We start from the raw sequence: 65,244 nt of genomic DNA, 5'->3' as shown, positions 1-65,244 counted from the left end.
TAACCTAACCTAACCTAACCTAACCTAACCTAACCTAACCTAACCTAACCTAACCTAACCTAACCTAACCTAACCTAACCTAACCTAACCTAACCTAACCTAACCTAACCTAACCTAACCTAACCTAACCTAACCTAACCTAACCTAACCTAACCTAACCTAACCTAACCTAACCTAACCTAACCTAACCTAACCTAACCTAACCTAACCTAACCTAACCTAACCTAACCTAACCTAACCTAACCTAACCTAACCTAACCTAACCTAACCTAACCTAACCTAACCTAACCTAACCTAACCTAACCTAACCTAACCTAACCTAACCTAACCTAACCTAACCTAACCTAACCTAACCTAACCTAACCTAACCTAACCTAACCTAACCTAACCTAACCTAACCTAACCTAACCTAACCTAACCTAACCTAACCTAACCTAACCTAACCTAACCTAACCTAACCTAACCTAACCTAACCTAACCTAACCTAACCTAACCTAACCTAACCTAACCTAACCTAACCTAACCTAACCTAACCTAACCTAACCTAACCTAACCTAACCTAACCTAACCTAACCTAGTAAGACTCCAGCAATACCATAGGGAGAGCCAAAAAAATTTTATTGCCGTTTCGGATTCTCCAACTCGTGAGGAGCCGGTACGGATACTTGAAGGGACTGTGTCACGAATCCTAGGCCGACAATCAAACGAAAATTTAATTTTGACATATTAGGGCTTTTTACACCCTAATTAAGAAGGAAACTGACTTGGGAGGCATTATACACCTCCTAAATATTCAGTACTTGACACTCTTAGTCTAAACTAAAACTGGACGATTAGGAGGCAAGTTACACCTCCTAATATTAGGTTAGGTTGGGAAAAAATTAAATTTGTAATATCATCGTAGACTTTGGGAGGTTCCACACCTCATTCTGTTTTGTTGACCGTTGGAAGGCCTTTACACCTTCCAACTATTTAGATTAGGGAAGTAATTATTAGTCTCGTTAGGTTTACATTGTTGACTGTTGGGAGGCTTTACACCTCCCAACTAATTAGATTAAGTTATTAAATTAGTTTTATGTCTTTAGTTAAGTTTTATCATTGACTGTTGGAAGGCCTATACACCTTCCAGCTACTTAGGTTAGGTGATTTTAATCATTTAGTTAGGCTAGGTTTTAAATTACTCATTGACTACTAGTAGACTTTACATCTTCTAGGAATTAGCATAGGTATTTAGTTATCAGGTTTAAGTAATCAACTATTGAGAGACCCTATACATCTCTCAACCTACATATTACAAATGGCTTCAAGGACCTCAAACACGAATACACGGAACTCAAACGTCGCAAGCATAAATATGAAACACGTAGAAGCAGAACCCCGTAAAAAGCCCCCAGTCAAGCCCCCATCACCAGATATGCCTAATCTGGCAAAGTCGGCGTCGGAGGGCCCTCTGGAAGAGCTCGGAATAGTAGCGAACCGACTCTTTCAGGAGGCCAAACTCCAACTAGAGCAGTCGGGAAATATCAAGGCCACAATTAAGGAGACGGTCATAGAGTGCCTCTCCTGCTTATACACAATAACCCTACGTCTCAGCGGCGGGACACCATCTCCTGCCGCCCCGACTGCAACCGCTGCCGACTTTGCAAGAGAAGTGATGGTAGAGCTTCAGCAGCAGCGGGAACTGGTCGTCGCGGTCGGTGCCGATATGAGTGTCGTCAAGGACCAGGTCCTAAAAATTAGTGACAATGTAGAAAAGTACAAAGTCACTGACGGCACATCATACGCGGCAGTGGCTGCGATGGCCAGACCTGTTGGCCTACCCTTCCAAACTCGCCCTGTCCACTCTATGGTCGTGTCTTCGGTGGATGCACATGACACCAGTGAGGACGTCATAAGTAAAATTCGCTCAGCCGTAAGCGCCAAGACTTCGGGCATACGAGTGGACAGGTTGAGAAAAGCACGAGAACAAAAAGTGGTGTTGGGCTGCCAGACACGAGAAGAGCTGACTAAAGTAGCGGAGAAGCTACGGACTGGCAACCCAACATTGCTGATGGAGGAGAAGGCCAACAGAGACCCACTCGTCATTCTGCACAATGTGCTTAATATCAACAATGACGAGGATGTCCTGGGTGCCCTCAAAAGGCAAAACTCTGCCATTCTGGGGGCGATACCTGCAGACGAGTACAGGGCGAGCGTGCGGTTCAGAAGGAAGGCGAGGAACCCGCTCGAGAGTCACGTGGTACTGCAGGTGTCGCCACCGGTGTGGCAGAGCCTTGTGGATGCAGGAAAGGTGCACATAGACCTTCAGCGGGTACAGGTCAAAGACCAGTCTCCACTAGTGCAGTGCTCCAGGTGTCTTGGATACGGCCATGGCCGGAAGAACTGCACGGAATCCGTGGACACCTGCAGCCACTGTGCGGGTTCACACCTGCGCATAGACTGCCCAGTGTGGAAGGCTGGTGACAAACCCATCTGTCGCAATTGCCAGAGCGCCAAACTTGAAATCACGGACCATAATTGTTTTGAAGGAAACTGTCCGATTAGGAAGAAGTGGGACGCTCTGGCAAGGGCGAGAGTTGCGTACTGCTAAAGGCGCACCGGGCATCCAGGACATAAATGCTGCTGCTGCAATGCTCGATTACAGGGCCGTCCAGGCTAACCTGCGACGAGCAAAACTGGCCACAAAAGAACTCCTGTGGGAGTGTCATAAAAGGAGGGTCAGCTTCGCAATGGTGCAGGAACCATATGTCGGTGCAAGTGGTGAACTCGCCCAAGGAGGAGGCTACAGGGTTGTCCAGGGAGCGCACGGCAGGACAAAACCGGTCAAAGCCGCGGTTGTAATGTTCAATGAGGACCTGATAGTGATCGAACACCCCACACTAACAACCGAAAACATCGCAGTGGCAACCCTGAAGACAGACTCCTGGGAAATATGTGTCGTTTCTATATACTTTGAAGGCGACGAGCCCATAGAACCCTACCTTGCGCATGTGCAGAAAATCAGGAACACGGTACAGTGTAAATATTTGATCATCGGAGGAGACTTTAATGCCTGGAGCACATGGTGGGGTAGCGATTCAGAAGATCATAGAGGCGAAGCAGTTGCGGGCTGTATAGATGAAATGGGAATGCACATATTGAATGAGGGTACTGTACCGACATTTTTCACAATAAGAAATGGCAAGGTTTGCAAAAGTAGAGTGGATATCACGGCGTGCAGTGAAGATCTGTTAGGCGTTATCAAGGACTGGACGGTAGATGAAGGTCTTACCAGCTCTGACCACAACGCAATCACATTCTCTATTAAACTAGAAAAACAGAAAAAACCGAGACTAACTAGAACAACTCGTAAATATAATACTAAAAAAGCAAAGTGGGAGAAATTTAGCAAAGTCTTGGTGGGAACTATGGAAGAAAGCGAGTTAAATACACTAACTATAGAGAATGTGAACACTGGTTGTGGTCTAGAGGCAGTAGTAGAAAAATACACATTGTGCGTCGAAAAAGCCTGTAAAGAAGCAATACCACAAATAATAAGAAAAAATAAAGTCTACTTACCGTGGTGGTCTCCAAAGCTGGACGATCTGAAGAAGCAGATGATGACGAAGAAGCGTCGAATTCGCTGCGCAGCACCAACCCGAAGACAACACGTAGTCAAGCAGTACCTGAAAGCAAAAACAGAATATGAAGCAGAAGCAAATAAAGCTCAGACCGAAAGTTGGAAGGAGTTTTGTGGGACCCAGGACCGAGAAAGCCTCTGGGACGGAATATACAGAGTAATCAGGAAAACTTCGAATATTCACGAAGACCAGCCCCTTATTGAAAGAGGAACGGTCCTAGGCCCCGCGGAGTCCGTCAAACTTTTGGCCAATACATTTTTCCCTCAGGATATCGAGGACGAAGACAACGCGACGCATAGGAAAACACGTATAAACGCCGCACAGAGCATGGCTGAAGGTGCAAATACGGTCCACGATCCCGTGTTTACGATGACCGAGCTAACGCAAGCAGTAAGAACTTTCAATCCCAAAAAAGCACCTGGTGCTGATGGGTTTACTGCTGATATTTGCATGGCCGCTATAAACGTGAACCAACAAATCTTCTTGAGTTTGGCAAACAGGTGCTTATCCCTGTCATATTTTCCGGTATTGTGGAAGGAGGCCACGATTGTGGTCCTAAGGAAGCCAGGTAAAGATGACTATACGAAACCTAAGTCATATAGGCCTATAGGACTGCTATCGGTCTTCGGAAAAATACTCGAGAAAATGATAATAAGACGCATAAGATGGCATCTGCTTCCCAAACTCAACGCAAGACAGTATGGATTTGTACCTCAGCGGTGCACAGAGGATGCATTGTACGACCTAGTCCAGCATGTAAGAGATAATGTAAAGGCCAAAAAAATCAATGTTTTGGTGTCCTTAGATATTGAGGGGGCTTTCGACAGTGCATGGTGGCCGGCAATTAAGTGCAGATTGGCCGAAAAGGAATGCCCCCTAAATTTACGCAGATTAGTAGATAGCTACTTAAAGGAGCGGAAAGTCCGAGTGAGATATGCAGGAGAGGAGTATTCCACCTTAACCACAAAGGGTTGTGTCCAAGGATCCATAAGTGGTCCCACATTTTGGAACGTATTATTGGATCCCCTTTTAGACCAAATTACAAAAAATGGCGTGCATTGTCAAGCTTTCGCAGACGATATTGTTCTGGTGTTCTCAGGGTTCAGCACTCATAAAATAGAGGAATCGGCGGCGCAAGTACTAAACCGTGTGTATGAGTGGGGAATTGAAAATAAGCTGAAGTTCGCACCCCAAAAAACAAATGCTATGGTTGTTACAAAGAAGCTAAAATACGATACTCCACGCATACACATGGGTAGTACAGAAATTGAGATTGTTAAAGAAATTAAAATTTTAGGTTTAATAATAGACGAAAAATTAACATTTAACAGTCATGTTAGAGCAGTCTGCCAAAAAGCTACAAACATTTACAAACCTCTAGCAAGGGCTGCAAAAATTAATTGGGGGCTGAACTCTGAGATAATTAGGACAATATACGTGGCGGTTATTGAGCCCATCCTAATGTACGCGGCCAGTGTGTGGGCGCCAGAGGCGGATAAGATCATTGTCCAAAAGCACTTGGGCAGCGTGCAACGGGGATTTGCCCAAAAAATCTGCAAGGCATATAGAACGGTATCCTTGCACGCTGCACTCGCTCTGACGGGACTTTTGCCACTGGATTTAAGAATCAAAGAAGCGCACGCACTTTATGAAGCCAAACGTGGCAAACCGCAAGAAGAACTGCTTGGCAATGAAGTTGAGGAAAGGACGAGCTTCTTGAAAGCAATTCACCCCGCAAAAGAGCCTGAAATTCAGTTCATTTGCCTTGAAGATCTTGAAACGGAAACAGTCCGTAAACATAACATAAAGGGAACGTTAATATTCACTGACGGCAGCAGAATAGAAGAAAAGGTAGGAGCATCACTCTCATGCTGGAAAAATGGCAGAGAAACATTAGCGAAAAAATTTCGGCTGTCCCATTTTTGCACAGTATTTCAAGCTGAGTTGTATGCTCTTGCCCAGGCCTTAGAAACTGCATGCAAATTAGCCGACAGTGAAATTAACGTTTTCAGTGATTCAAGGTCATCCCTTCAACTCCTGTGTAACGCTGAGTCTACACATCCATTGACATTCTCTATGAAGAAGAAGGTTAATTATTTAAAAGAGAATGGTAAAACCCTAAGGCTGTTTTGGATAAGAGCGCACACAGGGGTGGAAGGTAATGAAAGGGCGGATGAATTAGCAAAACAGGCTGCCAAAAACAAAAAAACAAAGCCCGATTATGATAAATGTCCCCTGTCATTCATAAAGAGGTCAATAAGAATGAATACCGTGAAAGCTTGGAATGATAGGTACATTAAAAGTGATCGGGCAAAAACCACAAAAATTTTCTTCCCTGACATCGTAATCGCACATAAAACTCTAAAAAAGTTGAAACTCACTCCAATGCTTGTGCAGGTCCTAACGGGCCACGGAGCGTTTGCTGGGTATCTGTACAAGTATAAATGTAAGGAAACTCCATTATGTGCGTGCGACGATGGAAAAGAAGAAACAGCTATCCATCTTCTGACAGAATGCCCAATGTTTCTTCGGCAACGGTATCATGCTGAGCACATGACCGACCAAAAACTAACGGTGGAAAATCTGTCAACACTAATTTGCAATAAGGACACACAACATGATCTGACAATCTTCTGCAAAATTATAGTAAAATATGCTGTAGCGAGAAATAAGACAACAAATTAAATGTAACAGTTCAAATTGTTGTTTTATCTCTTCGACAATTACAATTACATTTAATATTATATAGGCCAATATAGACCTAGTGTATAATATGTATTATTTAGAATATATTATGTTACACAGGTAAAAATTGTAGCATATATAATGTTAAAAATAATTGCCATTTAATTATGTACAGCAAAAGTCTATTAAGATGTAACAATAAATATTCTGTAGCATGCAATAAAGTACTAATTGATTAATTAAATAAATAATAATAACAATAACATATGAAAAAATACTATTATGATTATATTATACAAGCCAATACAAACTTTATGTATATTATATATTACTGTAATAATATATAAATTTACATGGGTAAAATTGTAGCATGTATAGTATAATAATATTAGAACCTTACAAATCGTAACAGCAAATAAAACAAGGAAATGAATACTTAAATAAATTACCTTAATGGAAAAAGTCTCCGACACGTGTTGGAGGGTCGCGGTATAATAACAAAAAAAAAAAAAACCGATTGAGTAAACTCAATAAAAATTTGTTAATTTCACAATTTTCGGCCTAATTTTGTTAAAAATCTTTTGTTTTTCTCCATTCCTCGTGTTCCCGCGTGTTCCTCTCATTCCGGGAAAACGGGATACACCGTCCGGGACCATTTCGGCCCGTCGACTCGCCCCAGGAGCACACTTTAAACGCGCGCCGGCCACAACTCCGTGAAATTTAATAGATTTTCCTGCGAATTTTCTTCCAGGAAAATCTATTTTCATCCCCCGCAGTGTGGTCGGGAGCGTCTCCCGAAGGCGCGTCGAACGACCCGCCGCGCTCCCGGATCGGTCCAGCCGTTTGGGAGGAAAACGCGGAAAACCGAAAATTTGGCCCTCCCACCCACCCTTAATATAGATATAAGAAGCTGAGGGTCGATTTTGGGTGAAAATTTTTTATTGTCGTTTCGGGTTCTCCATCTTGTGAGGATCCGAAACGTACACTTTAAGGGTAGAGTGAGACGACTCTGGGTCATTTAATTGAGAAATTGACAAAATTTAAGTTAAATTAAACCTAGATTGACTTGGGAGGCATTCTACACCTCCCAAATATTGTTCTGGACTGTTTTATACAAAAATATAATTTAAAATTGACAACTAGACTATTGGGGGGCTTTTTACACCTCCCAAGATTTTAGATTAAGTTAGGAAATTAAGAAATTTTGTTTATTAATTGATTATTTTGGTATTAAGTCATGGATTGGGTTAGTACAGTAGTTTGACTTGGGAGGCAATCTACACCTCCCAAATAACTTGTAATACAAATAATTAGAAATTAATTTAAAAACTTGAAATTTTCAGACTTGAAGGGCACTTTACACCTTTCAAATATTCAAATTACGTTAGGTTAGAATTAGGTCTACACAGCCTAAATAAAAACATTTAGTTAACTTAATCTAATTCACACCGTTACAAAAATGTCGATGAAATCTAAAACTGATGCACCTAAACCAGCAAAATTACCGGTCAAAGTCCCGAAAGAGACCGCCTCTTACGCCAGGTCAGCAATTGAAGCTCCGTTGAGTGACTTGCCAGCTGTGGCAAACCAGCTGTTTCAGGTCGCAAAGCTACAGTTGGACCAGTCCGGCGAAGGGAACGATAAAGGAGACTGTGCTTGACTGTCTGAATGGACTGTACACCTTATCCATGAGGCTCTGCGATGTCGCACAGTCTCGAATCGATACCCCAGCTTGTGACGCTGACTTGGCGAATGAGGTAACCGACGCACTAAATGTTCAGACGGGTATAATGGTGGCGGCCAGAGAAGAGATATGCGCGATCAAAGAACAAATGACCAGGTTTGTGGAAAGTATTGGAACAGCGACAGAAGGCTGTTCATATGCCAAAGTCGTGGCAACTCCAAAAGAGGCCCCTTCTGCCGAATCGCAGTCGGTCCACTCGCTGATCGTGTCATCGCCGGATGAAGCAGACACCAGCGAAGACGTAATATTAAAAATACGATCCGCAGTGTGCGCGAAGACATCGGGTCTGCGAGTGGACAGACTTCGAAAAGCCAGGAATCAAAAAGTAGTGTTGGGATGCCAAACCAAAGAAGAGTTGGCCAGAGTGGCGGAACAACTTAGATCTGGCAACCCAACTCTACAAATAGAACAGAAGACAAACAAGGACCCCCTGGTCATACTTAGAAACGTCTTAAGCGTCAATACAGATGACGACATACTCAATGCTCTGAAAAACCAAAACACGCACATACTGGGGGGGATACCAGAGGGAGAGTATAGAGCCGTTGTGCGATATCGCAGGAGGGCAAGAAACCCACACGAATGCCATACTGTCCTTCAGGTATCCCCACCAGTGTGGCGAAGCCTCACACAGGTCGGAAAGGCACACATAGACCTCCAGAGAGTGCAAGTCCTCGACCAGTCTCCCCTTATACAGTGCACTAGATGCCTAGAGTTCGGACACGGTAAAAAACACTGCAAGGAGGAAGAGGACCGGTGCAGTCACTGCACTGGGACTCACCTTCGCAAAGATTGTCCGCAATGGCTAGCCGGAAATACTGCTAGTTGTCGAAACTGTCAGATGGCAAAACATGAAAAGTTTAACCACAACAGTTTTGACAACGAATGCCCGATAAGGCAAAAATGGGATAGACTGGCGAGGACCAGTGTGTCTTATTGCTAAAGGTGCATCAGAGGTTCAAGAAGAGTTTAATTATGTCTTTCTAGCAGAAATAGGCAAATCACAATTGCAAATAAATGTGGCAAAGTTCAATCGGAACAAAATAAAAATAAAAATAAGAATATTAAATATATACCGCAAATCTCAAGAGAAAATAACAAAATTTTACGGAAGCTATCCATATTTCGCACAATTATCGATAATTATAAAAATCTACGAAACTCTGGGAAAGATAGGAAAACTAATAAAAAGAAAAACAAAATACAAAATTTTATTAAAAAATGTAATTTTCGTTTACAAAAATACAGAACTTGTCACAAAATACCAGCAAACGTCTAAAAACTATTTAAAATGTAAATCTGCTAATATGAAAAATTTAAACTCGTTAAAATACAACAAAAAAAAAAACAAAAGCAACGAAAACACAATAAGATATTAAAATAAGGTTATTAAAATAACGTGATTAATATCTGAAGCACACGAAATAAACTTAAAACAATAAAATATAAAAATAGAACACAAACACATATTCACACACATACATAAATAAAAAAAAAATATTGTTAAACATCATAAATAGTAAGCCATAGATCATATGTTGTCGTTATATTATAATAATATAATACATAACAATGATAAAAGGATGCTATTATTTATTCTCTCTTCAAAATGATTACACAAAGTATCTAGATAATTAATAGTTAAAGGTAAAAACATAAAACACCATTACATTGCAATATTATTATAAACAGCTAAATAAGGTCTCCGACAACCTTATCGGAGGAAACTCAGCAGTTCCTCCTCAGACGGTGGAACAATTAAAAAAAAAAAAAAAAAACCTAACCTAACCTAACCTAACCTGACCTGACCTGACCCGACCCGACCCAACCCAACCCAACCCAACCCAACCCAACCCAACCCAACCCAACCCAACCCAACCCAACCCAACCCAACCCAACCCAACCTAACCCAACCTAACCTAACCTAACCTAACCTAACCTTCAAAGACTCTTTTCGCTTCAGGTGAGTTCGATATTTTTTCGATACTAAGTCGAAGTAGCGCAAAAGTCGAAAATTATGAAATTCAAACTAGCGTGTTCTGAGAGCGCGATTATACGTAACTTTCAATGCTTAACCATATTCAAAGACTTTTCGCTTCAGGTGAGTTCGATATTTTTTCGATACTAAGTCGAAGTAGCGCAAAAGTCGAAAATTATGAAATTCAAACTAGCGTGTTCTGAGAGCGCGATTATACGTAACTTTCAATGCTTAACCATATTCAAAGACTTTTCGCTTCAGGTGAGTTCGATATTTTTTCGATACTAAGTCGAAGTAGCGCAAAAGTCGAAAATTATGAAATTCAAACTAGCGTGTTCTGAGAGCGCGATTATACGTAACTTTCAATGCTTAACCATATTCAAAGACTTTTCGCTTCAGGTGAGTTCGATATTTTTTCGATACTAAGTCGAAGTACCCCAAAAGTCGGAAATTATGAAATTCAAACTAGCGTGTTCTGAGAGCGCGATTATACGTAACTTTCAATGCTTAACCATATTCAAAGACTCTTTTCGCTTCAGGTGAGTTCGATTTTTTTCGATACTAAGTCGACGTAGCTCAAAAGTCGAAAATTATGAAATTCAAACTAGCGTGTTCTGAGAGCGCGATTATACGTAACTTTCAATGCTCAACCATATTCAAAGACTCTTGTCGCTTCAGGTGAGTTCGATTTTTTTCGATACTAAGTCGAAGTACCTACCCCAAAAGTCGGAAATTATGAAATTCAAACTAGCGTGTTCTGAGAGCGCGATTATACGTAACTTTCAATGCTTAACCATATTGAAAGTCTCTTTTCGCTTCAGGTGAGTTCGATATTTTTTCGATACTAAGTCGAAGTAGCTCAAAAGTCGAAAATTATGAAATTCAAACTAGCGTGTTCTGAGAGCGCGATTATACGTAACTTTCAATGCTTAACCATATTCAAAGACTCTTTTCGCTTCAGGTGAGTTCGATATTTTTTCGATACTAAGTCGAAGTACCCCAAGAGTCGGAAATTATGAAATTCAAACTAGCGTGTTCTGAGAGCGCGATTATACGTAACTTTCAATGCTTAACCATATTCAAAGACTCTTTTCGCTTCAGGTGAGTTCGATTTTTTTCGATACTAAGTCGAAGTACCCCAAAAGTCGGAAATTATGAAATTCAAACTAGCGTGTTCTGAGAGCGCGATTATACGTAACTTTCAATGCTTAACCATATTCAAAGACTCTTTTCGCTTCAGGTGAGTTCGATTTTTTTCGATACTAAGTCGACGTAGCTCAAAAGTCGAAAATTATGAAATTCAAACTAGCGTGTTCTGAGAGCGCGATTATACGTAACTTTCAATGCTTAACCATATTCTATTCATATGTCTTATATGGAGGTCATAGATTGCACAGTAAATTGTGTAGTTTTTATAATCTATGCTTAAGGTTTTCTTACCTCCCGAAAGACCTAATGAAGACTATAGTTGTCCCAATTGCTAAGAACAAGACTGGAGATCTAGGCTCAGCAGATAACTACCGTCCAATCTCGTTGGGAACTATTACAGGTAAAATTCTAGAACGTTTGATACAACCCGAACTGCTGAAGAATGTAGTCATTGAAGATGCACAGTTTGGTTTTCGTCCTGGTCTTTCAACGGACTCGGCTATTGTTGCTTTAAAGCACGCTGTAAGCTATTACACGAGTCGTGAAACATCGGTATACGCGTGTTTTCTGGATTTAAGCAAGGCATTCGATCTAGTGAATTATGAAATTCTCTGGGCGAAGATGTACGAATCCCGTGTACCCAATGAATTAGTGGGTCTGTTGAGATTCTGGTATGGAAATCAAATTAATAGCGTAAAATGGGGCGACGCGACGTCTAATAATTATAAATTAGAATGCGGTGTTCGCCAGGGTGGTATTACCTCTCCGGATCTTTTTAATATTTACATCAACTGTTTGATACAGGAGCTGAGGGCTGCCAAAGTCGGATGTCACGTTGGAGGTACTTGTTTTAACAGCCTTAGTTATGCGGATGACATGGTAGTTCTCAGCCCCTCTATCAACGGCCTAAGGAGACTAATTTCAGTGTGTGAGCATTATTCTAATGGCCATGGACTGAAATATAATGTTAAAAAGTCGGAAATGATGGTATTTCGCGCAGGTAAAGGTCCGGAGAGGATACCTGAAGTAAGACTGAATGCAACAGCGGTTAGGGTTGTATCAAAATTTAAATATCTGGGACACATACTCGATGAACGTCTGAGGGATGACTATGACATTGAGAGGGAAAGGAGGGCACTTTCGATTCGATGTAATATGCTAGCACGCAGATTTGGCAAAAGTAGCAGACCCGTCAAGCAAACATTGTTTAACGCGTATTGCCAGTGTTTTTATACCTGTCAACTGTGGACAAACTTCCGCAGAAAGTCCTACACAGCAATACGCGTGCAATACAATGATGCATTTCGCATCTTGATGGGTCTGCCTAGGTATTGCAGTGCCTCAGGCATGTTTGCAGAATCGGGAGTGCCTGACTTTTATGCTATTATAAGAACACGCGTAGCCTCCTTCTGGGAGAGACTTAGAACAGCGCGTAATAGCATTCTACAGACTGTTTGTGACGGGATGCCCAGCCCTTTGTTTACATATTGGCTATCTGTGCATCAAGACCATAATAGAAAATAGTCTTTACTCCGGACTAGGATGACGCCTGGGAAGAGTCTTTTAACCTTCCCAGTTAGCACGTAAGTTTTTAATTGTAAAAATTAAATTGTATTATATATTATTTTTTGCACTATTTTATTTTATAATTTTTATGTAATATGTATATTGTATACTGGGTGTTTTTGCCTTTATTAAAAATCATTATTATTATTATTATTATATTCAAAGACTCTTTTCGCTTCAGGTGAGTTCGATATTTTTTCGATACTAAGTCGAAGTACCCCAAGAGTCGGAAATTATGAAATTCAAACTAGCGTGTTCTGAGAGCGCGATTATACGTAACTTTCAATGCTTAACCATATTCAAAGACTCTTTTCGCTTCAGGTGAGTTCGATATTTTTTCGATACTAATCGAAGTAGCTCAAAAGTCGAAAATTATGAAATTCAAACTAGCGTGTTCTGAGAGCGCGATTATACATAACTTTCAATGCTTAACCATATTCAAAGACTCTTTTCGCTTCAGGTGAGTTCGATTTTTTTCGATACTAAGTCGAAGTACCCCAAAAGTCGGAAATTATGAAATTCAAACTAGCGTGTTCTGAGAGCGCGATTATACGTAACTTTCAATGCTTAACCATATTCAAAGACTCTTTTCGCTTCAGGTGAGTTCGATTTTTTTCGATACTAAGTCGACGTAGCTCAAAAGTCGAAAATTATGAAATTCAAACTAGCGTGTTCTGAGAGCGCGATTATACGTAACTTTCAATGCTTAACCATATTCAAAGACTCTTTTCGCTTCAGGTGAGTTCGATATTTTTTCGATACTAATCGAAGTAGCTCAAAAGTCGAAAATTATGAAATTCAAACTAGCGTGTTCTGAGAGCGCGATTATACATAACTTTCAATGCTTAACCATATTCAAAGACTCTTTTCGCTTCAGGTGAGTTCGATTTTTTTCGATACTAAGTCGAAGTACCCCAAAAGTCGGAAATTATGAAATTCAAACTAGCGTGTTCTGAGAGCGCGATTATACGTAACTTTCAATGCTTAACCATATTCAAAGACTCTTTTCGCTTCAGGTGAGTTTGATATTTTTTCGATACTAAGTCGAAGTAGCGCAAAAGTCGAAAATTATGAAATTCAAACTAGCGTGTTCTGAGAGCGCGATTATACGTAACTTTCAATGCTCAACCATATTCAAAGACTCTTTTCGCTTCAGGTGAGTTCGATTTTTTTCGATACTTAGTCGAAGTACCTACCCCAAAAGTCGGAAATTATGAAATTCAAACTAGCGTGTTCTGAGAGCGCGATTATACGTAACTTTCAATGCTTAACCATATTCAAAGACTCTTTTCGCTTCAGGTGAGTTCGATTTTTTTCGATACTAAGTCGACGTAGCGCAAAAGTCGAAAATTATGAAATTCAAACTAGCGTGTTCTGAGAGCGCGATTATACGTAACTTTCAATGCTTAACCATATTCAAAGACTCTTTTCGCTTCAGGTGAGTTCGATTTTTTTCGATACTAAGTCGACGTAGCTCAAAAGTCGAAAATTATGAAATTCAAACTAGCGTGTTCTGAGAGCGCGATTATACGTAACTTTCAATGCTTAACCATATTCAAAGACTCTTTTCGCTTCAGGTGAGTTTGATATTTTTTCGATACTAAGTCGAAGTAGCGCAAAAGTCGAAAATTATGAAATTCAAACTAGCGTGTTCTGAGAGCGCGATTATACGTAACTTTCAATGCTTAACCATATTCAAAGACTCTTTTCGCTTCAGGTGAGTTCGATATTTTTTCGATACTAAGTCGAAGTACCCCAAGAGTCGGAAATTATGAAATTCAAACTAGCGTGTTCTGAGAGCGCGATTATACGTAACTTTCAATGCTTAACCATATTCAAAGACTCTTTTCGCTTCAGGTGAGTTCGATATTTTTTCGATACTAAGTCGAAGTACCCCAAAAGTCGGAAATTATGAAATTCAAACTAGCGTGTTCTGAGAGCGCGATTATACGTAACTTTCAATGCTTAACCATATTCAAAGACTCTTTTCGCTTCAGATGAGTTCGATATTTTTCGATACTAAGTCGATGTACTCCAAAAGTCGGAAATTATGAAATTCAAACTAGCGTGTTCTGAGAGCGCGATTATACGTAACTTTCAATGCTTAACCATATTCAAAGACTCTTTTCGCTTCAGGTGAGTTCGATATTTTTTCGATACTAAGTCGAAGTAGCTCAAAAGTCGGAAATTATGAAATTCAAACTAGCGTGTTCTGAGAGCGCGATTATACGTAACTTTCAATGCCTAACCATATTCAAAGACTCTTTTCGCTTCAGATGAGTTCGATATTTTTCGATACTAAGTCGATGTACCCCAAAAGTCGGAAATTATGAAATTCAAACTAGCGTGTTCTGAGAGCGCGATTATACGTAACTTTCAATGCTTAACCATATTCAAAGACTCTTTTCGCTTCAGGTGAGTTCGATATTTTTTCGATACTAAGTCGAAGTACCCCAAAAGTCGCAAATTATGAAATTCAAATTAGCGTGTTCTGAGAGCGCGATTATACGTAACTTTCAATGCTTAACCATATTCAAAGACTCTTTTCGCTTCAGATGAGTTCGATATTTTTCGATACTAAGTCGATGTACTCCAAAAGTCGGAAATTATGAAATTCAAACTAGCGTGTTCTGAGAGCGCGATTATACGTAACTTTCAATGCTTAACCATATTCAAAGACTCTTTTCGCTTCAGGTGAGTTTGATATTTTTTCGATACTAAGTCGAAGTAGCGCAAAAGTCGAAAATTATGAAATTCAAACTAGCGTGTTCTGAGAGCGCGATTATACGTAACTTTCAATGCTCAACCATATTCAAAGACTCTTTTCGCTTCAGGTGAGTTCGATTTTTTTCGATACTAAGTCGAAGTACCTACCCCAAAAGTCGGAAATTATGAAATTCAAACTAGCGTGTTCTGAGAGCGCGATTATACGTAACTTTCAATGCTTAACCATATTCAAAGACTCTTTTCGCTTCAGGTGAGTTCGATTTTTTTCGATACTAAGTCGACGTAGCTCAAAAGTCGAAAATTATGAAATTCAAACTAGCGTGTTCTGAGAGCGCGATTATACGTAACTTTCAATGCTTAACCATATTCAAAGACTCTTTTCGCTTCAGATGAGTTCGATATTTTTCGATACTAAGTCGATGTACCCCAAAAGTCGGAAATTATGAAATTCAAACTAGCGTGTTCTGAGAGCGCGATTATACGTAACTTTCAATGCTTAACCATATTCAAAGACTCTTTTCGCTTCAGGTGAGTTCGATATTTTTTCGATACTAAGTCGAAGTACCCCAAGAGTCGGAAATTATGAAATTCAAACTAGCGTGTTCTGAGAGCGCGATTATACGTAACTTTCAATGCTTAACCATATTCAAAGACTCTTTTCGCTTCAGATGAGTTCGATATTTTTCGATACTAAGTCGATGTACTCCAAAAGTCGGAAATTATGAAATTCAAACTAGCGTGTTCTGAGAGCGCGATTATACGTAACTTTCAATGCTTAACCATATTCAAAGACTCTTTTCGCTTCAGGTGAGTTTGATATTTTTTCGATACTAAGTCGAAGTAGCGCAAAAGTCGAAAATTATGAAATTCAAACTAGCGTGTTCTGAGAGCGCGATTATACGTAACTTTCAATGCTCAACCATATTCAAAGACTCTTTTCGCTTCAGGTGAGTTCGATTTTTTTCGATACTAAGTCGAAGTACCTACCCCAAAAGTCGGAAATTATGAAATTCAAACTAGCGTGTTCTGAGAGCGCGATTATACGTAACTTTCAATGCTTAACCATATTCAAAGACTCTTTTCGCTTCAGGTGAGTTCGATTTTTTTCGATACTAAGTCGATGTACTCCAAAAGTCGGAAATTATGAAATTCAAACTAGCGTGTTCTGAGAGCGCGATTATACGTAACTTTCAATGCTTAACCATATTCAAAGACTCTTTTCGCTTCAGGTGAGTTTGATATTTTTTCGATACTAAGTCGAAGTAGCGCAAAAGTCGAAAATTATGAAATTCAAACTAGCGTGTTCTGAGAGCGCGATTATACGTAACTTTCAATGCTCAACCATATTCAAAGACTCTTTTCGCTTCAGGTGAGTTCGATTTTTTTCGATACTAAGTCGAAGTAGCGCAAAAGTCGAAAATTATGAAATTCAAACTAGCGTGTTCTGAGAGCGCGATTATACGTAACTTTCAATGCTTAACCATATTCAAAGACTCTTTTCGCTTCAGGTGAGTTCGATTTTTTTCGATACTAAGTCGACGTAGCTCAAAAGTCGAAAATTATGAAATTCAAACTAGCGTGTTCTGAGAGCGCGATTATACGTAACTTTCAATGCTTAACCATATTCAAAGACTCTTTTCGCTTCAGGTGAGTTCGATTTTTTTCGATACTAAGTCGACGTAGCTCAAAAGTCGAAAATTATGAAATTCAAACTAGCGTGTTCTGAGAGCGCGATTATACGTAACTTTCAATGCTTAACCATATTCAAAGACTCTTTTCGCTTCAGGTGAGTTTGATATTTTTTCGATACTAAGTCGAAGTAGCGCAAAAGTCGAAAATTATGAAATTCAAACTAGCGTGTTCTGAGAGCGCGATTATACGTAACTTTCAATGCTTAACCATATTCAAAGACTCTTTTCGCTTCAGGTGAGTTCGATATTTTTTCGATACTAAGTCGAAGTACCCCAAGAGTCGGAAATTATGAAATTCAAACTAGCGTGTTCTGAGAGCGCGATTATACGTAACTTTCAATGCTTAACCATATTCAAAGACTCTTTTCGCTTCAGGTGAGTTTGATATTTTTTCGATACTAAGTCGAAGTAGCGCAAAAGTCGAAAATTATGAAATTCAAACTAGCGTGTTCTGAGAGCGCGATTATACGTAACTTTCAATGCTTAACCATATTCAAAGACTCTTTTCGCTTCAGGTGAGTTCGATATTTTTTCGATACTAAGTCGAAGTACCCCAAGAGTCGGAAATTATGAAATTCAAACTAGCGTGTTCTGAGAGCGCGATTATACGTAACTTTCAATGCTTAACCATATTCAAAGACTCTTTTCGCTTCAGGTGAGTTTGATATTTTTTCGATACTAAGTCGAAGTAGCGCAAAAGTCGAAAATTATGAAATTCAAACTAGCGTGTTCTGAGAGCGCGATTATACGTAACTTTCAATGCTTAACCATATTCAAAGACTCTTTTCGCTTCAGGTGAGTTCGATTTTTTTCGATACTAAGTCGACGTAGCTCAAAAGTCGAAAATTATGAAATTCAAACTAGCGTGTTCTGAGAGCGCGATTATACGTAACTTTCAATGCTTAACCATATTCAAAGACTCTTTTCGCTTCAGGTGAGTTCGATATTTTTTCGATACTAATCGAAGTAGCTCAAAAGTCGAAAATTATGAAATTCAAACTAGCGTGTTCTGAGAGCGCGATTATACATAACTTTCAATGCTTAACCATATTCAAAGACTCTTTTCGCTTCAGGTGAGTTCGATTTTTTTCGATACTAAGTCGAAGTACCCCAAAAGTCGGAAATTATGAAATTCAAACTAGCGTGTTCTGAGAGCGCGATTATACGTAACTTTCAATGCTTAACCATATTCAAAGACTCTTTTCGCTTCAGGTGAGTTTGATATTTTTTCGATACTAAGTCGAAGTAGCGCAAAAGTCGAAAATTATGAAATTCAAACTAGCGTGTTCTGAGAGCGCGATTATACGTAACTTTCAATGCTCAACCATATTCAAAGACTCTTTTCGCTTCAGGTGAGTTCGATTTTTTTCGATACTAAGTCGAAGTACCTACCCCAAAAGTCGGAAATTATGAAATTCAAACTAGCGTGTTCTGAGAGCGCGATTATACGTAACTTTCAATGCTTAACCATATTCAAAGACTCTTTTCGCTTCAGGTGAGTTCGATTTTTTTCGATACTAAGTCGACGTAGCTCAAAAGTCGAAAATTATGAAATTCAAACTAGCGTGTTCTGAGAGCGCGATTATACGTAACTTTCAATGCTTAACCATATTCAAAGACTCTTTTCGCTTCAGGTGAGTTCGATTTTTTTCGATACTAAGTCGACGTAGCTCAAAAGTCGAAAATTATGAAATTCAAACTAGCGTGTTCTGAGAGCGCGATTATACGTAACTTTCAATGCTTAACCATATTCAAAGACTCTTTTCGCTTCAGGTGAGTTTGATATTTTTTCGATACTAAGTCGAAGTAGCGCAAAAGTCGAAAATTATGAAATTCAAACTAGCGTGTTCTGAGAGCGCGATTATACGTAACTTTCAATGCTTAACCATATTCAAAGACTCTTTTCGCTTCAGGTGAGTTCGATATTTTTTCGATACTAAGTCGAAGTACCCCAAGAGTCGGAAATTATGAAATTCAAACTAGCGTGTTCTGAGAGCGCGATTATACGTAACTTTCAATGCTTAACCATATTCAAAGACTCTTTTCGCTTCAGGTGAGTTCGATATTTTTTCGATACTAAGTCGAAGTACCCCAAAAGTCGGAAATTATGAAATTCAAACTAGCGTGTTCTGAGAGCGCGATTATACGTAACTTTCAATGCTTAACCATATTCAAAGACTCTTTTCGCTTCAGATGAGTTCGATATTTTTCGATACTAAGTCGATGTACTCCAAAAGTCGGAAATTATGAAATTCAAACTAGCGTGTTCTGAGAGCGCGATTATACGTAACTTTCAATGCTTAACCATATTCAAAGACTCTTTTCGCTTCAGGTGAGTTCGATATTTTTTCGATACTAAGTCGAAGTAGCTCAAAAGTCGGAAATTATGAAATTCAAACTAGCGTGTTCTGAGAGCGCGATTATACGTAACTTTCAATGCTTAACCATATTCAAAGACTCTTTTCGCTTCAGATGAGTTCGATATTTTTCGATACTAAGTCGATGTACCCCAAAAGTCGGAAATTATGAAATTCAAACTAGCGTGTTCTGAGAGCGCGATTATACGTAACTTTCAATGCTTAACCATATTCAAAGACTCTTTTCGCTTCAGGTGAGTTCGATATTTTTTCTATACTAAGTCGAAGTACCCCAAGAGTCGGAAATTATGAAATTCAAACTAGCGTGTTCTGAGACCGCGATTATACGTAACTTTCAATGCTTAACCATATTCAAAGACTCTTTTCGCTTCAGATGAGTTCGATATTTTTCGATACTAAGTCGATGTACTCCAAAAGTCGGAAATTATGAAATTCAAACTAGCGTGTTCTGAGAGCGCGATTATACGTAACTTTCAATGCTTAACCATATTCAAAGACTCTTTTCGCTTCAGGTGAGTTCGATATTTTTTCGATACTAAGTCGAAGTACCCCAAAAGTCGCAAATTATGAAATTCAAATTAGCGTGTTCTGAGAGCGCGATTATACGTAACTTTCAATGCTTAACCATATTCAAAGACTCTTTTCGCTTCAGATGAGTTCGATATTTTTCGATACTAAGTCGATGTACTCCAAAAGTCGGAAATTATGAAATTCAAACTAGCGTGTTCTGAGAGCGCGATTATACGTAACTTTCAATGCTTAACCATATTCAAAGACTCTTTTCGCTTCAGGTGAGTTTGATATTTTTTCGATACTAAGTCGAAGTAGCGCAAAAGTCGAAAATTATGAAATTCAAACTAGCGTGTTCTGAGAGCGCGATTATACGTAACTTTCAATGCTTAACCATATTCAAAGACTCTTTTCGCTTCAGGTGAGTTCGATTTTTTTCGATACTAAGTCGAAGTACCCCAAAAGTCGGAAATTATGAAATTCAAACTAGCGTGTTCTGAGAGCGCGATTATACGTAACTTTCAATGCTTAACCATATTCAAAGACTCTTTTCGCTTCAGGTGAGTTTGATATTTTTTCGATACTAAGTCGAAGTAGCGCAAAAGTCGAAAATTATGAAATTCAAACTAGCGTGTTCTGAGAGCGCGATTATACGTAACTTTCAATGCTTAACCATATTCAAAGACTCTTTTCGCTTCAGATGAGTTCGATTTTTTTCGATACTAAGTCGATGTACTCCAAAAGTCGGAAATTATGAAATTCAAACTAGCGTGTTCTGAGAGCGCGATTATACGTAACTTTCAATGCTTAACCATATTCAAAGACTCTTTTCGCTTCAGGTGAGTTCGATATTTTTTCGATACTAAGTCGAAGTACCCCAAAAGTCGCAAATTATGAAATTCAAATTAGCGTGTTCTGAGAGCGCGATTATACGTAACTTTCAATGCTTAACCATATTCAAAGACTCTTTTCGCTTCAGATGAGTTCGATATTTTTCGATACTAAGTCGATGTACTCCAAAAGTCGGAAATTATGAAATTCAAACTAGCGTGTTCTGAGAGCGCGATTATACGTAACTTTCAATGCTTAACCATATTCAAAGACTCTTTTCGCTTCAGGTGAGTTTGATATTTTTTCGATACTAAGTCGAAGTAGCGCAAAAGTCGAAAATTATGAAATTCAAACTAGCGTGTTCTGAGAGCGCGATTATACGTAACTTTCAATGCTCAACCATATTCAAAGACTCTTTTCGCTTCAGGTGAGTTCGATTTTTTTCGATACTAAGTCGAAGTACCTACCCCAAAAGTCGGAAATTATGAAATTCAAACTAGCGTGTTCTGAGAGCGCGATTATACGTAACTTTCAATGCTTAACCATATTCAAAGACTCTTTTCGCTTCAGGTGAGTTCGATTTTTTTCGATACTAAGTCGACGTAGCTCAAAAGTCGAAAATTATGAAATTCAAACTAGCGTGTTCTGAGAGCGCGATTATACGTAACTTTCAATGCTTAACCATATTCAAAGACTCTTTTCGCTTCAGGTGAGTTCGATATTTTTTCGATACTAAGTCGAAGTAGCGCAAAAGTCGAAAATTATGAAATTCAAACTAGCGTGTTCTGAGAGCGCGATTATACGTAACTTTCAATGCTTAACCATATTCAAAGACTCTTTTCGCTTCAGGTGAGTTCGATTTTTTTCGATACTAAGTCGACGTAGCTCAAAAGTCGAAAATTATGAAATTCAAACTAGCGTGTTCTGGGAGCGCGATTATACGTAACTTTCAATGCTTAACCATATTCAAAGACTCTTTTCGCTTCAGGTGAGTTCGATATTTTTTCGATACTAAGTCGAAGTAGCTCAAAAGTCGAAAATTATGAAATTCAAACTAGCGTGTTCTGAGAGCGCGATTATACGTAACTTTCAATGCTTAACCATATTCAAAGACTCTTTTCGCTTCAGGTGAGTTCGATATTTTTTCGATACTAAGTCGAAGTACCCCAAGAGTCGGAAATTATGAAATTCAAACTAGCGTGTTCTGAGAGCGCGATTATACGTAACTTTCAATGCTTAACCATATTCAAAGACTCTTTTCGCTTCAGGTGAGTTTGATATTTTTTCGATACTAAGTCGAAGTAGCGCAAAAGTCGAAAATTATGAAATTCAAACTAGCGTGTTCTGAGAGCGCGATTATACGTAACTTTCAATGCTTAACCATATTCAAAGACTCTTTTCGCTTCAGGTGAGTTCGATATTTTTTCGATACTAAGTCGAAGTACCCCAAGAGTCGGAAATTATGAAATTCAAACTAGCGTGTTCTGAGAGCGCGATTATACGTAACTTTCAATGCTTAACCATATTCAAAGACTCTTTTCGCTTCAGGTGAGTTTGATATTTTTTCGGTACTAAGTCGAAGTAGCGCAAAAGTCGAAAATTATGAAATTCAAACTAGCGTGTTCTGAAAGCGAGATTATACGTAACTTTCAATGCTTAACCATATTCAAAGACTCTTTTCGCTTCAGGTGAGTTCGATTTTTTTCGATACTAAGTCGACGTAGCTCAAAAGTCGAAAATTATGAAATTCAAACTAGCGTGTTCTGAGAGCGCGATTATACGTAACTTTCAATGCTTAACCATATTCAAAGACTCTTTTCGCTTCAGGTGAGTTCGATTTTTTTCGATACTAAGTCGACGTAGCTCAAAAGTCGAAAATTATGAAATTCAAACTAGCGTGTTCTGAGAGCGCGATTATACGTAACTTTCAATGCTTAACCATATTCAAAGACTCTTTTCGCTTCAGATGAGTTCGATATTTTTCGATACTAAGTCGAAGTACTCCATAAGTCGGAAATTATGAAATTCAAACTAGCGTGTTCTGAGAGCGCGATTATACGTAACTTTCAATGCTTAACCATATTCAAAGACTCTTTTCGCTTCAGGTGAGTTTGATATTTTTTCGATACTAAGTCGAAGTAGCGCAAAAGTCGAAAATTATGAAATTCAAACTAGCGTGTTCTGAGAGCGCGATTATACGTAACTTTCAATGCTTAACCATATTCAAAGACTCTTTTCGCTTCAGGTGAGTTCGATATTTTTTCGATACTAAGTCGAAGTACCCCAAAAGTCGGAAATTATGAAATTCAAACTAGCGTGTTCTGAGAGCGCGATTATACGTAACTTTCAATGCTTAACCATATTCAAAGACTCTTTTCGCTTCAGGTGAGTTCGATATTTTTTCGATACTAAGTCGAAGTAGCTCAAAAGTCGAAAATTATGAAATTCAAACTAGCGTGTTCTGAGAGCGCGATTATACGTAACTTTCAATGCTTAACCATATTCAAAGACTCTTTTCGCTTCAGGTGAGTTCGATATTTTTTCGATACTAATCGAAGTAGCTCAAAAGTCGAAAATTATGAAATTCAAACTAGCGTGTTCTGAGAGCGCGATTATACATAACTTTCAATGCTTAACCATATTCAAAGACTCTTTTCGCTTCAGGTGAGTTCGATTTTTTTCGATACTAAGTCGACGTAGCTCAAAAGTCGAAAATTATGAAATTCAAACTAGCGTGTTCTGAGAGCGCGATTATACGTAACTTTCAATGCTCAACCATATTCAAAGACTCTTTTCGCTTCAGGTGAGTTCGATTTTTTTCGATACTAAGTCGAAGTACCCCAAAAGTCGGAAATTATGAAATTCAAACTAGTGTGTTCTGAGAGCGCGATTATACGTAACTTTCAATGCTTAACCATATTCAAAGACTCTTTTCGCTTCAGGTGAGTTCGATTTTTTTCGATACTAAGTCGACGTAGCTCAAAAGTCGAAAATTATGAAATTCAAACTAGCGTGTTCTGAGAGCGCGATTATACGTAACTTTCAATGCTCAACCATATTCAAAGACTCTTTTCGCTTCAGGTGAGTTCGATTTTTTTCGATACTAAGTCGACGTAGCTCAAAAGTCGAAAATTATGAAATTCAAACTAGCGTGTTCTGAGAGCGCGATTATACGTAACTTTCAATGCTTAACCATATTCAAAGACTCTTTTCGCTTCAGGTGAGTTCGATATTTTTTCGATACTAAGTCGAAGTACCCCAAGAGTCGGAAATTATGAAATTCAAACTAGCGTGTTCTGAGAGCGCGATTATACGTAACTTTCAATGCTTAACCATATTCAAAGACTCTTTTCGCTTCAGGTGAGTTCGATTTTTTTCGATACTAAGTCGAAGTAGCGCAAAAGTCGAAAATTATGAAATTCAAACTAGCGTGTTCTGAGAGCGCGATTATACGTAACTTTCAATGCTTAACCATATTCAAAGACTCTTTTCGCTTCAGGTGAGTTCGATATTTTTTCGATACTAAGTCGAAGTACCCCAAGAGTCGGAAATTATGAAATTCAAACTAGCGTGTTCTGAGAGCGCGATTATACGTAACTTTCAATGCTTAACCATATTCAAAGACTCTTTTCGCTTCAGGTGAGTTTGATATTTTTTCGATACTAAGTCGAAGTAGCGCAAAAGTCGAAAATTATGAAATTCAAACTAGCGTGTTCTGAAAGCGAGATTATACGTAACTTTCAATGCTTAACCATATTCAAAGACTCTTTTCGCTTCAGGTGAGTTCGATTTTTTTCGATACTAAGTCGACGTAGCTCAAAAGTCGAAAATTATGAAATTCAAACTAGCGTGTTCTGAGAGCGCGATTATACGTAACTTTCAATGCTTAACCATATTCAAAGACTCTTTTCGCTTCAGGTGAGTTCGATATTTTTTCGATACTAAGTCGAAGTACCCCAAGAGTCGGAAATTATGAAATTCAAACTAGCGTGTTCTGAGAGCGCGATTATACGTAACTTTCAATGCTTAACCATATTCAAAGACTCTTTTCGCTTCAGGTGAGTTTGATATTTTTTCGATACTAAGTCGAAGTAGCGCAAAAGTCGAAAATTATGAAATTCAAACTAGCGTGTTCTGAAAGCGAGATTATACGTAACTTTCAATGCTTAACCATATTCAAAGACTCTTTTCGCTTCAGGTGAGTTCGATTTTTTTCGATACTAAGTCGACGTAGCTCAAAAGTCGAAAATTATGAAATTCAAACTAGCGTGTTCTGAGAGCGCGATTATACGTAACTTTCAATGCTCAACCATATTCAAAGACTCTTTTCGCATGAGGTGTTTTTTGATACCTACTACTAATAATAATATTTATTAAGGATAAAAATCCACAGTTATATAAAAGTATAATTATGTAAAAATATGTCGTAAAGTAAATTAAATTGTACTAAAATATCAAAATGACAAGATATAAGAATTATAAAATGAAAATTTCACGTCATCTTAAAAACTTCGATATCCTACTTTTTATTACCTAACTAGCAGATGCCCGCGACTTCTTCCGCGTGAAAATTGATGTACACTTTAACCCCTTCGCCGCTTCTATTTAGATTTTCGTATGTTTTATATAAAATAAATACAAAACACATCCCCCGGCCGAAGCCCGGTGTACAATAAAGTGCCCGTTTTTTTCGCTTGCGTAAGATGCCCAGCTGTAGCCACTGGCGGAGTCCAAATTACAAACCCTCGGCTACTACTTAAAAATGTAATATTATTAATTTCAGAAAAATTCTAACCTCTTTCAAACCAACCTTGAGGAGTTTAATTTTTTTATTCCTATTGCATTTCACATTCTATTGATAGTCAATGTATTTGTTACCGTTAACATAATTTTACACAAACGAGGGACTTTCATAAAATAAAATAAATTCGAATTTTTTTTTATGTAAATTTTCGAATTTTTTTTCATGTAAACCTACCGTTCTTATACCGATTTATAAATATGACTTGAAAATGTTAGATTTTTAATTTCAGAAAAATTCTAACCCCTTTCAAACCTTTAGAGGTTTAATTTTTTATTCCTATTGCATTTCACATTATATCGATAGTCAATGTAATATACTACCGTGAACAAATGGTAGACAAAGCGTATGAAGACCAATTTTACTTTTTATTTTCACACAAACTTCAACCCCTTTTAGCCCTTCAGGGGTTGAATTTTAAAAATTCTTGAATCACATTACATTTCGCATTTTTTTCTTGATTTATGGACAAATATTTATAACCGTAACTCTAAAAAAGGAGGACTTTCCATACAAACTTTCAACCTCCTTCTTATTTTATTTATGCTATAAAAAGTATCCTATGACCTCCGTATTATGTTCTCAAACATTTTTAAGTTTCATTTGAATTCGTTCAGTAGTTTCAGTAGTCAATAAAAAATGCGGACAGACAGACAGACAAGAAATCGAGAAAAAATAATTTCCAATAAAAATTTTCAAAATATCTTCAATGTACAGAATTTTACTTATTACAGTTATACATATTATGAATATAGGGATCGGATAACGGATCTTATTATACAGCATAGTATGTGCGACACAATGCGACCGATAGGTAGGTAGGTACGAGTGCTTATAATTTTTATTAAATTTTGCGTAATCTCGAGTGGTCATCGAGTGCCACTTCAATCAAATACAATATTCATAACCTACACGTAGTTCTCAATCACTTCATCAAGGATACAAGTATAAAAGGTCGGGTTTAGTATTCGATGGTTCATGGTGTTTGTGCCGGTCGTCGACGCTGTGGCACTAATCACGGTCCTGCGGCGAGTTGTTGCGGCGAGTTGTTGCGGCGTATTGTAGCGGCCTGTGGACACGTGGAGTACGGAACCCCTGCAACAATGAGAGCGTTGTCTCTGTTGTGTGTGCTCGGGCTCTCGTCTGGTGCACGTGCCGCGCTCAGTGCCATGCCGGCGGCTGTAGGTGATTGTCCGTTACAGCCAATAAATTATAGAGTTTTATTCCAAATATAACAACAATTAATTAAAAATACATTACAACACATAGATTATTTTATAATTATATAGTAGGTGCAACGCGCTGCGTCAACGTTTGGGACGAGGGCTGCGTCAACGGCCAGCTGCAGGGCGCGGGGCGCGATGACGACTTCGTCAACGGCAACTTCAACCCCGGCAAGCGCTGCGTCAACGTGTGGGACGAGGGCTGCGTCAACGGCCAGCTGCAGGGCGCGGGGCGCGATGACGACTTCGTCAACGGCAACTTCAACCCCGGCAAGCGCTGCGTCAACGAGTGGGACGAGGGCTGCGTCAACGGCCAGCTGCAGGGCGCGGGGCGCGATGACGACTTCGTCAACGGCAACTTCAACCCCGGCAAGCGCTGCGTCAACGTGTGGGACGAGGGCTGCGTCAACGGCCAGCTGCAGGGCGCGGGGCGCGATGACGACTTCGTCAACGGCAACTTCAACCCCGGCAAGCGCTGCGTCAACGTGTGGGACGAGGGCTGCGTCAACGGCCAGCTGCAGGGCGCGGGGCGCGACGACGACTTCGTCAACGGCAACTTCAACCCCGGCAAGCGCTGCGTCAACGTGTGGGACGAGGGCTGCGTCAACGGCCAGCTGCAGGGCGCGGGGCGCGACGACGACTTCGTCAACGGCAACTTCAACCCCGGCAAGCGCTGCGTCAACGTGTGGGACGAGGGCTGCGTCAACGGCCAGCTGCAGGGCGCGGGGCGCGACGACGACTTCGTCAACGGCAACTTTAACCCCGGCAAGCGCTGCGTTAACGTGTGGGACGAGGGCTGCGTCAACGGCCAGCTGCAGGGCGCGGGGCGCGACGACGACTTCGTCAACGGCAACTTCAACCCCGGCAAGCGCTGCGTCAACGTGTGGGACGAGGGCTGCGTCAACGGCCAGCTGCAGGGCGCGGGGCGCGACGACGACTTCGTCAACGGCAACTTCAACCCCGGCAAGCGCTGCGTCAACGTGTGGGACGAGGGCTGCGTCAACGGCCAGCTGCAGGGAGCAGGTGTGTCACTTAGAAACTTTTAATATACGGTAGTTAATCTTCATTTTTCGATGAATTTTTCAAGAACTTGGATACGCAGGTAGGTAGTTATACTCGTGTGGGTAGACAAATGCTATAACCGGGCAAGTACTTACGAGTTGAACTGGTGTGAAGAGGGGAGTGACGTTACGAGTTGAGGGTAGACTATACATAGACCAGAAAAATAAAAAGTAGCTATACTGAGTTAACGACACTACCCCTTGTGCGAAGCGCCGACTTAGTCTTTCGCAATTGATCTATACATTAATATATAAAACTGTACAGATATTTGTTAATTTCGGGTCACTTGGGAGTCCATATTTTCTACAGACCCGACAAAACTAAAGAACTTTTCAATTCAGGTACAGAGTGGAGCGGCGCCCGGCGAGAGAGCCGCCGCCAGCCGACGAGCGCGACCGCGGGACGCACCCACTGAGCGAACTCAATGTACCTACATAATGTATTCTGTGCCAATAGACCTGTTATTAATAACAATGTACTACACATATAGTTTGAAAAACTAAGTTTAAGTATGTAAACACCTCTCATAAGCTTGTCCGGAGAAATACTAACGTAGGGCTCGTATCTGCCGCCGCCAAGCACTGGTGTAGTGTCCCGATCTCCACAATGTACAGTCGCCCGTGAGTCCCGACACCACACGTACACAACACTTGGCAGCTATCTACACTACAGCTCAGGCTGACCTGGCTGGTCACAAGTCACGGCAGCGCTTTGGGCGGTTCTTTGTAGTAGCGTTGTCTAGGCGGTGGTTTTATCTACTTTATACTATAAGATTATACTTAAATTTATTTCTCTTATAAATGTTTAATGTTTTTCTGAGGACATTATAGGCATTTCTAATAAATAAATGACTTTAAAGCGCTTATTTAAATTGTAATTCACCTTAGGCTCTCTACAGACTCTTTAATCTGTGCCAATCTATAAGAATCAAAATTTAAAAAATATATTATGCCCAGGCATTATCGGAAGCCGAGTCTAAATAAAACAATAAAGTAGCTACTTAGTAAACAAATTTATTAAACCTAGGCAAATGATGCTCTTCGCACCGAACGCTTTACAAACTAGATAAATACAAAAATAAATTTTCCTATATTCCTTTTAGTGTACCTACTATCCGTCGCCCCGCGGTTTCACCCGCGTATAGTGCTCGCCACGGATCTTTGATTGTGAAGTTAGCCGAGGAATGAGTATAGACATTAGACGCGCGTTCTCGTCTAGTGACTAGTCGGCTCCCCGCCCGCGCCGTTTGTGCCGGTATTCATTCATTGCGCAGTCATTTGTGGCTAACTTCACAAACACAATATCTCGTGGCGGGCACTGTAGTTTCCGTTCCCGAATACGGGGATAACATAATATAGCCTATGACACTCACAAATAACGTGGCTTACGAGTGTTAAAAGAATTTTCAAAATCGGTTTGTAGGTCCCTACGATACCACAAACTTTACCTCTTTATAATATAGTTTATGAAGTATATATTATATCAGATAACTTGCTCCGTAATTCTGAATTGGAAGTACCTACACAAAACGTCGTGTCGTACCGCGCTCGACACGTGTCCAGTAACCTGCTAACGTGTAAATATCTACAATAATACCAAAATTCGAATCCAAACAAACTCCAAAATTCGAATCTAAAATTTTAATCCAAAATTAATCTGCCATGAGAATGTATGGTTAGCTGTGTGACGTCATTCTAAATCCAATAATTTAGAATGACGTCACACAGCTAATCATACATTCTCATCCATAACAAACGTGTGTAGGTACTTAATTTCTTCACAATAAAAAAAGCCTATACTCTTTAGGGCTCAGAGCCCTTTCGGCTTTTAGCCTTTCAGCCTTTAAGAATAGACGCGATCCTTTTAAAGAAGCTAGTCATATATTTTGGCTCGAAGTTCTAAAAACGAAAACTCGTTAATAATTAGACTCAAAGCCAAAGAGCTATTTGGTCTTTTGGACTTCAAGTGGCCTAAAAACAAACAGAGGCTTAAAAAATTATCTTAGATTATCAATTACAAAACACAAAATTCCACTTGTGTAGCAGTTGGCGCTGGCAATCAATACAATTTTTATGTTAAAGGTCATTACTCAACAATGACCAAACAAGACACTACATATCAAAGTTGCTTTTTTCAAGTGTTTCAAGAAATTAACTGTAAAACATAAATTGTGTTTAGTTACCACAAAAATTTACTTTCAAATGTTTCATTGTACATTGTCAAATGAAGAGCAAGAATGACAGTAAATATGAGTGCGAGTGATTCACACAACACTTACTACATTGAAATGTGAGTGCACCTAGTTATTTTAACATAATTTGAAGATATTTATATCTACTATCATATAAATTACATAACTACAACCCTACTCAATGTGTAGTTTATCAACAAACAAATTAAAAATGAGGGTATAAATTGCTAGTCATTGTAATTAACTTGTTCTAATATTAATAAAAATATATTTGATTATAAGCTTAAAACAATTCAATATATTTAATTTTATAAGCAAACAATATAATAATTAAAATAAATAAGTTATGAAATGAAATGTGTTTTCTACCCTCATTTGTAATTTGTTTATTGATAAACAGTACACATCTAGGCTGTGGTGTGCAGCGTCCTTTCACTTGAATGTAAGGCAAATAAGTGAATATCTTTAAATCAAAAATATCACAGAGCGAATGTTACATCATTACTTAATATGGTGGCCCTTTGCTTCTTGTCAAATCATATATTATTGAATATTGAACCATAACAATACACCAGTGTACACATTGGTCACCTGTCCAATAATGAAATAAAAGTAAATATTTTAGAGATCCTGTCATAATATTTTAAGTACTAACTAAACTAATAACATAATATAAATATAAAAAATAATGAGTCCACAGGGCACCTGCGCCTCCTCCGCTCAAACACTTCGTATGGTCAACTAACAACTGCAGTCTGTATACACGAGAGGTCTGCTGCTGCTGCCACTACTTCAGTTGCCACAGCTGTGCCACTGCTCCGGGCCATGGGGGGGCAACTCCACGGGCAGCCGGGGGCACCTCGCGCCGGCGGGCGCGCCGGGGAGCGCCGCGGCGGGCTTGGGGGCCGAAGCGTGCCGGAACTTTGTGGAATATTTGTAGAAGTCCGACATCTCAAATGGCTTGGTCTCCTCTCGATAGGGGATGCACTTGCCCTGCTCGATGACTGTCATGTTCTTGGGCGACTCCAGCGACACCGCACCGGGCGACAGCACGGGCGGGCTGCGCGCGGAGCTCGGGCTCTGCAGCGCCGAGTGGCGGCCCGACGACACCATGACCTCGTACGTTTGTGCGGCGCCAGCGCTCGGCGTGCGCCGCAGGCCCGCGCCCCGCCGCGGCGCCTCTGCGCGTGCGGGCGCGTCCAGCGCCGTCTCGTACCACTGCTTCTCCCGGCCACGCCCGTCCGCCAGCGCCAGTGGCGAGCACGCGCCGGCGTCCGCGTCGGCGGCCACCAGCAGCGGGCGCGCGCGCTCGCGCAGCGGCAGCGTGGCGGGCGCGGGCGCCGGGCGCAGCACGGGCGGCGGCGGCGTCATGGCGTCCAGGTGCTGGCTGTAGTCGCTGTGCGAGGTGAGGTGGTAGGTCTGCGTGCGCGTGAGCGCCGTGCGGCGGCGGGCGAGCGGCGGCTGGTGGTGGTGGTGCGGCGCCAGGTGGCGGCTGTGCGCCTTGAGCTGCGCCGCGTACTGGTACAGCAGCGGCGCGGGCGGCGCGTAGTGCGCGATGTCGGGGTGGCTGGAGCTGAAGTGCGCGTCGCGCGGGCGCGCGGGGTGGGCGGGGTGGGCGGGGCGGGCGGCGCGCGCGGGCGCGTGCGCGCTGTGCAGCGAGAAGGTGTCGGCGCGCTCGTGAGGCGGCGAGGGGAAGAAGTTGGCGCAGCCGGCGTCGGCGCGGCGCGCGGGCGTGGACAGACGGTGAGCGGGGTGCCGGCGGCGCCGCGCGTCGGCTCCGTCGGGCGCGTCGGTGCCGTCGCTGCGCACGCTGGCGGCGCGCTCGCGAGGCGCGTCGGGACTGAGCGGCGCTTCGGGCGGCATGACGCCCGTCAGCTGCACCTCCTGCACGCACAGCCGGTACAGCTCCTCGTTCTTGGCCGCCAGCATCTGCTCGAGCTCCTTCTTCCTGGCCTGCAGCTTCACGAGCTTGTCCTGCTTGTCCGAATGTAAGTCGCTGCCCATTGTGCTCGTCCCCATTATCGAAAAGAAACGAACTGAACTCAAAACATATGTAACAAGAAATAAATAAACGGAAAATTAAAGGAAAAAGAAAATAGAACACAAAATAAAATAAACAAAGAAAAAAATAGACAAGACACCAAAAATGAAAAACCACAGAGCACAAACTTCAAATGTAGCCACAGATACAGATACACAGAATACTAATACTCCTAACACGGATATAACGAGACACCAATCTTCATTTGTCATCTGTGACACCAATAACCTGTAACCACAGATGAGACAATCCACACTCCACATGGTCTAAGCACTCCACGGAGCAGCAAAGTACATTAGAAATGTATACTAATATCATAAAGCTGAAGAGTTTGTTTTTTGTTTGATTGAACGCGCTAATATATAATAATAAATAGCCCATTTATAGAGGAAGGCTATAGGCCGTATATTATCCCCGTATTTATAACATATCACCAACTTAGCACCGCCTTCAAACTGATCATCAGTTAGTACATAATATGATATATAAAACTTAGAATGATATTATTTATCGCTTTTTTAAATTTGTGTAATCATACCAGATTTAGTGAAAAGGTACGTTGCTATGAGTCGTGTAATAGCGTCGTCTGACTAAGATTTAAACAAACTAATGAGTAGGACACACGACAAAAGAGCATTACTTATTAGACTTAATTACGCAACTTGAATTCCGTCTTAAATTGATGCACCATCATGGCTAGTACAAGTAGGTATAGGTATAGATATAAAACTGTAATCTTAATTTGGTATTTTTTTTACAAACTGAGCATTTTGGTATATTTAACCATATAAAATAAGCCTAACAGAAGGTAGCTACTGTAAACCGATGAAAGTTCTCTTAACTGTCCTTAACTTAATCACCATACTCCTAATGACAGTCACAACCCATCTAGGTGGAATGTTCAAAATCAAAATCAAAAAATCATTTATTTCAAGTAGGCTCAGTTTACAAGCACTTTTGACACGTCAGTTGACTATTTGTAAAGATTCTACCACCGGTTCGGAAGGCAGGTCCTGCTGAGAAGATACCGGCAAGAAACTCAACAGTTGCTCTTTTGAAAAAGTCATACAGTATTATAATTTACAATTGATAACAATTACTGTTTACATTTCTTATAGTTTTACTTCCTGTGTGAAGGTGGAAGCTGATCCAACGGCCTCCAAGCATCTTTATCATTAAGGAACTCATCAATGTTGTAGTACCCTCGACTAAGTAAATGTTTTTTAACACATTGCTTAAAGCTATGCATTGGCAGGTCCATCACAGTCTTGGGGATCTTATTATAGAAGAGTACACCCAAACCTACAAAAGATTTTTTTACTCTTTGGAGACGATGTGCAGAAATAACTAACTTATGCCCGTGTCTAGTAAGACGTGGGTTTAGATCTCCTTTTCGTTTGTACAAATTAATATTTTGTCTTACATATACTATACTGTTATATATATATTGACAGGCTACTGTTAGTATACCTATTTCTTTAAACTTTTGACGAAGGGACACGCGTGATTTTAATTGATATATTGCTCGAATTGCTCTTTTTTGAAGTACAAATATAGATTGTATATCGGCAGCCTTGCCCCACAATAAAATACCGTAAGACATTACGCTGTGAAAGTACGCAAAATAAACAAGCCTAGCTGTATCGACATCAGTAAACTGTCTTATTTTTCTCACGGCAAATGCCGCTGAGCTAAGTTTACCAGACAGTTTTTCTATATGAGCACCCCACTGAAGTTTACAATCCAAGGTCACTCCCAGGAAAACTGTGGAACTCTCTATTTCCAGTGTTTCACCATCGATCCTTATAGACTTATCTAGTTTTATAACATTTGGCAATGAAAACTCAATACATTTTGTTTTCTTGGCATTCAAAAGTAGATTATTTGCAGTGAACCAATGCGACACATGCGATATGGCACGGTTTACGTCGTCAGAGTTATCTTTATTTCTGTCGGACTTAAAAATTAAGGATGTATCATCAGCAAACAGTACAATCTCACATATGCCGCTGACATGGTATGGTAAATCGTTTATGTACACTAAAAATAGAAAAGGACCCAGAATTGAACCCTGTGGGACGCCCATTATGGTAGTGGAACCATGTTCTCATCGATACCAATAAATCAAGCTCAATCACAAGGTAGCTACTGTAAACCACTCAGGAATTCCATTAGATGTCCCTTGTCTTCATCTTGTAAATCGTTCAGGAGTTCCAGTACCTGTCATTTGTATTAATCGTCAGAACACTACACCAACTCCATTCCTTTTGCCATCACTTCCGCAGTAAAAAAGTTTAAACCCATCCCAATTTCTCTGACTTTTGTACTTGTGAACATTGCTTGTTACAAACAAGCAATGTTCACAAGTCACACGTCTTCTTTCTAAAATATCCGCTAGCTCTCTTCCTTTCCCAGTCATAGTTCTTACATTCCAGCTTAACATCCTCATTCTTACTTCCCGGACTTGCTTCTTACGTCGCACCCATCCGTGATGCAACAACCCTTATCCATTTCCCACAGGCGCCGGGTGCTGCGCCTGCGCGTCGCCTAGGGGGTATGCCCTATTTTTGTGACTGGCCGCCTGCCTGACGTCAACCCTCCTTGGGAATCCTTAGAGTTGTGGGTTTTTTCGAACCGCCACCCACTAGCGACATTTTCTCTTAGTCGCCTTTTACGACATCCACGGGAAGCGGATATGGAGCGGTCCTATTCTTAAACCGGTACCACACGGCCTTTGCCTATTCCCTATGGGAAGGAAATATAAAGTACGGTGACAGTTGACACTGACACTGACAGTGACAGCCTAAGACAACTGACAATGACAAGAAAAGAATAGACGTCACGTTACGTAGATACGTCGCTTGAGGATACGTAAATTAAAACAAAATGTAAATTTATCATTTCAAGGTCTTAACGCGACCAATCGGTCGTGGAGCACATCGCTCGGATATATACACATTGTTAATTCTGTTAGCGAAGTCTGCACCGATCATGTCGCGTGTGTACAAGGCGCTGGTGATGGCGGCGGACCGCTTCGTGCCGTCGCGCCTGCGGCCGTTGTGGGAGCACGACGCGGGTAAGCACTGGCGCTTCGCCCCGGTCATCGCCTGGCCCGCCCTGCAGCCCTGCTAACACGACTGTATCACCTTTCCAGGTCCCAAAACCATCTTCTTCTGGGCGCCAGCGTTCAAATGGGTATGTACAGTTGCTCGTCGTATTCCACGAGGTCAAATCGTTTCGGGGTCACCCATTACGCAGTTTGATTATATTAAAAAATAACTTAATACATTCAAACTACTGTGCTGCAAAGATATAAAACAGTGCTATAGAAGAAAAATAAACAGAGAATTCGGCGTCTCTCTCACTGGTGTAGTTAGTAGCGAGGCCTAAACGCTGGCACTTGCTGCAGTGTGCAGCGGCCCGGCTGCTGGCTGCTGGCTGCTGGCTCGCTTCACACTTTGCTAGTAAACTGTACTCATCAAGAAAGGCTGTAGTATAACTAATGTTATAAATTCAAAGTTGATTGCTGAACTGAGGCACAGAGAGAGGCTATGGTCGGTCTTGATGGCTACTTGTCATCCCAACATTTGTACAGGAATGGAGACTGCAGGTGAAAGAGAAAGCAACCTGGTGGTCTGAAAGTAATTACCACTAAGTGATAGATATACCATTTTTATTTTATTCTTAGCATAACATTTTCATTATTTTAAATGTTTGTTATTGTGGTGTACAAAGAAGTGTAAGTAAATAAATATTTCAGTAAATCTTGAATACTAGCAAGTTGCCCTTCAGATATATATATATTTCATTTATTTGGAAAATATATTTGCATTTACCATTGAAGCAACTTTGAAATTAATTTTGTGCCAATCCAGGCTGCAGACAAATAACTCTGATTAAAGTAGATTGTAGTGTGAGGAACCGTACCAATTAGCAACTAATTTGCTAGTAATATTCTTCCGCCGTGTGGTGCACTGAAACATGTCAGTGAAATGTTCATGCATCTCAAAACATAATAACATGGAATGAGCGGCAGCTGCCGGTAACCGCATGTCACCCGAGGTTGTGTAGTGTTGAGGGAAGCTCGCGTTGACTCCTTTGACCCCAACATCTTATATATAATCAATCAATCAATCAATTTATTTCTTTGCAGATAAATATTACTCTTTTTTTTAACATTGCTAAGTTACAAATTGTAAAACTTTTTGGGAGTCAGGAAATGTCTGCTTGTTTCCATAACATCCTGTGAGTTGTTAAACATTCTGTGTGTAATAACCTTTTGTTGTTGCCAGTCTGTCAGACTCATCATCTAGTTGGGAACTGAATTTCACTATTTATCACTTTGCAACCCTCAACAACATACAATTCACACATTTTGTTCATGAACAGGGCTGACGAACTGTGGGTGCATCCGTTCAGTTAACGTAAGCATTTCATACTAACATGTCAGAGGTGTTGAACATTTTGATGGCAGCGTTGAATGTGCGGAGCCGGCGGGCTGTAGCGCGCGCTTGTCGCAGGGGCTGGTGGTGGCGGGGCTGGGCGACCTGCGGCGGCCGGTGGAGGCGCTGTCGCTGCCGCAGTGCGGCTCGCTGGCCGCCACGGGGCTCATATGGTCGCGCTACTCGCTCGTCATCATCCCCAAGAACTACAGCCTGTTCGCGGTCAACGTGTTCGTGGCCGTCACCAACCTGTACCAGATGGGGCGCGCCTACCGCTACCAGCGCTCGCGCGGCGCGCCCCACCAGTGACCACTGTGATACCTCGACGAAATGACAACGTAGTTTACTAGTGAATTATGAATAGGTTGATAATAAGGGCGGTCCGACTGGGACTTATTTATGTTTTTATTTATTTAGTTAATTTTAAATGACACGCGACTACATAAGTCTCGAGTCTCGCGAGCTCGGTGCCCGCCGCCGACGAATGATGATCGACTACTTGTACTACAGATAAAATTAATAGAAACTATTGCAATTGCATTGGACCCGATACTCGTAGGTACTGTGGTCTTCATTACTACTAAATATAACTAAACATAACTATTGAATAATATTGTACAACTGTTATTTTTGTATGGTTTTGAAGTAGATAAATATATTTTTGTACCATCCCGAGTTGTTTGTCTGGTGGTGGTCCAGTCCTCAGTCAGCGTCCTCACGCCACGTCTCGCTCAGTCAGTCGCAGTCACGGGTGTTTGCCATTCATTAACCGCATCCGCGCAACGCCGGGCGGCGTGCCACAGGTACGTGCACTGTCCACGAGGGAGAGCCTGCTAGCCTGACCTGAATAATAAACTAAACCGGCCAAGTGCGTCTCTAGCTCGCGCACGATGGGTTCCGTACCATTCTTAATCCATATAATTGTCAAAAAAATCATGTCCGTTGAATGAGAGACCTCTTAAATATTTTATTTCTCTTTTTACCCTTCGGGTACGAAACCCTAAAAGAATAAGATAAAGAACTAATTACTTCTGAAGAATAATGATAGACGGTTAAAGTACTTGGGACAACGATCCAGGTTTTATTTATTTTCTGGTCAAGCTATACAGCTCCTTCAACTGAAAGTGAATGAAGGCTGAATGCTATTTTAATTTTTTTTTTACTACTATTTCTTTCAACTGACAATAATTTCTTCATAATGATTGCTCGTTTAGTATACTTATTTATTTTAAATATTTTGATCTCAATATTATTATATATATTAAACCAATTCATCATCCTCCAACAATACGTGGTGTGGTGAGTGGTGAGCTGACGCGCGCCGTGCGATGGCCGCTTGCAGGCGCTGGTGCTGGCGTCGCTGGACGAGTACCGGCGGCCGCTGGACAAGGTGTCGCCCACGCAGGCCGCCACGCTGGCCGCCACCGGCCTCATCTGGACGCGCTACTGCCTCGTCATCCGCCCCGTCAACTACTCGCTGTCGCTGTGCAACTTCTCGCTCGGCGCCGCCAACGCCGTGCAGTGCCTGCGCGCCTGGCGCTTCCGGCGCGCCGCCACAGCCTAGCGCACTGCCTCGTCATCCGCCCCGTCAACTGCGCGCCGCCACAGCCTAGCGCACTGCCTCGTCATCCGCCCCGTCAACTACTCGCTGTCGCTGTGCAACTTCTCGCTCGGCGCCGCCAACGCCGTGCAGTGCCTGCGCGCCTGGCGCTTCCGGCGCGCCGCCACAGCCTAGCGCACTGCCTCGTCATCCGCCCCGTCAACTACGCGCCGCCACAGCCTAGCGCACTGCCTCGTCATCCGCCCCGTCAACTACTCGCTGTCGCTGTGCAACTTCTCGCTCGGCGCCGCCAACGCCGTGCAGTGCCTGCGCGCCTGGCGCTACCGGCGCGCCGCCACAGCCTAGCGCACTGCCTCGTCATCCGCCCCGTCAACTACTCGCTGTCGCTGTGCAACTTCTCGCTCGGCGCCGCCAACGCCGTGCAGTGCCTGCGCGCCTGGCGCTACCGGCGCGCCGCCACAGCCTAGCGCACTGCCTCGTCGTACGTCCCGTCAAGTACGCGCCGCCACAGCCTAGCGCACTGCCTCGTCGTACGTCCCGTCAAGTACGCGCCGCCACAGCCTAGCGCACTGCCTCGTCGTACGTCCCGTCAACTACGCGCCGCCACAGCCTAGTCATACACCCCGTCAATTGCGCACCTAGCGCCACCAGTGCTCCGCCACAGCCTAGCGCACTGCCTCGTCATCCGCTCCGTCAACTGCGCGAAGCCACAGCTTAGTCATATACCCCGTCTATTGCGCACCTAGCGCCACGCACGCAGTTTATTTTATGACGTAAGGCGCCCCTGAAGTCCGGGGGGCCCGTATCATTGCTGCGGCGGTAGTACGTCACTGAGTTGCACTCACCCGAGCGCTACGAGTAGCTAACAAACGTGTTTCACTTGATAACAAGTCGTGAGTGTACAACGTGAAGTGTACCTCAACGGTCACCGGGCAGGTATGACGTACAGGTACGACGGATTTACGATTCCAATTGTATTATATAACCACCGCATGTATTCATAGCGTTAATTAAAGTTAATAATAATTGACAGGTATACAAAGTCAATGTTCTCACGTGCCAAAATATATTATAACTGCTTATCTTTTACTATACCTACATAATTATGTGTAATATTCATATACGAATTGATATTTTTATTATTATTATTGAATTACATAAATAAAAAATGTTGTTATTATTAATAGTAGTTGTTGTATTTGTCGGCGCTCCTTAACACGCATCACGCAACGCGAAAGGTCACGCAGCGGTCGTGACACCGGACACGTGACGCGGCGGGAGTCGCGGCTGCTATAGAGAAACCGTCGAAGGCGCTGAGATTTGACCGATGTGACGATGTCTTAAATGTTACTTACTTACCTACCTTACTCAATTCAAACATTTTACTAGCAGACGCCCGCGACTTCGTCCGCGTGAAACCCGATGTAAACCTTCAGCTACCCCTACTCTACAGTAAATAAAGATGAATGCCCACCGGCCCGTACCACGTCGGCTCAGAGAATGCAGGTATACCCCCGTACAAAGGTATGTGGGGATGGTAGTATGATGTACCTATAAATAAGAATCTGGTTAATTAATATAGGTACTTATAATAAATCTGTAGAGAGGACAATTCTGTACTTGAAATATATTTCCAAAATAACTATCAGGGGGTGATTAGTGGTGGATACTGATGCCAAAAATGCAATCAGTAAAATTTTTGTCTGTCTGTCTGTATATTCTTTATAGAAACAAAAGCTACTCGACGGATTTTAACGAAACTTGGTACAAATTATTCTTCATACTCCTGGGCAGGTTATAGTATACTTTTCATCACGCTACGATCAATAGGAGCAGGGCAGTGAAGGGAAATGTTGGGAAAACGGGAGATGTTACTCAATTTTTTAAGCTTTCGCCGCATGGTATGTTCACACCCCGTCATTTACAAAGAATTAAGAAACAAAAACTACTCGACGGATTTTAACGAAACTTGGTACAAATGTTTTTCATACTCCTGGTTAATGGTCTAAGGTTATAGTGGAGGCGGTAGGGCAATGATATTATAAACTGAAATTATCATTGTAGATAGGTAGGTACTTCGTACATGCCTTGCTTACAAAGAATATTTAACTATGTTTGTAAAATTACGAAAATAAGTACCTACCTGGTCTTATTTACCTACAGGTCACCGTAGAGTGAGAGATACCTGTTGAATATTACCTACTTACCTATTTATCAAGATCAAGTACCTACCTACAATTGCGTATCTATTTATGTAGGCACTTAAGTACTTCACGAATGGATAATTCCTTTGATTCAAAATAAAATCTATTATAACAGGTACCTTCCTACTAAACAATACCTACTTATTCCTAAACATTACAATCAGTTCGTGTTGAGTACAACCATGAGCTACATTCGCGCCAGTGACGATACACTGGGTACACTCGACACTCGCACTATCCACATATCATATTTGCATAATTATTAGATATGTGAAGCGGCTGAGCGTCTCGCTACGTAACTACCTATTGTAAAAAAGTAACTTTCAGATAAACTGCAAGCAAACATCACTACGCCGCCGCAATCCGGTTTCAGCCAATTGTAGGTAAGTAATAAGAGGTAAAGTGGTATTGTAGGGGGTAATCTCTGGATCTCGAACCGATTTTGAAAATGCGTCTACCACTAGAAAGCCGCGTTATCTGTGAGTGTCATAGGCTGAACTAAATTTTATCCCCGTGTTTTAGAGGACCGAGAAACGGCGGGGCCTTGCCTAGTACCTAATAGTAAAAGAACCATTGACGTAATATATTTACTAAAGCCAATCTCGATGTGGAATGTTTGTTTTGACGAGTAGAGGTGTGAGGCAGACATACAAACTTTCTACCACTTCTGATACTATACGCGACAAAAATTATCATAGGTATAACCTTCCTCGGTTTGAGACCATAATGGTCTCAAATCGTGTAAAATTCCATTTGAATTCATTTAGTAGTTTCTGCACAGGCAACAAATAGACAAGACAGACAGACATAAAATTGAAATAGCCCCCAATGTTCTGAAATTATTACTACTCTCGAGTGGGGTCTCAAATGAAAAAGACTTGCTCTTTCATTTGAGACCCCACTCGAGTATATTTGCAGACATTCGGTTATTTAGTCCCACTTTCACCCCCCACAACTTTTAAACGGCTCAACCGATTTTCATCAAACATATTGTCTAAGAACACTCGTTCCACCTAAGTCACCTTTAGTACAAAAAAAAAACAAACTAAATTGTAATCGCTTTATCCGTTCGGGAGTTATGGTGCCGCAGAAAGACAGATAGACATCCTTAGACCATTAATAATGGTCTAAGCAGACATCTCAAACTTATAACACCCCTTTATTTGCTACGAGGGTTAAAAATAAAAAAAAATGTTTAGTCTTCAGTATTAATTATATGTATAACGCCCTCATACTAAATTTTTGAAAATATTTTTGTATATCTTCAATGTATATAATTCTGTCCCGGATCAATCAATAGTAAATAATGCGCGAGTGGAATATGGCCTTTCATCGTAGTATATAAAAGTGTATTTGAAAAAGCAAGTAAAGTCAGTGGAAAAAACTATGCGACTAGTATGTGAATAAATAGCATAAGTTTGTATTATTTTTAAGAATAATAAAGATTCCTTCCTTGTAACCGTAAATTGTAATTCTGTATGATCACTCGACAGGTTTCCGTAGTTTCCATGTAATTTTCCAACAAGAAAACTCTCGGCTAAGTCAATTAAACGCTGGGGATAGATTGGAGCTAAAGTATTTAGCGATATTTACACAATAAACGTGTAAATTGTTGTATATACTCCTAAATGCATGTCTACCGAAATTCAAATATAAAATAACGTTAAATTTGTCGCGATTTAATTTATGAACTATTTTGGTCTCAGAACTAATAATAAAGCTGTTATCTAATATTCATAACACCTCTTTTATTTTAAATCCTGATCCTATAATGCACTGGTTCAAGCCGAGGTTATTAGGGTAACTTGATAATTTCGGTCTGATCGTTTTTAAGTTTCCGAAATCAACGCATAAGAAAGTTTCATCAAAATTGGCTCAATAGTTAGGGGCTCAAACGACTTGCACTAGTTCAATCGACAATATTAGGATGCCAGCGGAGAGTGGTGCGGAGGAAGGCGGTGAGGTAGTCATGCATGTGTGTAACAGTTAATTATAATTTAATGTAGTGCTTTTTATTGGATGTAATTTTGGGGCGGGCCCTACCCAATGATAGGGCCCACATTGTTTTGAATAAATATACGGACGGTTTGGCCTAAAGCTTGTAGTTCTCCGGCCACCGATCCAAGATGTAAAGCGCTCGAAACGAATGCCACCGAATCATGGCACTTAACCATTGAGCGAGCTGGTGGCGACTGGTCAGGCATTCACCGCTTCTGCCGCCGTCTCTGCGGAAAACCCCCTCCAATTAGGCCCCTCGTGGCCAGTGACGGTACCACCCGTTACCGAGCGGAGATTTTCGAGGATTTTCTGGAGTCGCAGTTTACACCGAACCCGACCACAGATGTGCAACAAGAAGATACCATCGAGCAGCATTTGAAGGACTACTTCGAGTTGCCGATAGAATCGACAGGGGACCCCGTCGTGTTTTCCCCTGGACAAGTCCTAAGGATGATTCGACGAACCAAACTACGCAAAGCACCCGGCTCCGATAGAGCCACTAACGAAGCCCTGCGTCACCTTCCTCCACGAGCGACGCTGACGCGGCTCTTCAATGGCATCCTTCGCACCGGGCACTTCCTACAAGACAGACGCTTTCAAGTGGCGGTTGAAGACGTCCTGTCCACGGTACGGGCCCATCCCCGCCGGTGTGCCCCAGGGAAGCTGCCTGTCGCCCGTCTGCTATAGCAGATATACGGACGATATACCAGTTGCTGGCGGCACCTTACATCCGCTGCCCCGGCGTGGTACGCGCTGGTCTGCGAGTCGGGTCGCAAGTCGCTGCGCACAATTACAGCCGCCCCACGCTACGTACGGAATTCTGAGCCAACAGGGGTCGCTCTGAGCGTGCCTGGCGACAGTTATTTGTTATGCAAGACTTTGCGGATGTACCAGCGGCGAAGAGTCAAAGGAAACTGATTCCCGTCCGGTTGCCCTTTAAAAATCCATACATATTCATTGTTGTAATGAATATAAAAAAAATATGTATGGATATATGAGAAACCGGAGTTTGTATCACGTTCACGTTTTCCTTTTCTTACGGCTTACCTTCATCTAAATTCCATCTTTCGCCAGCTACTGCACACCGAGCAAGCGAAGGTTGTTATAATTGAAGTACCTATGGTACTCGTAGCTTCGACAATCAGGACCTTGTCATATGATTATCGTTGTTCAAAATCAAAAATCATTTATTTCAAGTAGGCTCTGTGGCGCTTTGCCCTGATTGTTTAACCCCATATAGTATAAGCCTGAGAGCTATAGGGCCAGCGTCAATTAAATAAAAAAGAATTGATAGATATACAAGTTTGAGAACTCACATATTTTAGTAGATTGCCCAACATGTAGGTGTGTCGAGGAACTATGATCTGCTCCGCATGAAACTTCTCTCCTAATCTAAGGTTCTATCACCACAGCTGGTTTCTGGAAAGTGAAATAAATCCGGGCAAACACAGCAACTCGATACTGTGTCTGCCGGCTGTAACACTGACCTTCGAGTTACTCTAGGCAACTAAGGTAGTGTTGAAGCCCTAGATATAGGTTGTCCTGACCGTAACTTGTTATCTACATATGATTCATGAATTTATACTTTGTTACAGGGGTTAGATCCTATAGTTTCCTACATGACCAATTTGGGGAATCGTTGAACGGAGCGCTCCTACTTCCTTGTCTGTCAATGTCTGTGGCCTTTAAGGCAGTGGGATTAAGAACGACTGTGGACTTATGAGTTCTGCCTTTGCTTTCCTCTGTACGGAAAGAACTGTGGTCTCACGGAACTGCCACGACTCTCTTCCTTGGTGGAGAGTAACTGTGTGGACTTATTTGGGGGACTAGGTTGCCGTGGTTCTTAATCCCTTTATATCTAGAAGAGATAATGTGGCCTGCGATACAACCTTTCTAACTTACCGACCCATTTGCTGTTTATGCAGCGGATGCGGGGCCCGTTCTCCCATTCAGCGTTTCTGCTCAATGAGAGAACGTCGTAAGTAGGGATCTGCATGGATCCCAGCCGTCCGCGACGGCGTTCGTGGGTCCACTTCTACCGGAGACAACGGCCGCCAATCTCGGTAGAAGAACCAACAAAGAAGCCCAACATGGCATACTACATTCTATTCTACCCTAATATAAAGACTTGGGGGCGGGACAATTTCACTCATCGGTATCTTTTCTTAGCGTGCACGGCCAACCTGGCTAGGCCCATTTCTCTATTGTGGGTCCCTTTGAACTGATTGTATATGTTTAAGGGACCCTTGGTTACCCCCCCAACGCGTGTATTATAATTAGATAAATTCAATCCCTTAAAATCACATAAATCTCTGGAAGTATTATGATTAACTTGATACACATTTAAACCTTTCATATATTTAAAGAATATTAAGGGAGTAGTTATAGGAAATATCACTTGTGAAAAATTATGAGAATCAATCTATAAACTAGGGACTCACATTATGATTGGAGTTCAAGCTGCTACCTGCTGCACTCCGGATCACCGACAAAGTGAGGAATCCAACCGCAACAGTTAATGTTATAGTTCAAACTGTTGTACACTTCCGACGATGCGTTTAGAAACTTACCTTTAATCAAGTACCTTTGACAAGTTACTAATCTAGAATACGTTCGGAAACTTACCTTCGAATCTCAGACTTCAGACTTGGCAACCCTGTTGACTTTGTCGGACACTCTGAGTGCTATCCTCTGAGCTCCTCTGGGCTTCCTCGATATTACTATTAATTTTCGTGACATCATTCACGACACTCCCCGCCAAAAACGAAGTAACTAAATTTTGCGTCCACTCTCTGATCCTTTGAAGGGCCCTAGCAGCAGCATCTCGCTTAGATCTAATATTTGCAGACTGGTTAGTAGGTATGCTTTCTATAGCGGACTCTTCTATTTGTTGAGCCTGTGTAGGTAATTCCTCATTTTGTAGGATGACCTTATCAATACTTTCAGATGAGTTACTTTCTACTTCTTGGATGGTTTCTGTTACATCTTCAATGGTATCTCTTTCGAATGAAACTTGGAAACTCTTTTCTGGAGAAACCGTAGTATTATTATCAGATGTTGGTTCTTCTAATGTAATATATGTTTGTTCTTCATCTAACTCCAGTGGATATAAGTGAGAAATAGATCGGGTATAAACGGTTTCCCCTACTTTAACCTGAGCTACTCTAGAAAGATCATCTTTCCCTTTGATGAGGTTTATTATCTTTCCCACCTTCCAGCTTTCTCTGTTCTTGGAATCCCCTTTTATTTGAACTATTTGCCCTACTCGAGGGTCAAGCTTCGAGGTAATCCTTGGTTCCTTATGAGAATGTTGGTATCTTTCTCGTAGGCTTAAAAGATAACGATTTGAAAACATTTCTTTAAATTCTTCTCGAATCTTAAGTGCTCTTTTCCAACATTGTATAAGATCCTGTTTCCTTGAGGTACCTGGTATTGAAGAATCTGTCTCTGTAGCTTCTATTGATATACAGTTACCTGATGTTAGGAAATCTGACGGTTTCAATATGTGTTCTATTTCACTATCTACGCAGGTGAGGGGCCGTGTATTTACTACAGCTTCAATCTCCCTTACTATGGTGTTAAATTCGTTATCCTTCAGAAGATGTTTTTGTAATGAACGCTTCAAGCAATGTTTCACAATTCCCACCAAACGTTCATAAAATCCGCCGAACCATGGTGTGAGAGCTGGTATAAATCTCCATTGTATTTTGTTCTCTATACAATATGGTTGTGTTAAAATTTCTGAAATTAGTTTAAATTGTACGGCATTGTCAGATGTAATAACCTTTGGTAAACCTCTGGAAGCTATCATTCTTCTTAAAGCTCTAAGGCCTTCTTCTGCTGTAAGGTCTTGTACTACTTCCAAATGTATAGCTCGTATTGCCAAACACGTAAAAAGACAAATCCATCTTTTCTCTGTACTCATACCGTTCTTAACTACAACTGGTCCAAGATAGTCTAAACCAGTGAAAGTGAATGGTGAACTGTAATTAACCCTTTCAGATGGTAAAGCTGGTGTTGGTGGTAACTTATAAGGTCCTCCACCGTGTTTAATACATATAGGGCATTTCCTTAATATTTTCTGAACCTGACGTTTACCCTGTGGAATCCAGTATGACTCTCTAATTATACTCAATGTGTGATTAGCACCTACATGGTAATTCTCATTATGAGTCTTTGTAATTAATGTATTTGTTAAATCCGAATCTTGTGGTAGTAGAATAGGATATCTTTTGTCAAAAGACCAATTGGTATTCTTCATTCTTCCTCTGCATCTTAGTATTCCATCAATATCAAGATATAAACCCAAGTTCCGGCTTAAATTAGTTTCTTTCCCTTGAATCTCATTTTTAAAATGTAAATTTTGTATCTTTCTTATTTCCTCTAATTTACTTTGTTCCTTCTCATCTGTATCATTTATTTCTGTCTCCTCATTACATCTCATAGAACCCGCTTCTGTTGTTCCAATATCTTCTTCCATTGTCTCATTCGGAAGATCCTCCCCGAGCGAAAGAGAAGTGACCGTAGGTGCTAACTGCGGCCATACTTGTGGTACTTGTGTTAAAAATTCTGGGCCTTCTAACCATCTCCTTTTGTTCTCTAATATGTCCGATGGTTTTGTTGCTATATCTGCTGGATTTAATTCTGATGGTACATGTTTTATAATTAATTCCTTGTTACTTTTGATTTCTTGAATTCTTCTTGACACAAACGGTGTTAAAAGTTTAGATGATTTATACCATTCTATGACAATTTGACTATCAGTCCAAAGGAACTGTTGTGTTATTTTTATAGGAAGATTCTTAAGAATGAATTTAACAAGTCGGCTTCCAATCAGTACTCCTAATAGCTCTAACCGCGGTATCTTCAGATGATCTTGATCCTTTATAGGTACTAGTCGGGATTTACCCATTACATAATTTTTCTCTTTCCCGTTTACTATATATACTACTGCAGCATAGGCTTTAAGGGAAGCGTCTGTAAAACAGTGTAATTGATAATTGTGGTCTTTAGGGCTTGCTATGTAGCATCTGGGAATTGAAATCTTGCTTATTACCTCTAGTTGCTTCTGAACTCTTAACCATTCTTCTGCCATCTGACTTGTAAACTTAGTATCCCATTTAGTTTTAGTTTTCCAAAGTTCTTGAAAAAATAGTTTAGCAGATAAACTGTATGGCGCAGCGTAACCGCAGGGGTCGTAAATAGAAGCGATCACTTTAAGTACTTCTCTTTTGTTGTCAGCTGAAGTGTTAACGTCAAACTTCAATTGCAGTGAGTCTCTTTCTAAATCCCAATTTAAACCTAATATCTTGATTTGTTTCCCTGTAAATTTATCGTGAATACTTGACATAAATTCTTTAGAATTCGAGCTCCAGTCTCTCAGATTCATGGACATTTGTTCAAATGTTACTTTTAAATTCTTGTACAAATTTAAAGCTTTCGACGTTGATGACGTTCCAGTGACTAGATTATCAACATATATATTTTTAGCCATATCTTGAATTTCTGTATCTGTGCTTCTAGATAAATGATATCTTATCGTCGCGTTTAGCAAAAATGGGCTACTTATTATGCCAAATGGTACTCTGCAAAATCTCATACAAATGATATTATCTTCTGTGACAGGTTTCGTCAAGTCCTTAAGCCAGAGGAATCTAGTCACATCTCTGTCCTTTTTGTGCAATGCAACTTGTAAAAAAGCCTTCTCTACGTCTGCTGACAAAGCAACTGTGTGTACCCTAAACCGTATCAATAACCCGGTTAAGTCTTCTAACATAAGGGGTCCTCTATATAAACACTCATTCAAACTTTTGTTATCTTTTATCTTTGCTGATGCATCATAGACAATCCTTATAGGTTTCCCTTTCTGTTGAATACAATGATGTGGTAAATAATGTATTGGATGACATTCTTTACGAGTCGGGTGTGATAATATTTCTATTATACCTTTATTGGTCTGTTCTTTCAAAATATTGTCATATTCTCTTAAGCTCTCTAAATCTAAACGTTTTAATAATGAGGTTAGACGCCCTACTGCTAATCCGTAATTCTTGGGTAATAACGGTGGATACTCTATCCATGGCCACGAAACTGTATATCTTTTATCTATAACTTCCATATTCTCATTGAAATTCTTAATTGCTTCTTCTTCGCTGCTAGTTCTAGGTGAATCAGTAATCCCAAGGGATTCTAAATCCCACAACGCGTTCATATCTCCTTTGTCCAAAGGTGGATCTGGTCGGTGTAGTCTAGTATCGACACAGGCCTGAAGATAAGTGACTGCCGATAGCTCGTCTCGTGGACTGGAGTCCTCTTCTCCTGATACTATCCATCCTAGGTGGGAATCTACCAAAAATAAATTTGGTTTTATTTCTTCTTTGTCTTTGTTAATAATATTAAAATAATAGTTGTTTCCTATTAAAATATCTACACGTGTCGATAATGACCCATCGTCTGCTAGAATAAACTGATCTCTTCTTTGACCTAATTCTATGTTAGGACAAGGAATATTTTGTGTTATATATGGTATGACATTTGTATAAATAGTTAACATTTTATTAGTTCTCGTTTGAAGTTCTAATCTTACTAAAGGACTGTTTATTTCTTGTGGTGTTTTCTGTCCAAAGGTGAAAACCGAAAGTCTATTGGTCTCTTCAATTGGTAATTTTAGTTTATCTATAACAGATTTTCTCACATATGATCGTTGACTCCCTGAATCTAAGAGTACACGGCACTTTATGTCTCTACTGCTGGTTCCTCCCGTCTTGAGAAAGACTATGGCTGTTTCGAGAAAAACTGTGCCGGTCGAGTTTATCTGTGACATAACATTTGTGTTATCCGCGTTGTTTTGTGATGACTCATTCAACCTCTTTATTCTCGAGGGAAATTCCTTATGACAGAGAGCACGATTATGAAGATCCTCGGTCCGACAGTGCACACAATATCCTTTCTTTTTACACTCCTGTCTGGTATGTCCTTCCATGAGACATAAATAACATCTACCTTTTAATCTCCTCTGTCGATCCTCTGCAGTCGGATAAGCCGTACATTGATCATTAAAATGAGCTCCTTTGCAGAAGACACAGGGTGACCGTGGTTTCTTTCCATTTCTCTCCTTCTCAGAGGATTCGAGTTTCCGTTTATATCTCATTCTATTATTATTATAGTTGTTCCTATTCATTTCGTATACCCGTCTATTACTATCGCCTTGATTATCTCTAACCTCATTCCTATCTCTGTAATTGTAAGTTCTCTCTCTGCTTTGAAACTGATTTGCTACTAGCGTTTGGGTGGTGTAGCTTTCTTCTGAAGTGTTGTTGGATATCCTGAGAGCATCTTCTTTGGCCGAAATTATTTTCTCTAAACAATTTCTTATTTCACTGATGGAGTCGTTGGCTAGTTTCATCTTCATTTCATAGATTATCTCTTTAGGAAATTTTTCCATTAACAGGAACCGTAAATGATTGTGATCTATGTCTTCGCCTAGTGAATGGAGCACTCTTAGATGCCTTTCTATATTGTTGAATGTTTCCCGTATTCTAGTAATATTCACATCGTTCGAAGCCTTTATACGGTACAACGCAGCGTAGTGTGCATCAATGACATGATTCTCCTTCCCATACCTGTTTTTCAGAGTTGCTAAAGCTATATTATAATTTCTGTGAGTCGTTTCTAAACCCTCTACCAACTTACTCGCTTCATTCTTTAGGGACGCTTTCAGATATAGTAGTTTATCTACCTCTGGTATGTTTCTTTGATCTATATTTGAGCTAAATTGATCCCAAAAAGTAGCCCAGTTGAGGATATCACCATCAAATTCAGGTAATGATAATTTGGGTAATCTTGCGTTAGGATTAGCTTCTTTATTTATGTTTGTAGTTTGTTCCTTTTCCTTAATCTTTCCTTTAATCCTCACGTTAAGCTCGCACAACACATCTTCTGCCTCTAATTGTACGGTTGAAATTTCTGAGATATCATCGGTTGCTTGTTCGGTACTCAGTCTGAAGTATTCTATCAACTCAGCTGTTAGTCTTGTAAGTAACGTTTGTAATCTTGACGCAATAATCTCCGCTTCTTGGATTACCGCTGCTAGATTCTCAGTAGTAGTATGCTCAAATGTTACCATGAGAGTGGACGCATTCTCAATTAAAGTACGTAGTTTTTCCTTTCTTTGGTGTAGTATCGTCAATAACCCCTCCATTACTTGTCAACTTCCGGTCTGATTGTGTATATATTCTGTTCAAACAAATACCCAATCACTTACTCTCTTTACAGTACGACATTGGTGTTGGTATACCAATAAATCTCCAAACAGAGAATATAAATAATTTATAGACAAATAAGTAACTAATATTGAAATAAATTCACCTAGACTCTACCTACATAAATAGTAAACTATCACGTGTAGCTCGGCTCGCCCCATGGTCTCAAAAAAAATCTTATTAAACAATGTTCGGATTCCTACTAGATGTGTTCAGTGTAACCTTACATTAGATTCATAAAATAAATTTAAATACAACTCTCTTCTACTGAGATAATGTCACTAGTTACTTTTGCAATTGTCACCGGCTGACATGAAATGGTTACTAAATGATGAAATTATCTGCTTCATATCTCCTTGGTCAAACCAACTAACGCTTGTTAACATAACTCCTCTTAAATTCTCATCAGAACCTTGAACACTGTTTATAACATATATATATATATATGACATACCTACCATTGAAATCACAAGTCTTAAATAAACACTGATAAACACTCTTTAAACCGTTTAGTTGTCACTACGAATCTTTCGGATGCAAGATCAAACTAAGTTTTGAAGAACTTCCCTTGTATCTTACATCGGTAATAGACCGCGACTGTCTTCACTTTATTAATTATACGTGTTGTTATTACTTATTTTCCCTTATAATTATCACTTTCAATTATCCTTTAAAGTCGCTTGATGAAATTTACAATGTAAATAGTTTGTATCTGTCAGTGTCAGTTGTCAAATAAATCTATGGGCGCGATATGATATGTCATGATGACTTGTCGGTGTCAAACTCGAAAAAAAAAAAAACCATAGATCGATAAAACTCCGTAAATATAATCTCTGTCGTTGACTCGGGGGGTGCAGGTTCGAATCCGATCTCGAGCCTGCACCTCTATCCTTCTTTTATGTGCAATTTAATTGTGTTACGAATTTTAATATCACGCTCCTCAAAAGGTTGAAAAATCCTGCACACTCAATGATACTTTTATGATCCGAATAATAGGCTACATATTTATCACACACACACATGCACAATTAGTTTTCCCCTACTTTACGCGCTCGAAACCCACCAGCCCATATTGGGTCAGAGTGGCGGGCTAAGACCTGATTTTCTCCACTGACCTCTCATTTTGAGAAGAGACTCGTGCTCAACCGTGAACTGAATATGGGCTGTTAATGATGAATGATGAACTATAGATCAAATTAGAAATTTATATACTTGCATGTGATTTAATAACAAATAATTTAGATTGTGATAAATGTAGGTTAATTTATATACATTATTTCTCATTATTCCTTAATATTTGTAAATGTTCACTAATAAACAAATAAATTATAATTAAACTTCGCGGTTTGAGACATAATCTTGAACCCCATAAACACTTGAGCCACACGGTCCAGTTTAATATTAAATAACATATTGCATAATAATAATTATTAATATTGTATAATATCCTATTCCTACTCAAGACATGATATATGGATACTGAATCCTACACTGTCTATGAATCTTTTCTCAGCTTTCATACCAATATTGTCTTCTTAAAATAAATGATTTACTCACTAATGCCTATATCATCCCTTTCTCACTTTATATATATATTTTTATTTTATTATTATTATTGTTTTGTTTTTTTTTTTTTTTTTTCTTTTTTAATATATTTCTTAAGTCTTACACTAAACCATATCTATACTGTCAGCTTATTATGATGCCTCACACTTCTTGAATGTACCCCGTACCAACAACCTTAAGTTTGATTGGCAAAGGAAATTTTCTGTTCTAAATGAATCATACATTGCATATTCTAGTTCACAACCCTATGTCTGCCACTGTGTACTGTGATATATTCATAAATATAAATTTATTGATTCTTTCTACTTTATTAGTGTATAACTTGCTATCTAAAATCTATGAGTTCACAAACATTGTCAACTTTGTCAAACCTTATCTCTCTTTTACTTCAATAGTAAGTAATTAGTTACTGGTGTTCATAGAATAGTTATTATCTGTATCCCAGCACCTCCACCATGTGGCGCTTTGCCCTGATTGTTTAACCCCATATAGTATAAGCCTGAGAGCTATAGGGCCAGCGTCAATTAAATAAAAAAGAATTGATAGATATACAAGTTTGAGAACTCACATATTTTAGTAGATTGCCCAACATGTAGGTGTGTCGAGGAACTATGATCTGCTCCGCATGAAACTTCTCTCCTAATCTAAGGTTCTATCACCACAGCTGGTTTCTGGAAAGTGAAATAAATCCGGGCAAACACAGCAACTCGATACTGTGTCTGCCGGCTGTAACACTGACCTTCGAGTTACTCTAGGCAACTAAGGTAGTGTTGAAGCCCTAGATATAGGTTGTCCTGACCGTAACTTGTTATCTACATATGATTCATGAATTTATACTTTGTTACAGGGGTTAGATCCTATAGTTTCCTACATGACCAATTTGGGGAATCGTTGAACGGAGCGCTCCTACTTCCTTGTCTGTCAATGTCTGTGGCCTTTAAGGCAGTGGGATTAAGAACGACTGTGGACTTATGAGTTCTGCCTTTGCTTTCCTCTGTACGGAAAGAACTGTGGTCTCACGGAACTGCCACGACTCTCTTCCTTGGTGGAGAGTAACTGTGTGGACTTATTTGGGGGACTAGGTTGCCGTGGTTCTTAATCCCTTTATATCTAGAAGAGATAATGTGGCCTGCGATACAACCTTTCTAACTTACCGACCCATTTGCTGTTTATGCAGCGGATGCGGGGCCCGTTCTCCCATTCAGCGTTTCTGCTCAATGAGAGAACGTCGTAAGTAGGGATCTGCATGGATCCCAGCCGTCCGCGACGGCGTTCGTGGGTCCACTTCTACCGGAGACAACGGCCGCCAATCTCGGTAGAAGAACCAACAAAGAAGCCCAACATGGCATACTACATTCTATTCTACCCTAATATAAAGACTTGGGGGCGGGACAATTTCACTCATCGGTATCTTTTCTTAGCGTGCACGGCCAACCTGGCTAGGCCCATTTCTCTATTGTGGGTCCCTTTGAACTGATTGTATATGTTTAAGGGACCCTTGGTTACCCCCCCAACGCGTGTATTATAATTAGATAAATTCAATCCCTTAAAATCACATAAATCTCTGGAAGTATTATGATTAACTTGATACACATTTAAACCTTTCATATATTTAAAGAATATTAAGGGAGTAGTTATAGGAAATATCACTTGTGAAAAATTATGAGAATCAATCTATAAACTAGGGACTCACATTATGATTGGAGTTCAAGCTGCTACCTGCTGCACTCCGGATCACCGACAAAGTGAGGAATCCAACCGCAACAGTTAATGTTATAGTTCAAACTGTTGTACACTTCCGACGATGCGTTTAGAAACTTACCTTTAATCAAGTACCTTTGACAAGTTACTAATCTAGAATACGTTCGGAAACTTACCTTCGAATCTCAGACTTCAGACTTGGCAACCCTGTTGACTTTGTCGGACACTCTGAGTGCTATCCTCTGAGCTCCTCTGGGCTTCCTCGATATTACTATTAATTTTCGTGACATCATTCACGACAGGCTCAGTTTACAAGCACTTTTGACACGTCAGTTGACTATTTGTAAAGATTCTACCACCGGTTCGGAAGGCAGGTTCTGCTGAGAAGATACCGGCAAGAAACTCAACAGTTGCTCTTTTGAAAAAGTCATACAGTATTATAATTTACAATTGATAACAATTACTGTTTACATTTTTTATAGTTTTACTTTCTGTGTGAAGGTGGAAGCTGATCCAACGACCTCCAAGCATCTTTATCATTAAGGAACTCATCAATGTTGTAGTACCCTCGACTAAGTAGATGTTTTTTAACACATTGCTTAAAGCTATGCATTGGCAGGTCCATCACAGTCTTGGGGATCTTATTATAGAAGAGTACACCCAAACCTACAAAAGATTTTTTTACTCTTTGGAGACGATATGCAGAAATAACTAACTTATGCCCGTGTCTAGTAAGACGTGGGTTTAAATCTCCTTTTCGTTTGTACAAATTAATATTTTGTCTTACATATACTATACTGTTATATATATATTGACAGGCTACTGTTAGTATACCTATTTCTTTAAACTTTTGACGAAGGGACTCGCGTGATTTTAATTGATATATTGCTCGAATTGCTCTTTTTTGAAGAACAAATATAGATTGTATATCGGCAGCCTTGCCCCACAATAAAATACCGTAAGACATTACGCTGTGAAAGTACGCAAAAAAAACAAGCCTAGCTGTATCAACATCAGTAAACTGTCTTATTTTTCTCACGGCAAATGCCGCTGAGCTAAGTTTACCAGACAGTTTTTCTATATGAGCACCCCACTGAAGTTTACAATCCAAGGTCACTCCCAGGAAAACTGTGGAACTCTCCATTTCCAGTGTTTCACCATCGATCATTATAGACTTATCTAAATTTTTAACATTTGGCAATGAAAACTCAATACATTTAGTTTTCTTGGCATTCAAAAGTAGATTATTTGCAGTGAACCAATGCGACACATGCGATATGGCACGGTTTACGTCGTCAGAGTTATCTTTATTTCTGTCGGACTTAAAAATTAAGGATGTGTCATCAGCAAACAGTACAATCTCACATATGCCGCTGACATGGTATGGTAAATCGTTTATGTACACTAAAAATAGAAAAGGACCCAGAATTGAACCCTGTGGGACGCCCATTATGGTAGTGGAACCGTGCGACTTTATATCATTTATGCATACCTTCTGCGTTCTATCACTGAGATAAGAGGCAATGAGATCGAGTGCAACACTTTTGATGCCATAGTGGCTTAACTTGAGTAGAAGGGTGTTATGGTCAACACAATCGAACGCCTTGGACAGATCACAGAACACACCAATAGCATTCTTAGAACCTTCCCATGCTTCATAAATATGTTTTAAAAGTTTAGCCCCTGCATCAGTTGTATTGCGACCTTTTGTAAAACCATACTGTTCAGGATGAAACAAGTTATTTAAATTAAAATGACATAAAAGTTGATTTAATATGATTTTTTCAAAGACCTTGCTAAGTGTTGGCAATATTGTAATCGGTCTATAATTATTAAGATCTGATTTGTCTCCTGATTTAAAAAGTGGTATCAATTTGCCATGCTTCATTAGGTTCGGAAAAATACCTAAGTCCACACATTCATTAAAAATAACGGCTAAGTGGGGAGCAATTACATCAATTATATTAGATATTACTTTCACTGACATGCCCCACAGATCTCCGGTTCTTTTTAATTTTAACAAATTGAAAGATTTATTAATGTCTGATACAGTTATGTGGTGAAATTCAAAAAGAACGTTGCACTCTTTAACATTGCCTCTTAATAGTCTCTGGGCTTCCGTAGCAGACGAATCTAGTGAATCAGTTAACAAGATAGGAACATTCTGGAAAAAATCTTCAAAGGCATTAACAACCTCGATATCAGTGTTTACCTTTTTGTCATTGACAATTAATTCAAAACTCATATCCCGCGGTTTGATTTTTCCTGATTCTCTATTAATTATATTCCAGGTGGTTTGTATCTTGTTCTCAGACTCAATTATTTTCTGTTTGATGTGTAACGATTTCGCAAGAATACAAACACGTTTGAAAATTTTTGAGTAACTTTTGACATAATCTAAATAAGTTCGCGTTTGAGTATATTGTTTTTCCTCGTACAACTCGTACAGTTTGTCTCTACTTTTGTAAATGCCTACAGTAGCCCATTCGCTAAACTTTAATTTTTGGCTAGCATTAATGCGTTTAAAGTTAAAAATTTTACTAAACTCTCTGTCTATTGTCTTGAAAAGTGTACCAAAGAGCATGTCTGGATGATTATTTTCAAATGCAAGACTTGGAATTTTAGAAATAATTGTGTTTTTGAATCGCTTTAATTTACTTTCAGTTATTGGCCTACACTTTACCCATTGATTGCTATTGGTTTTATTATTTAAGATAGTAATTATTTGACCACTATGATCAGAGCTTAATTTATTTATTATCTTCTTTCTCTCAAGCACACAATTATAAAATATATTATCCAGACAGGTACCTGAAGTTGCGGTTATCCTAGTAGGTTCGTTAAAAGCATGCATCAAATCAAAACATTTAAATAAGTTAAGAAATCTAACAGATTTTGTGTTTTCTGTTAGAATATCAACATTAAAATCGCCGCAAATCAGTATTTGTTTGGAAGATGTGCACAAACGTCTCATTACATCCTCCATTACCTCTTCAAATTGATCAAAGTCAGCAGGAGGGGGTCTGTACACGCATACTATAATAATTTGTTCCAACTCCACACAAGAAAGTTCAACAATGCATTCCACAGAAAGACGAACTATATCTTTTCTATCCTTACATTTTAAGTTATTATGTAAGAAAATTAAGGAGCCACCATGACCAGCCCTTCTGAAGAACACACTTGACAATGAATAATTATTAATATTAAGAACTGACAGCTGTGAGTTAGTGAGCCAATGCTCCGTAATACATAATATGTTGAATGTTTAGAGACATCACAGTGTGTGCAGACACGAGCGATGTGTTCGCAGCGCCACGGGCGCCGAGCGCTATCTACAGTTTGCTCATACTCGTGACTCGGCCTAATAGAAGATTTGAAATCAGAAAATCGATAAGTTAAAAGGCTTTAATGGACAGAACTCGTCGCACTAGTCGCCCGCCAGCGCCAGCAGCCGGTCCAGCGCCAGCGGCTCGAAGGTGCGGCCGCCGTCCGTGGAGCACATGGCCACGTTGCGCAGCACGTACACCTGCAGCGCGCCCAGCGCCCACAGCGGCCGGCCCTCGCGCGCGCGGCCCAGCGGCAGCAGCGCCAGCCCGCGCGCCGCGCAGCGCGCCTCCAGCAGCTCCGTGAAGCTGCCGGACGCGGCGGCGGCGGCGGCGGCGGCGGCGGCGGCGGGGGCGGGGGCGGCGGGCGCGGGCGCGGGCGCGGCGGCGGGCAGCTCCGAGCTGCGGTTGAGCATGTCGAGCGCCTTGCGGAAGGCGTCGCGCACGGCGGGCTCGCGCAGCACCTCCTCGGGGAACAGCGCGCGGAACGCGGTGTAGGACGCCAGCACGGCGGCGTGCGGCGGCGAGCCGTTCAGCCACGCCGCCAGCGCCGCCAGCCAGCGCGGCAGCAGCGCGCGCGCCGCCAGCGCGCCCACCGCCGGCGCGCCCAGCAGCTCCGTCCACTCGGCGCAGCACGCCCACGCCGCGTTACGCTCCGCGTGCAGCAGCTCCACGGGCGCCGCCGCCACGCACTGCTCCAGCTTGGGCAGCACGTGCCGCTCCAGCAGCGGCGCCAGCGCCGGCCCCCACGCCTCGCGCCACGCCGCCAGCAGCGGGCGCGCGCTGCGGTCGGCCGGGTGCCACGCCGCCAGCGCCGCCGCCAGCCGCGCGCGGATCAGCGGGTACGCGTCGCGCGCCAGCGCCTCGCCCGCCAGCGCGTGCCACGGCAGCACCCAGGCGTGCAGCGGCTGCGGGTCGCGCGTGGGGTCCCAGGCGCGCACGCCGGCCAGCACGCGCGGCGCCACGTGCCGCGCCACGAACGCGCGCAGCAGCCACGCCGGCGCCGCGGCGCGCCACGCCTCCACCGCCGCCAGCATGCGCTCGGGCTCGCGCGGGTTCCACTCGGCGGCGGCGGCGGCCAGGCGCGGCACCAGCTGCGCCCACAGCAGCGCGTCGTAGGCGGGCGCGTCCAGCGCGTCGCGCCAGCGCCGCACGGCCGGCTCCACGAGCGCCGGCGCCGCCAGCGGGTCCCAGGCGGCCAGCAGCGCGCCCAGCAGCGGGCCGGCCAGCGCGCCGCCCGCCGCGCTCAGGCCGTAGGCGGCGAACTCCAGCGGGCGGTCGCGGCGCAGCGCCAGCAGCTCGGCGTGCAGCGCGTCCAGCGACAGGTCGGGGCGGCGCAGCGCCTGCACGCGCGCCAGCACGCCGGCCGCGCGCGCCAACACTTCGTCGTCGGCGCGCAGGCGCGCGTCGCAGTCGCGCAGCTCGCGCTCCAGCGCCGCGACGTCGTCCTCGGCCTGGCGCAGCTCGCGCGCGTTGCGCACGATGTCGCGCTCGCAGCAGGCCACGGCCAGCGCCAGGTTGTGCGCCAGCGCGGGCGCGGCGAAGCGCGAGCAGGCGCGGCGCGGCTCGTGCTCGAAGCGCGGCGCGGCGGCGCGCAGCGCGTGGTAGCCGCTGAGCACGCGGCGCGCGCGGCCCGTCATGTCGATGACGGGCGCGCTGCAGGCGGAGTCGGGCGGCGCGCCGGCCGCGCCCTCCTGGATGACGTCGGCCGCGTCCTTGTAGAAGTAGCGGCCCTTGTGCGACCTCCTCCAGTTGCTCGACTTCTCCTTGGCGCCCTTCTCCTCCTGCTCCTGCTGCAGCTTCGCGCGCCGCTCCTGCTCCTTCGCCTTTTGCTGCAACGAGAACCGGCGACATCGACATACATACCCACAGCTCCACGTCTGTGTCGCTCGCAGCCGATCACGTACACGTACGATCATTGATCATTGATACGATATAAGATGAACATGATGATGATGATGATTATGATGGTGATGATGATGATGATGATGATGGTGATGATGGTGATGATGGTGATGATGATGATGGTGATGATGGTGATGATGATGATTATGGTGATGATGATGGTGATGATGATGATGATTATGATGATGGTGATGATGATTATGATGATGATGATAATGGTGGTGATGATGATGATGATGATGATGATGATGATTATGATGATTATGATGATTATGATGATGATGATGGTGATGATGATGATGATGATGATGATGATGATAATGGTGGTGATGATGATGATGATGATGATTATGATGATTATGATGATTATGATGATGATGATGGTGATGATGATGATGATGATGATGATGATGATGATGATGATAATGGTGGTGATGATGATGATGATGATGATTATGATGATTATGATGATTATGATGATGATGATGGTGATGATGATGATGATGATGATGATGATGATGATGATGATAATGGTGGTGATGATGATGATGATGGTGACGGTGACGGTGACGATGACCATAAAGATGGATGATGATGATGATTTAAATTTATAACTGTTTGTAGGGTAAGAAACAAAATTTATTATTTATTGGTGTTGATCTATACTAATATTATAAAGAAATAAAGGTGTGTGTGGTGTTCTAGGTGGTACCAATATTGAAAATTCTTTTACCACTAAAAAGTTATTACGTCATTTGCGATAGTCATATTTTATCCAACAAAACATTATCGCACATAATCATTAACGCGACTAGCAGCGTGACGGCGTTCACGCTGCCTAACAAAGAACTGAACTCAATCCATCAAATACCCTCATCATCACTGTCCTGCGCCCACACACCTGCACCCACACACAGGACGTCTAGGACTTCTGTATATACGCTTGTGACGCGTCACAACACGCCACGACACAACACCATATCTGCCCTCACTCACCGCCGCCTTCTCGGGTCCGTAGGCTCCGACGGCGCCGCGGCCGCGCCGCACGCTGGCCTCCACGGGCGCCGAGATGCCCTGCAGGTCCTTGCCCAGCCCCTTGCCCGGCTGGTAGCCCATCTGCACAGATCAGTGTTGTACTTGTAGAGTGTGGGCTGGTGTCACATTTCACACTGGCCTAATTTACTAACAAGTTGCCCAAAATGTTAGTAAATTTTAACTTTCTGAGGCTTCTAAATTATTTATTATTAAAAATCATGAATAAAAAAGTTGTCTCGTCTGTATTACTTTTATCTATGGAAAGATTTTGTTATGTTTGTTGTTTGTTTTTGGTAAATTTCGCTATTGTGCATTGTTCTATTGTGGCACCTGCAGCAGCAGCTTGGCGCCGATGCCCTTGGTGTGGCGCTCCCACGTGCCCACGCCGCCGCCCAGCGCCGCGCCGCGCCCCGCGCGCCGCACGCCCGCCGTCTCGCTCGCGTCGGGCGCCGGCGCCTCCTCGTCAGAGCTGTCGGCGAACTTGGACCTCGAAGTTTCTGATTTCTCTACTTCTATAAACAATGACATGAAATTAAGTAAAAGTAAGTTAGTCCACATCCTGTACTGTAGGCCTAACAAATAACATATCTTGTGATGATAAATAAACAAATGTCAACCAGTAGTGGCACTACTGAAAATATCCCAATCACAATCTCTTTGGTTGCGTTGGGAGAGATAGAAGAGGGACTACTGTTTTTTTTTAAAAATAATATTTGCCATATTTTTAAATATGAACAATAGTCTCATTCCCCTCCAACTAGTCGGGAGAGACTGTATTAGGAGTGGGCACGACAATAGACCGACAGGGCGGGGATCGAACCACCACCCCTCGTGGTGAGTCCGACTGCTCTTACCATTGAGCTATTGAGGCTCTAACTATTTACAAATTATCCCTTGACTGCATCACTTACCATCATGACTGTGAGATGGTAAGTAACGATGCAATCTAAGATGGAAGTTGGCTAACTTGTTAGGAGTAGGATGAAAATCCATCCGGCCACATCTGGACTGATTAAGAAATCCTCAATTAGCTCAGCCAGTAACTGAATCCAGGACCTTTAATACAAGTACCAGGACCTCTAATAAATCTACAGTGATTACCACTGTGCGCCACGGAGGCTGTAAAAACTGTGCAGCGACTAATCAACTTTGTGTATTTCTCTTCACAGATATGTGGTTGGCCAAAGCTACTGGCTGCTACTGGCTGCTACTGGCTGCTACTGGTGCAGAGCCCTGAGTCGTTCTTTACACACCTCTCTTGTTCTCTTTCTTCTTGCCGGCCTGCTGCACGCCACCTGCCACAAAGCCGATGGGGGCGGAGAAGTCCTTGGGCTTGCGCGCCCTCCTTCGGACGTTGTCCTCGTTGTCCTCTTCATCACTGTCCTGCGCCCACACACCTGAACCCACACACACAGAAGTCACTGACAATGTCACATTCCAACTTTCTACACTAACATTATAAAGAGAAAAGATTTGCATTTTTGTATGATGAAATAAAGTCAAAACTACTAGACAGATTTGAACAATTCTTTTAAGCTAAGTTATCAGGAAGTAATATAGGCTATATTTTATCCCCTACTATGAAACTGTACAGTTCAAGGTTCATCACTATGTATGTAACATAACTGTACATACATAACATGGAGTCTCATTAACCTGTCCAATGTTTTATATGTCATTGAACAACTCACGAGCCCTTGACTGTCATCTCACCTGAAGTAAGAGATGTACTTAATGTTGGTAATCTCACTCTGTTTATAGCTGATGGATGGAGAAAATCAATTGATTCAGTGTTACCAACTCTCCAAAATATTTATCCCTAAAGTTGGTGTCAAAAACCCCTAAAATCGCCTTAATAATTGAGTTGTCCCCCTAAAAAATATAAATTCATAATAATTTAGAAATAATATGCTGTCATATGTTTCAAAAGTCTATATTTAATACAGACAAAATACTACGTCTTTATTTGAAGATTCAGATTTTTTTAAATCATACATGTTGAATGAACTTTACCAATTTTTTTATTCGATGAAAATTGCCTCCAATTGCCTCAGAGTGGTTGTAGAATAACGTATTATATGTCGTTATAAGTCGCTCGGTCAAGAAAGAAATATTAAAATTATCATCAATTTAAAAATATTAAAGAGTCAAAAAATCCCTAAAAATACCCCTAAAAATTTCAGACCCCTAAAAAAATCCCATTTCACTTATTTGCCCCCTAAATATGGGGGGAAAACCCCTAAGTTGGGAACCCTGAATTGATTATAGATACATAATGAAAAATTCTTTCTTCAAAATAAATAAAGACATTATGAAAAATGTATGGACAGTGCTAGATGTTGCTTCATGCCTGTACCGCCCAATGCTTCGAGGAGGGCTCCAGTGTCCACGTACCGTATATTTGTTGTTCTCTCTTAGCCTTGCGGCTCCTGTTGGGGTTAAACTCATTTTCCAAGTCATAGTCTGTGATCTCGAATCGTATAACCTCGTCGTCAGACATGGCACTATTACACCAACACTAACACTAGATTAGGCATTACAAGCACAAATTCACAAATTATTGTACTTATCTTTAATTCATGTTAGTACTTAATCTGATATCAACGAAACTGATTTAATTCATTCAATTTTAGTTTGCCAAACTATTTGATATCACTCTGGATCTACTGAAACGATTTTTCAAATTCTTTTACCAATAGAGAGCCACGTTATTTGTGAGTGGGACAGGCTAAATTTTATCCCAGTACTCCCACGGAAACATGGACTACACGGCCGAAACCGCAATAAACGATGAGGTGATTAAAAATTATTTTTCTATGCCGTCAGACGTCAACAAATTACAAAACAGTGAAAACCACAGTGGAAACTGAAAATTGAAATCTGAAAACAAAACAAAACAAAACACCCACAACACAAACGTCAACGTCGTCAACCACAACCACAGAGTGACAGAACATTAATCCACATTAATCTGTGGATAGAACCAAGGGACATTAGGTACCCTAAAAATCATAGATTTACGATTCGGTAAAAATTCTTGCCCTATACACATTCTACTCTACTCTATGAGTAGTACGTATTTTAGACTTAGACCATTAATAACTGGACGTGGTTCGCTAACCGTTACCCCTCTGGCAAAGATCAAAAATCTATGATCTAATGCGTTTATAAGCATGCGGCGCTAGTGTCGACCAGTGTACATTAGCTCCGTATAAATTTTCATTTAAAAATACAATACGTCAGATTTTTTAACAAAGATAAGTTTATTTCCACTCTAATTATCGCTTAGTATATGTGAAAGTGTTCGTGAGGTTTTTTATAAAGGATTTCCTATCTAAAACTGTGCTTAAAAACTGTGTCGTGCATCTATACAATAACACATCAGAAACATTCCAAATATCTATAATCTCTGGACTGAAGTGTTGTGCAAAACTTTTTCTGACTGGGCTTACTATCGAACCTGCTAAACATTGTCTCAAAGTGATAAAAATAGTTATTTTTCGCTGTGTGTGAACATTACGAATATATATTTTTTTTTTTTTTTTCGATGTGGGTATATAAATAATCCATTGTTGGACAAGTCGGTTGCGATATACCTAACTTCATTCGCACCTAAAAATTCACCAGTGCTATCAAACGTTTCGGTGGCGTATCGGTTACATACGTCGGACTCGAACTCGAACTCGAGGTACCCAGTTCGAAACCTACCACTGTGGAAGACTTTTTTTCATTTAAATATATATTTGTAATTTTTCTACAAATTAATAAATTAAAATGGTTGGAACTTGCGAGGCTTGCCGTGAGAATATCAGCGTTATTGTAAAAAGGATTAAATGCAATCAATGTAACAGCATGTACCATTCTGAATGTGTCGGATTTACTGGAGATTCAACATCCGCACGTACGCAATGGAAATGTCCAAGTTGTGTATCTAGTGTGCGTAAAGGTGGAGACAGCAGTAACACACCGGTACGTACTGACAAATCACACAAGAATCCACGTTCCATTGACGCTGATTCCGAGGCTTCTGTGACCGGGTACGATAGCAGTGTGCCTCTCACAGATAATACTTACCTAATTAGCCGATTTGAAAACATCCTAGACGTGAAGCTTAAAACAATCAAAACTGAAATTATTGAAGAGCTGAGGTCTACAGTCTTTGCTGAATTAAAAAGTGAATTAGTAGCATTGTCCTCTGAGTTCACCCAGTTGCAGGCGTCTTATGGCCAGCTCCAGACAGAAAACGACCATCTAAAGAACAACATGCGCTCAATGCAAGATCGTATCACTGCGTCTGAGGATCAACTCATCGAGATACGCTCACAGTTCGGTAGGCAACAACAGCAGGCAAGAATGAATAACTTAGAAATAGTCGGCTTGCCTCAAACTAGCAGTGAGTCTGCCACAAACCTCATAGTGAAAATTGCTAAACACGCAGGCACAGTAGATATATTACAAGCAGTAGTTGGACTTCATACTAAAGGTCGAAACGCGAGCTATACCTACGCAGCTCGTACGTGGGGTGATCGTGGGGTGAAGACCGTTGCGACTGTGCCGCGGTGACGAACGCAGTGTATTGGATTTTTTAATTATGACGACTAGGAAAAAAGTTATTATTTTTATAAAGTTTGATTAATATTTTGTATTCTAAAGGCATAATTTAATAAATATATTATATATAAATAAATGCTTAAATGATAAAATTGTGTAAATAGGTAAATGACGTAAACGTTAATATAATATTATTAAATAATTATTTATTAACTTCTTCATTTAGGTTGCTTTCTTTGATTATTATGTAATACATAGATTTAAATCTTATGACATGTATGTTTTGTATACCTGTATTTTAAGGTAATAAAGAAGTTACGTAAAGAAGTTGTTTGAATTTAACAACATTATTGTGTTGCTCATACTTTAATGTTTTTGAATAAAAAAAGTAAAGAGCCAGCTGATATCAATATACCTATCTAATAGATTTTTTTATTAACCTACTAGCGAACCCGGTCAATCTCAATTTGTTTTTTGTAGTTCCTTCCCTACATGCC

The 65,244-nt window shown here is 41.2% G+C and overlaps 5 protein-coding genes across 16 annotated transcripts; 2 read left to right on the top strand and 3 right to left on the bottom strand.

Annotated features, from left to right (window-relative positions):
• Positions 1-11,482: 11,482 nt before the first annotated feature.
• LOC112053065 (uncharacterized) lies at positions 11,483-28,824 on the top strand. Its single transcript, XM_052888303.1, has 3 exons — positions 11,483-12,017; positions 26,931-27,926; positions 28,307-28,824. The coding sequence occupies exons 1-3, from the start codon at positions 11,483-11,485 to the stop codon at positions 28,378-28,380; spliced, it is 1,605 nt and encodes a 534-aa protein (XP_052744263.1). The 3' UTR covers positions 28,381-28,824.
• Positions 28,825-28,958: 134 nt separating this feature from the next.
• LOC128199333 (translation initiation factor IF-2) lies at positions 28,959-32,462 on the bottom strand. The gene has a single exon (XM_052888399.1). It carries the CDS (start codon positions 32,173-32,175, stop codon positions 30,949-30,951), a length of 1,227 nt encoding a protein of 408 aa, XP_052744359.1. The 5' UTR covers positions 32,176-32,462; the 3' UTR covers positions 28,959-30,948.
• Positions 32,463-35,086: 2,624 nt separating this feature from the next.
• On the bottom strand, positions 35,087-54,583 carry LOC128199332 (uncharacterized). 7 transcript variants are annotated; one of them, XR_008251985.1, is made up of 4 exons: positions 51,122-52,794; positions 45,028-50,637; positions 43,719-43,821; positions 35,087-35,499 (listed from the first exon to the last, which is right to left on the bottom strand). XR_008251985.1 is itself a non-coding variant. In XM_052888392.1 (3 exons), exon 2 carries the CDS (start codon positions 50,600-50,602, stop codon positions 45,044-45,046), a length of 5,559 nt encoding a protein of 1,852 aa, XP_052744352.1. In that variant the 5' UTR covers positions 50,603-50,637; positions 51,122-52,803; the 3' UTR covers positions 35,087-35,499; positions 45,028-45,043. The 7 variants fall into 7 exon arrangements, 2 of the variants coding, with proteins under 2 accessions (XP_052744352.1, XP_052744351.1); XR_008251982.1 differs by lacking the exon at positions 35,087-35,499 and adding exons at positions 39,239-39,751; positions 54,107-54,583 and having other exon boundaries at positions 43,719-50,637; positions 51,122-52,900; XR_008251981.1 differs by lacking the exon at positions 35,087-35,499 and adding an exon at positions 39,239-39,751.
• Positions 35,138-38,339, top strand: LOC112053066 (mitochondrial pyruvate carrier 2-like). Of its 2 annotated transcripts, none has more exons than XM_024092342.2 (3): positions 35,138-35,273; positions 35,352-35,392; positions 37,982-38,339. In XM_024092342.2, the coding sequence occupies exons 1-3, from the start codon at positions 35,189-35,191 to the stop codon at positions 38,201-38,203; spliced, it is 348 nt and encodes a 115-aa protein (XP_023948110.2). In that variant the 5' UTR covers positions 35,138-35,188; the 3' UTR covers positions 38,204-38,339. The 2 variants fall into 2 exon arrangements, with proteins under 2 accessions (XP_023948110.2, XP_023948109.1); XM_024092341.2 differs by lacking the exon at positions 37,982-38,339 and adding an exon at positions 36,718-37,310.
• Positions 54,584-57,324: 2,741 nt separating the features above from the next.
• On the bottom strand, positions 57,325-63,174 carry LOC112053061 (septin-interacting protein 1). 5 transcript variants are annotated; one of them, XM_052888395.1, is made up of 6 exons: positions 63,106-63,174; positions 62,591-62,862; positions 61,450-61,593; positions 60,527-60,708; positions 60,158-60,277; positions 57,325-59,088 (listed from the first exon to the last, which is right to left on the bottom strand). In XM_052888395.1, exons 2-6 carry the CDS (start codon positions 62,694-62,696, stop codon positions 57,361-57,363), a joined length of 2,280 nt encoding a protein of 759 aa, XP_052744355.1. In that variant the 5' UTR covers positions 62,697-62,862; positions 63,106-63,174; the 3' UTR covers positions 57,325-57,360. The 5 variants fall into 5 exon arrangements, with proteins under 5 accessions (XP_052744355.1, XP_052744357.1, XP_052744353.1 ...); XM_052888397.1 differs by having other exon boundaries at positions 62,591-62,859; positions 63,106-63,140; XM_052888393.1 differs by lacking the exon at positions 63,106-63,174 and adding an exon at positions 62,950-63,078 and having other exon boundaries at positions 62,591-62,859.
• Between the last annotated feature and the right edge of the window lie 2,070 nt (positions 63,175-65,244).

The sequence above is a fragment of the Bicyclus anynana genome, chromosome 22 (assembly GCF_947172395.1).
Source record: "Bicyclus anynana chromosome 22, ilBicAnyn1.1, whole genome shotgun sequence".
NCBI classification, from domain to species: Eukaryota; Metazoa; Arthropoda; class Insecta; order Lepidoptera; family Nymphalidae; genus Bicyclus; species Bicyclus anynana.
This window is presented reverse-complemented; position numbering and strand designations above follow the sequence as displayed.

Excerpts from the sequence above, each read along its gene's own strand:
- LOC128199332 (XM_052888392.1), bottom strand. The coding sequence starts at position 50,602 with ATGGAGGGGTTATTGACGATACTACACCAAAGAAAGGAAAAACTACGT.
- LOC112053061 (XM_052888395.1), bottom strand. The coding sequence starts at position 62,696 with ATGTCTGACGACGAGGTTATACGATTCGAGATCACAGACTATGACTTG. Across the intron at positions 60,709-61,449 it reads GAAGAAAGAGAACAAGAGAG|AAGTAGAGAAATCAGAAACT; the intron begins GTGTGTAAAGAA and ends CATTGTTTATAG. Across the intron at positions 59,089-60,157 it reads ACGGACCCGAGAAGGCGGCG|CAAAAGGCGAAGGAGCAGGA; the intron begins GTGAGTGAGGGC and ends TTCTCGTTGCAG.
- LOC112053065 (XM_052888303.1), top strand. The coding sequence starts at position 11,483 with ATGAAGACTATAGTTGTCCCAATTGCTAAGAACAAGACTGGAGATCTA. Across the intron at positions 12,018-26,930 it reads AGTCGGATGTCACGTTGGAG|AATACATTACAACACATAGA; the intron begins GTACTTGTTTTA and ends CAATTAATTAAA. Across the intron at positions 27,927-28,306 it reads CGGCCAGCTGCAGGGAGCAG|GTACAGAGTGGAGCGGCGCC; the intron begins GTGTGTCACTTA and ends TTTTCAATTCAG.
- LOC128199333 (XM_052888399.1), bottom strand. The coding sequence starts at position 32,175 with ATGGGGACGAGCACAATGGGCAGCGACTTACATTCGGACAAGCAGGAC.
- LOC112053066 (XM_024092341.2), top strand. The coding sequence starts at position 35,189 with ATGTCGCGTGTGTACAAGGCGCTGGTGATGGCGGCGGACCGCTTCGTG. Across the intron at positions 35,274-35,351 it reads GTTGTGGGAGCACGACGCGG|GTCCCAAAACCATCTTCTTC; the intron begins GTAAGCACTGGC and ends TCACCTTTCCAG. Across the intron at positions 35,393-36,717 it reads GGGCGCCAGCGTTCAAATGG|GGGCTGGTGGTGGCGGGGCT; the intron begins GTATGTACAGTT and ends CGCTTGTCGCAG.